Source organism: Lactuca virosa, chromosome 6 (genome assembly GCF_052849685.1).
Source record: "Lactuca virosa cultivar CGN04683 chromosome 6, Lactuca_virosa_CGN04683_v6, whole genome shotgun sequence".
Taxonomy (NCBI): Eukaryota; Viridiplantae; Streptophyta; class Magnoliopsida; order Asterales; family Asteraceae; genus Lactuca; species Lactuca virosa.
In genome coordinates this window covers 15,369,045-15,441,133 of record NC_136431.1, presented here as the reverse complement: position 1 = coordinate 15,441,133, position 72,089 = coordinate 15,369,045, and the positions used below count along the sequence as shown (strand labels likewise).

At 36.8% G+C, this 72,089-nt stretch overlaps 1 long non-coding RNA gene and 2 pseudogenes across 1 annotated transcript; all 3 read right to left on the bottom strand.

The window, feature by feature from the left end:
• Window positions 1-20,561: 20,561 nt before the first annotated feature.
• On the bottom strand, window positions 20,562-38,979 carry LOC145121347 (blue copper protein-like; annotated as a pseudogene).
• Window positions 38,980-40,268: 1,289 nt separating this feature from the next.
• LOC145121196 (uncharacterized) lies at window positions 40,269-42,585 on the bottom strand. The gene is made up of 3 exons (XR_013714530.1): window positions 42,152-42,585; window positions 41,123-41,200; window positions 40,269-40,411 (listed from the first exon to the last, which is right to left on the bottom strand). It is a non-coding gene; the product is annotated as an uncharacterized LOC145121196 (long non-coding RNA).
• A 24,730-nt stretch (window positions 42,586-67,315) lies between these two features.
• Window positions 67,316-68,299, bottom strand: LOC145121346 (blue copper protein pseudogene; annotated as a pseudogene).
• Between the last annotated feature and the right edge of the window lie 3,790 nt (window positions 68,300-72,089).

Here is a 72,089-nt window from a genome sequence, read left to right as displayed (position 1 = left end):
CTAACTCCAAATCGTAGGTACGGTAATTCGCCTCATGAGGCTTCAGCTGCCTCGACGGGTATGCAATCACATGACCCCGCTACATCAACACCGCTGCTAAACCCATGATCGAAGCATCACAGTATACCATAAAATCCTCCACACCATCTGGCAGGGTTAGAATTAGTGCCTCACACAACTTCTGTCTCAGGGTCTCAAAAGCTGTCTGCTGCTCAGGCCCCCAAAGAAATGTGACAGTCTTCTTCGCCAGTCTGGTCAAGGGAACCACTATCTTGGAGAAATCCTGAATGAATCTCCGATAGTAGCCTGCTAATCCAAGGAAACTCCAAATCTCATATGGAGACCTCGGAACCTCCCACCTCATCACTGCCTCAATCTTGGCCGGGTCGACCAGAATATAGTTCTGGTTGACAAGGTTCCCCAGAAACTGCACCTCACACAACCAGAACTCATGCTTGGAGAACTTCGCGTACAAACTCTCCATCCTCAGTGTCTCCAATACCTCCCTCATGCTGCTCCCGGGTCTTGGAATAGACCAAAATGTCATCAATCAACACAATCACAGACCGATCCAACAAGGGTATGCATACGCGATTCATGAGATCCATGAATGAGGATGGAGCATTGGTAAGCCTGAAAGGCATCACCTTGAACTCATAATGACCATAAAAGGTTCGGAAGGCCATCTTTTGCATGTCCTCTTCCCAGACCCTTATCTGATGATAACCCGAGCACAGATCAACCTTGGAGAACCAAGATGTGCCCTGAATCTGATCGAATAAATCATCGATCCTCAGGAGTGGGTAACGGTTCTTCACCGTTAGCTTATTCAACTCCCAGTAGTAAATACACATTTGATGCGTCTCATCCTTTTTCTTCACAAATAATATTAGTGCTCCCCAAGGTGAACTTCTCGGCCGAATAAATCCTTTGTCTAGCAGCTCCTACAGCTGCGTAGACAACTCGTTCATCTCTGGAGGTGCTAGCCGATAAGGTGCCTTGGCTATTAGAGCCGCACCCAGAATCAAGTCAATCCGAAACTCCACTTGCCTCGCCGGAGGCACTCCCGACAAATCCTCTGGAAACACATTCGGGTATTCCTAAACAATAGGCACATCATCAATGGTCACCTCACCCTTCTCTCGGTTATCCCTCACATAGGCCACAAACCCAGAGCATCCCCGCTGGAGATAATGCCTGGCCCTGGCTGCCGAACAAAGAGTTGGCCCATGCTGAGCACCCTCACCATGGATCAAAAACTCTCCCCCACTTGGGGTCTGAACATCTACCAACTAAAGTCCACAATCAATCATCACCCCATTGGGCTTCAACCAATCAAACCCCACAATGAATTTTCTCTCGCGCAGGGGAGTCAGAACCAAGTCAATCAGATACTACTCACTAAATAACTCCAAGATACATCCTCGGTGAACCCTCAATACTCGCACCGGACGGTTATCAACAATCTCAACCTCTAATGGATGATCCATCTCTCCCGGAGCATCGGCAAATCTCTTGCTGAGCGCAAGAGATACAAAAGATCAGGTAGCCCCCAAATAAAACAATACCAAGGCAGAGATACCATTCACAAGGAACGATCCTAGAACAAAACACACAAATAAAAGCAGAGAAATCAACATAAATAAAGAGTTAAGGAGATGAGACATACCCGTCACCACATCTGGTGTTGCACGAGCCTCCTCGACTGTTAGCTGAAAAGCCCTGCTCCTCAAAACAGATGAATCCGCCTTGCCCTGGCGGCTGTCAGTAATCCGTAAAGTAAATGGAGCGGGTGTTACAACTGGTCCCGCTGCTGCTAAAATCGGGCAACTGGCCTTTTTATCGCCCTTCTGATTGCAATGGACGCAAATCAGATCTGATCTCTGGATGGTAGTAGTAGCAGTATAATCCCTGCCAAAGTGCCCTGTCTTGCTGCACTTATAGCAACCTAAAATACCCACCTTGCAGACTCCGTCATGAGTCTTGCCGCACTTGCCACAGCGGCTTTGACCCTATTGGCCCCTCGATCTAGAATCATAACCCTTGGGTTTCTTCGCCGAAACCCCAATCGTCTTCCCCTGCTCTGCCTTCCTCTTACAGAGGTGCTCCAAATCAATTTCTCGCTCTCGGGCCCTAGCTATCATGTCATCCAATGTTGGGTAGGCGGAAAAACTAATAGACTTCCGACTGTCTGATCTCAACATATCATGGTACCGAGTCTTTCGCATCTCCTCGTCTATACGACATACTGAGGTACCAGTAAGGCTCTCTCCCGGAATTTGGCGATGATGTCCTCCATAGTCTCCATCGTCTGTCTCATATCCAGGAACTCCCTTGCTAGTTGTTGCACCTCAACAATTGGTGCAAACTCTGCTCTGAATCGGGTCACGAAATCTGGCCAATACATGGCCTCAATGGCTGGGGCTCCCAGAGTTTAGCCAACCTCCTCCCACCAATCCCGACCTCGCTCCTTTAGACATCCTGCAACGAGTCGAACCTTTGACTCGTCGGGGCAGAAGCTAATCATCTGGGCACACTCAATATCTTCTAGCCAAAGCCTGGCGGCAATGACGTCCTTCACCCCAAAGAAATTTGGCGCCCCACATCCCCTGAAGTCCTTGAAGGAGAGAGTACGGGCCCCAGACTGGCTAGATGCCAGGTCGACCTCGAAAATCCGAAGGCGATCCTCCACCAGCTCGATGATACCCTCCTTGATCGAGCCAAACATCACCGGGGTTGCATCAAGGACACCTATAATAATCTCAATAGAAATGAACTCTCGTAAACCCTCATCAATTGGTTCGGTGCCCGCCCGAGCCGGATAAAGATTCTGAACCTCCTACTATATGACATGTCACCACCATACTGAAACACAACGACATAAACAATCAGTAAACATACGAAGAGATTCGTACTCTCGAGCTTCCTAGATTTATCGTGGTCTTCCTAGTCTCGGGTATAAATCTTGTGCTTCCAGTAGTATGGGCCCAATACTATTTTCCATACCTATTTGTACCCTCCTCAAGGACTACCCTGATTCCTCCAAGTCACTCTCTTCTCATCTAATACTCCTTCCCTATTACCAAGCGTCTTAAGCGCCAAGACATAATCCAGGAACTCCCTAGGGTTCCCTTCCTCACTACTCTTTGCTATCAGCCGCAAAAAGGAGCTCTCACTAATACCATCCAACTACCACATGAATACAACTACATACTATCGGTACTAGATAATTCTTTGAATGAAAGGTCCCACACTACAACAGTTGGACTCAAACAAGAGCTGCACAATTGAGTTAGACATATCCTTCTAAAATTATCTAATCCCAATAATATGTAATGAAACGCATTCGTCCGCTAGTCAGTTGGTACTAATAAATTCCGCTAAAAGCAAAAGCACCCAACATTCGAGCATCAAGCAATTCAAGTCATCACATAACCTAAACATGCCATCCTATCATATAATTGATCTCATACTAGCATGCAGATCTATAAGCTCATACAATAGGCACATAAAGGCATCTCTCCTAGCATACTATCATGCAATCCTGAGCACATCCTTAGCCCTAGTCTAGCATGCGATTCACAGATTCAGAACATAACATTAGACATGTATGTGTATTCTGGGAAAACTTACTTGAGCTCGGTGAATTGCATGCATCACACCCCATTCTTTTTATTGGAATTTTCTTGTTAAAATATTTCTTTTTATGAAAACTTTCCAAATCCACGATTTCAGTTCAGACATACCCAAGAGTATGTCCGAATCCCTCAAACCAAGGCTCTGATACCAACTTGTAACGTCCAAAAATTCAAATAAATATTTCGCTTTTAAATTTATTTCAATCATATGATGATTATATAAAAACAGTCGAGAGTATATCATAATATCATAATATCAGAGTACAAATCCCAAAATCACATAGATGCGGAAAACATGGGCAAATGTGGTGCGATCAAGTTGTGCCCTTCCCTTTCCAGTTGAAAGTACCTGAAACATAAACTGAAATGATAAGCACAAAGCTTAGTGAGCTCCCCCAAAATACCCCATACCATACACACATCCAGTCAAACATACCTGAGTATATTTCAACCCCTTCGGTTTCTTTCAACCGGTACTTGGTCTATTTCAACCCCTTTTGGTCTCTTTCAACCGGTACTGGGTATATTCCAACCCCTTCGGTCTCTTTCAATCGGTACTGGGTATGTTTCAACCCTTTCGGTCTCTTTTAACCAGTATCGGGACTATTTCACCCCCTATAACTAGCATGCATACATATCAGTACAAGTCACATAGACATCAATCATCTACATACATAACATGTAGTTGTCACGAAGACAATTACCATCCTACAAACATAATCTAGTGGGTACGCCTTGGTGCCTTCGACCTACAAGTACAACAAAGGAAAATCACCTCTTGATCGATAATCAACTACCGATGCTCGGACGGTCAACTACACTTGTACTAATCCACACAAATGCCCAAAAGCTCACCAAGACCAAAAGGTAGAAGCTAGATTGTCAAAATGAATCACCATGAGAGCCTTCTTCCACTTCAAAGAACCAAAAGCCTCCGAGTAAGCTATTCAAGATCACCAACAATGGCCAAAGATCTTAAGGAGGGCGAATTTAGGGTTTTCAGGGGGCTAGAGAGTGAGAGAGGTTGAGGATGGGAAACCCTAGCTCTCTAATTCCTTTAAATACTTGAAAATTAGGGTTTTTGGTCATTAAGACTGGCTCACGTCGTGAGACCTTATGCCTCACGTCGTGAGGTTCGAAAATACGGATCAAATAGTCAGTGGTCACTCTCACATCGTGACCACTATGAATCACGTTATAAGCCTCCTCCAAAATGCAAATATTCAAGAATTTAGGTAGCTAAAGGTTTCAGATGCTACACATATCTAGGCTAAAAAAAGATTCGACGATTTTTTTTTGGTTTTTTTATATGACTGCTGATGAGCACAATCAGTAGTTATATGGACTGCTGATGAGCACAATCAACAGTTATATAACTGCTGATGAGCACAATCAGCAGTCATATGGACTGCTGATGAGCACAATCACTGCTGATTGTGCACGTCTGCAATCCATATGATTGTTGATTATGCATACATGCAAATTTTCAAAATAAATAAAAAAAAATTGTCAAATCTTTTTTTATTGAGCTTAGATATGGCACATACACACCATTTATAGAAGATTGATGTTTTTGATTTTGAAAAATGATGAGTTGATTATGAGTTCGCAAGTTCACATGTTTTTTTAATTCACACACACACACACACACACATATATATATATATATATATATATATATATATATATATATATATATATATATATGGTAATTCTTAGAATAATATTTTGTTTTTATTTTCATCTTGTTGGCTCCATTGAGCCGACTATATTTTTTGAGGCCTTTAGTTATAGAGTTATAACAATTTAGAATATATTGGTCCGATTTTGTCAGTATTTGGTCCAAATTGATTCGATTTGGAACGAACTAAACTACGATTTTTATCGACAAAAAAATGATGTAATCGGTTTACCAGGTCCTCGAATTGGAACCGCCGGTTCTGGGACTGGTTCCAAAAATTTAAGAACCGTGTAGACCGTTCTGGTTCAGGTTCTAAATTTCTAGGAACCACCGATTCTGGTTCTCGCCAATGAGGTGGGTATCTGCCTATGCTCATCGCTAGCTGCTGCTACCTGAACCTGCAAAACATAAAATCTCCGCAGTATCAGACACAATGTGTCTGGTGAGTTATTCTTCTATCATTATTATCTTTCTTCTTGCTTTTCTTTCCCATAATCTATCATCTAACTATTTTTTCTAATAGCATACACTGCTATTCTTTCATTTATCTATATCTTCTATCTTTTCTCTAAGCTTTCTTTCTCTTATTTCTCTGTTTTCTACATCAATCTATCTTACTCTCCTATTAGCCTCTTTTCAATCTCTTCTCACACTCTGCTCATACTCTATCTCTACCTCTAACTCTGACTCTTCTCTGTCTCTCACTATGCTCTCTATTCTTTCTTTTCTATACTCTATCTCTTCTCTTCTCCTTCTTATCTCTAATGCCTCAACATTCTGTTCTCATTTATATCCAACGATCACTTCTCATACTCTAATCTTTCATATCTTCTAAGGGAAACAACATCCCACTACATTACAAGATATTCTCATCCGTTATTACTCTTCTCTCTTATGATCCCTCTTGGATCCTTAATCTTTATTCTTCTCTTGAATCCCTCATGAATTCATTTCTCTTAATCCCTCACGGATTATCTATAAGTTCTTACAAAGAACTCTATTATCTTGTTCCTCTTAAGGAACCTTTCTCTATCTTTTCTAATCATACACAATCTAGATTCCCACATGAATCATCTATCTGTATGCTAAAAGGGATCATCATCTCTTTCCTCATAGGGACATAATCTAATTCCCGAAGGAATCATAATCTTTGTCCCTAAAGGAACCCTACTCTCTTCCCTATAGGAACCATACTCTTGTTTCAGTAGAAACCATACTCTTATTCCCAAAGGAATCATACTCTTATTCCCAAAGGAATCTCTATCTCTTGTCGCTGAAGGAACCTCTATCTCTTGTCCCCGAAGGAACCTCTATCTCTACATCTCTATCTTTGTTATGTGAATCATCACATAACACTTGTCCCATGGACAATCTATCTCTTTGTCTCATTAAGAGACCATCTAATCTTTCTCTTCTAGTACTTAACTCGTTAAGTACTAAATCTTTATCTATGTCTAATAACATATTTGTATTCTATATAATACCAATAATGTGAAGACATACATACATAGTCTTATAATAATATTACATATAATCATCTTCTATCTCTATCTACTTTCTCTTAGGTATTTTAATAAATACCTTTGTCATCTCTAACCACGTATATCTTTTCCTTATACTTCTATACATACTTTGGTTACACATACATGCTTAGATACATGTGTTACATGTATAACCACATTTAAATACTATACATAGGATTATAATTTGTATAATCCTTTCTTTCCTTTCTTTATGTCATGCTCAAGTATGTGACTCTAACATACATAAACATACATACATATATGCATAAACTGTGTAAAATAACGTACACACACAGAGAGAGAGAGAGAGAGAGAGAGAGAGTAATAACTCACCTTGTCAGTTAGTGAAGACTAACTGTCCCATTCTCCTATACTCTACCATTGATGTATTTTGGATTCATCTTCTTTGCTCTTAGGCCTAATCATACATACATACAAGCATCTGAATACTTGTCTTAGCCTGTTAAGAGCTTGATGCATTTTGGATTCATCTTCTTTGCTCTTAGGCCTAATCATTTTATTAGCACATGTGGCCAAGGGATCTCTGAGGTAGCATTGTTCACATAGAGATCCTTTAGGATAGATCCTTTGAGATTATCGGTTAGGATCAACGAGTAAGAATAATAGGAATGGGTAATCGGGTTAATTGTTTGATGCGAATTATATAATTATAAAAAATTAATATTGTGGGTTAAAAACCCTATGTACTCACCAGGTTTTCCAACCCGACCCACTCAGCTTCTTTGTATCACAGATAGCAGTACAAAGATACATGAATGATGAAAGCTTCAAGGACATGTAAACTGATAGTAAAAGATACTATAAGGCTTGTTTATGCTTATGTTTTGTATCAATTATGACATCCCAAGCTTTTATAAATCAATGAAAAACATTTCTTCGAAAATACTTTTATGGGACCGATTCCACAAAATAAAGAATACTATGTTTTAAATAAGTATAAATAAAAAGTTTTAAATAGGCTGTAAAAATTGGGATGTCACACACTCTTCCCGACACCTTATGTAATGCGTAAATGCAGTGTTTTGAGTTTCAAAATTTAAGATGTAGGATTACAAATTCAATTTCAAATTATGAAATATTAAATTAATTTTTTTTTTCAAAAGAAGAATTTGATAAGTTACTTATTGGTTTATTATAATAAGCTTTGAAGCTTGAAGAGCTTGGTGTAAGTAGATATGATGCTAAAATGTATGTTATTTACGTGATGTGGCTGATGAAACCAAACTCGATAAATTTATTTTTAGATAGATGGATGCATCTTCATGTGGTGAAGTTACAAGGCTTAAATGTGACATGAAGACTACCAAAGGAGAACTTACTTACATGTTCATTTTAATGTTGAGTTTTGTTTTTCTATAATAAAATTGTGTGCAATATTAACAATTTATTTTATATATTTACCATTGGAATTATCATTTGTATTTGACATATTATATTTTGTGCAATGAATTATCTTTCTTGCATATGATATTTTATTTTGTATTGTGAGACATGAAATGTGTTATTTAATTTGAAAATTATTAAATTTATTATTAAAAAAAACAATTAAAATTATGATAAACAAAATTGTATGTCGTCTTCCTTTATGACAGGGACTTTAATGGTACGCAATGTGTGTCATAAATGTGTGTAGTAAGATTATGACACGCAAATACATGTCGTCTTCCTTTATGACAGAGGCTTTAATGACATGCATTTGAATCTCATCTGTACCTTTTTATGACACACAATGCGTGTCATAAAGACATTTTTTTGTAGTAGTCAGACTGTTTACATGCACCAGCCATTGGGTTTCCGCGACCCATCAACTCGAGATCATGTTTGCCTACTTCAAAGATATGTATGTGGCCTAAAACACCCCCCCCCGAGCATGGTACGGCATATTTGCTCCTTTATGTCGATGATATTGTTATCACAACTTCATCAACTCAGCTCCTTTAGAAGGTTATTACTAAGCTTCGTTCAGAATTCACTATGACAAATTTTGGTACTCTGAACTAATTTCTTAGCATTGTTGTTACTAGAGATCATCATAGCTTGTTTTTGTCTCAGTAGAAATATGCCACATAAATTCGTGAGCGAGCAAATATGCTTAATTTCAAATCTACTTGCATCTCGTTTGAAACGTCAGCCAAGTTGATAGCACCAGATCACCGGTCGCTGATCCGACTCTATATTGTAGCCTTGCTTGGGCCCTATAGTATTGACATTCACTCGACCCAATATCACTTATGCTACTCAACATATATTCTTATATATATGTACGATCCTCTAGAGCCTCACTTTACATCTCTCAAGCGCATGCTTCGATACATTCGGGGTGCGCTTTATCATGGTCTATAACTTTATGTGACCCTTTCTCGTGGCCTAGTTGCCTACTCGGATGTTGACTGGGCGGGTTGCCCGTTCTCAAGATTCTCCATGTCAGGCTATTATGTTTTCCTTGGTTAGAATCTTCTTTCCTGGTCATCCAATAGACAAGGAACTATCTCCTAGTCTAGTGCCGAAGTTGAGCATCGATGCGTTTTGAACGTCGTTGGTTTGACGAGTTGGATTTGAAACGTATTACATGAGCTATGTTACCCTCCACTTTCCGATATTGTGGTTTACTGTGACAATTTCAATGCCATTTACTTATCCAACAATCCACTTCAACACCAACGCACCAAACACATAGAGATTGATATTCACTTTGTGCGAGACAAGGTTTCCATGGGACAAGTTCGCGTTCTACACGTCCCTTCCTCGTTTCAGTATGCTAACATCTTTACTAAAAGGATTCCGTCTTCTCTGTCCCTCGACTTCAGATCCAGTCTAAATGTCCATTCAAGACCTCCCATTTCGACTACCGGGAGGGGGTGGTGTTAGTCGTGTATTTGTTATATATATATATATATATATATATATATATATATATATATATATATTGTATTTGTTGTTTAGTAGGCTTTTGTATAGCAGCCCTTTTAATGTTAGCGCATTTTCGATTGTATTGTATCAATTTACTGGTGGAATGAATTCTATCTATTCATGGGAAAATATTGTGTCAAAAGAGAGATACAGAGTAACAAAGAATTAACGAAATATAAGTATTGATTTATGAAAGATACATAGAGATTCACAAAGAATCAGAAATTTAGAGAAATTTGCTTAGTGTGATTAAAAAATAGAGGTTGATTTTGATCGAGGTTCTAAAAGGTGAGAGGTGTGACGTGGCTGCAACGCAAAGTCCTAAGCTTTATGAGCCTTGGCAAGGCCATTACATTTTTTACGGTGTGATGTAAGGTGAAAATTTTATATTAATATATAATATTGATTTATGAAGATTCATATAGATTAACAAAGAATTAGAAATTTGGAGAAATTGGCATATTGGGATTAATAAAATATCGATTGATTTTGATCAAGTTCTAAAAGGCGAGATGCGTGGCGTGCTTGCAAGGCAAAGTCTCAATCTTTACGAGCCTTGGCATGGCCGTTACGTTTTTCAATGTCTAATGTATGGCGGAAAATGTCTAATATATATATATATATATATATATATATATATATATATATATCAAATATATCAAGTTTTTAAAAAAGTTATATTAACAACTAATAAAAAACTTATCAAAAAATCAGTGGTTGTATGCCCGATCAGAAAAACTCATAACAGATAACAAAAAAAAGTGTCTTAAACGAATAAAAAATCACGCTATGGCACGAGATATCAAGACTTTCCATACACCCCGCCTAATAGCACTTTATTGAGGCTTTTTGAAACGGTGGGTTCACATCTCACGCCTTGGTGTGCTATGACGCACCATTTAGAACACTTATTTTGATACATTGCCTGCAAATTTGTCACACATAAGCAACATTCATTGACATATTGTAGGATATATATGTGGAGTCATATATATTAACTCTTCAAAAGAGTCTTTAGGTGGAAAGGGGAGACTCCAATATAGATAGAGATATAAGAGACAATGTCACATCGATATGAGATACACAAACACTCTTGTTAAAGATGAATGCTCAATGAGGTCGACAAGGATGCACTAAGCAAGGAGGGTGGAGACGCCGAAGCTGATACCATGTAAGATATATATATATATATATATATATATATATATATATATATATATATATATATATATATATATAGTCTCATATTAACTCTTCAAAATAGTACTTTTCAAAATAGTATCTTATAGAGAGAATGAAAGACTCCAAAACACACACACACACACACATATATATATATATATATATATATATATATATATATATATATATATATATATATATATATATATATATATATATATTAGAGGTGGCAATGGGTCGACCTGGGTTGGGTTCGGGCTCAACCCATTTAATAATTGTGTTCAAAATATCAAGTCAACTCAACCTGTTTATTTAAATAGAGGTGGTAATGGGTCGACCTGGGTTGTTTATATTAGAGGTGGCAATGTGTCGACCTGGGTTGGGTTCGGGTTCAACCCATTTAATAATTGAGTTGAAAATATCAACCCAACCCAACGCAACCTTTTAGATAAATGGGTTGTCACCGAGTTGACATGTTTAAATAGTTCTCGACCCAACCTAATAAATAAATGGGTTAAACTTGGGTTAACCCATTTAAAATCAATTAAATAAATTATATAATTAAATATTACACCACTTAAATTATAAAAAGTAAATAAAACTTCATAATTATGACAAAATCACAATCCTAATTCATAAATACAAATAAATTGTTCAAATAACATTAAAAATGTTTAGTTTCATAGTGATTTTGGAGAGTGACCAGTATTATCGGTGCTAAAAAAAGGATGGAAATTAGGGTTGAATTTTATTAAACATAGATAATAATAATGCAACATTATAATTTACAAATTAGTACTTTGATTAATACATGATAATATTCAAATTATACATATATATATATATATATATATATATATATATATATATATATATATATATATATATATATATATATATATATATATATATATATATCAAAGTTAAATGGGTTGACGGGTTGAAACAAGTTGATAATTTTTACCCAACTCAACCTATTTAATTAAATGGTTTAGACGGGTTGACCCATTTAAGTTAAATGGGTTGAAAATCTCAACCTGTCACACCCCCGAACCAGGACGGCGGAAAGTCCGAGGGCGGATGACGTCATTGTATTGTATCATAAGAGTTGAATACAAATGAATCATAGCAACCCGAACATTATACATTGAGATTACAAGTTTACATAGTTTTACACAATGTGCTTGTTCAAAAATTACACATCATATGAATGAAAAGTAAAAATCCATGATGCAGCAACTCCTGTTCTCAAAATGATTTGAATACCTGTTTACGGGTTCCCTGATAATATAAGTGATTTTGAAAAGCGTTAACAATAATGTTGGTGCGTTCATAAGCAGTTTTGTATTAAAAGGGTTTGTAATTGTTTTGTTTAAAATGGTTTTGTGTACTTCCAGAAAATCTGATATTTTCTATAAAAATGGGTTGTAAGTCTTATATCCAAGACTAAAAATGTGTGTATAACTTTTGTATCTTTTCCTTGTAAAATGATAGTGTATGTTCCCATAAAATCCAATATTTTCTTAAATGTAAACTGTAGTCATAAACCCGAAGACCAGAAATGTAAGAAATGTTGTACTGTGAGATAGTATGTAGTTTTATTATTTTTATATAAAATTGATGAGGTCTAAGCTTCCCGTAAACCGAATAGTATAGTTAATCCCTATGTGAGTTATTATAACCATGCTTAATATAACTGTTATGCATGTACTACGTTTCTTCAGGCGTGGGAATCGGTAGATATTTGTCACCCTAGACTTGTCAATGTCATATCAATTTATAAAACTGTAACAACGTGTCTCAAAACCATATCATCAACAGTAATAAAAATCAGAGTACAATCCCAGAAAACTCGATGCGGAATCATGTGTGAGTGTGATGTGCCGCTACCGCGCCGGCTCCTTCCCCTTCGCTGAAGAGGTACCTGAAACAAAACTTAAAAACTGTAAGCACGAAGCTTAGTGAGTTCCCCCATCATACCACATACCATACAATTACATAGCATACATACTACCGGGCAATTATGGAGTCCCCGACCTACCCGGCCCGACCAATCTGGGGTGCCGACCTACCCTGTCAAGCAGTTCTGGGGTGCTAACCTACCCATGTCAAGCCATTCTGGGGTGCTGACCTACCCATGTCAAGCCATTCTGGGGTGCTGACCTACCTTTCGGTCCTAACAACCGAACTCTGGGGACTATTTCACCCCGTACTACTACTATCACACATATCATAACATAATCGTACTGTCAGGCATATCTGGGGTGCCCGAACTGCCCTTCGGTCCCTACGACCGAGATGCGAGGACTATTTCACCTCCTACTGCTACCACATAATAACAAAGCATAAACATATTGTCGGGCATATCTGGGGTGCCCAAACTGCCCTTCGGTCCTAACAACCGAACTTGGGGACTATTCCCCTCATACTACCATTATCACATGTAACGCCCGTAGATCCGGGCTAGTCAATTTAGAGACGATAAGCGTCAAAAATGACTTTTTGATGGAAGATTATTTAGAATGATTAATCTTAACTAAGTTTTAGTATATGTTACAAGGATTCCGTACATATAAAGAACGCCGAAATCCGAGTTATAACAAAGAAGTTATGACCTGTCGAAGTTTCGCGACAGAACCGGCACGACACTGAATGACGTAAAATATGAATTTAAGATAGAGCGATATCTAGCCTTAGTGATCTAAAATAAAGTCGTAGAATACGTTAAACCGAGAACGTGCATAAAAAGAACGTCCAAATCTGACTTCGTATGATGAAGTTATGATTTTTCGAAGTTTCGACTTAGCAATATACAGCCCAAATCTCAAAATTGAGATCGAGTGATATTTAGCCGAAACAATCTAAACGAGAATCGAAGATCTCGTCGTTAGTAGTCCAACGGTAAAAAGACAGACGAAAACGGACGTTGGATGAAGAAGTTATGATTTTATAACAGAGTTTTCCTGTCCCGGCCTACTAAAAATAATATAATAAAAATAAATTCAAAATTAGCTGACGGAGTCTAAATGAAAGTTGTAGAGCATAGTCTCACCTACGCGTGGATATAAAGAACGTCGAAAACGGAGCTAGTATGCGAAAGTTATGAATTTTTGAAGTTCGAGGCACGCATACCAAAGCTTATCCGAAGAGTACGCCCAGCGTACTGCTTGTAGAGGGAGTACGCCCAGCGTACTCTGAAGTTACGCCCAGCGTAATCGCAGGGATCAGCCCCTATAAATAGAACTCAAGGGCTGCCGAGTTTTGTTGCTCATTTCTTCTCTCTCACTTGCTATTGCCTCGTTTTGCGTGCAACTTATACCCCGAAGCCCCGGTATCATTCCCGAGACCCGAAGCTCCGAGGATCCCGAGAAGTAAAGTTTCCGAGCTGAGACTCTGCCCGCGTAAAGCCCGGTTTTGGAGAAAACGTCCCGGTTTTATTAGAAAAGATTATTTTAAGAGACGAGGTGCTGTCCGATCATCTTCTGATCAGGTGAGTGTATAGTTACTTTCTTCTAACACATAAATATGAAGTATTTACTATGAAATACGTGCTATGTGTTTATATATTGTTTGTTTATTTGAGATGGGTGTGGTATGAATGTTTTATATAGGTTTTAAATAAGTTAAACTGTATATGCATTTTATATCTACGAATATGTTGGATAAAACATGGGTAGATAAATGATGAGGTATGAAAGATAATTAAGAATAAAATTGGCAGATGCACCAAATAGTGAATGTCGTAATCCTGGCAGATGCGCTAAAAGGATAATGTCGGCAGATGCGCCTAATAGTGTATGTCGTAATCCAGGCAGTGGCGCCTAATAGTGTATGTCGTAATCCAGGCAGTGGTGCCTAATAGTGAATGTCGTAATCCTGGCAGAGGCGCTTAAAGGATAAAGTTGGCAGATGCGCCTTATGCAGCAATGGACTTTGTGCCAATTCCTTAGGTCAATCCTTAGGAATGAATGAATGAAGGATAGTTGATTCTTAGGGTAAAACCTTAAGAAATAAAGAAGATAACGGGGATGGGTAATTGGGTTGATTGTTTGATGATTAAATATAATAATTATTTATTGTGGGTTGAAAACCCTATATGCTCACCAGGCTCCCAAGCCTGACCCACTCAGTTTATTTGTATCACAGGTATCGATACGAAGCTGCTTTGCACTGAGAGATTAAAGGAGATGTAAATCACTAGTGTAAATGAATGTATGTTCTGTTTATGCTTTTGGTCTATATCGATGTGGACATCCCGAGTTTTGTAATAAAATGGAAATACATTTCTTTAAGAAATGCTTTGATAATTATTTATTACATTTTGTTTTGGGGACAAATTCCGCAACACCTTTTGAAAGATTACTCTGATTTGAATTAAAAAAAAAGCATAAACGAAATCGGTCTTTTCTGGCCGTGAAATTGGGGATGTCACATCATATATAACATATCATGCTAGCACATAAACATATCAGGTAGTAGCAAACCTATATGAATATCACAAAGACAATCATTTAACGTACAACTCCTACTGGTGGGCCATCATTGTGGCCGTAGACCCACCGCTACTGGAAGGTAACTCACCTTGATGTCGTGTAGTATCTGCACGGTCCTCGGCACGAGAATCGACTCGTCTCTACTCCCCAATCCCTACACAACAACCTTTTCCGATTACTATTTCATACTCACAACCCTTACAAAGGTCAATCCAAATCCAAGTCAAAGTCAAGGTCAAACCCTGGTCAAAGTCAACATCCAGTTGACTTGACTCGCCGAGTTGGTCCACCAACTCATTGAGTCCCTATCCTTTCAAAATGATACAACCCCCGACTCTACTCGTCGAGTCTAGCAAGAACTCGACGAGTCCTTCTTCAACCATAATATCGGGAACATCTTCAATCGACTCGCCGAGTTCCCTTTGAACTCGTCGAGTTCATCTCCCTCATACGAACGTTGTCAGTCTATGACTCGCCGAGTTGTATGAACAACTCGTCGAGTCCATCTTCATGAGTTGGGAGATTACCTTGGATTCGCCGAGTCTGTTCATACACTCGCCGAGTCCTATGATTTCCAAGTCCAAGACAAACCCCTAGCAGGCTGAGTGTTCCTTCCACTCAATCTAAACCATTTCCAGAAGTCGTTTTTGGGGAAAAAGTGTCCCAACTCGCCGAGTCCCTCTTTGTCCAACACTATACAGTCGATTATAATGGGTCTTAACGCGTCAAAACCATAGATCTGGCCTCCTAGGGTCCATTTTATACGTAAAGCTACGAACTTGATGTCCATGCATGGGGTTTTTGGCTCAAAAGGCTATAAAATGGGGTTTATAAGATGCATGGGCTTCCCATGGCCATAAAGTTGACACCTTTATGCTATGGGAACCCTCAATGGTTCCAGATCTGAAGCTAACACTACACAATATGAGCCAAACTCAAAGGTGGCTTAGAAATGTCCCAAAAATGGCAAGATCCAAGTCTTAAAGGAGATCTATCAAATGATAAGTCAAGGTTCAAGCTTTTTACCTTGAATGAACTAGAAATGGAGCAAAATCTGTGGATCCACTTGCTTCTTCAAGAACTCCCAAGCTTCCACTTCTTCCTTCAACTTCAAACACACACACCCAAAAGGCTCAAGAACACACAATAAGGGCTAGGGTTTCGAGTTAGGGTATTCTGGAAGTGAGAGGGACGATGAAGGCTGGTTTGGGACAAGTTAAGTTGTTTAAATAGGGTGCAAACCCTAAATATTAGGGTTTTGTCCAGACAGTTCCTACTCGTCGAGTCGGTCTTCCGACTCGTCGAGTAGGTCACTTAAACCCCCGATCCAACAGTCGAGTCTACTCGACGAGTTGGGCCCCCAACTCGCCGAGTCCCAGAGTAAATTGCCATATTTCTTGAATTTAAATACGTACCAGGAATCGGGTGCTACATTATAAAAACCTCGCTCCATACCAAAGGGTGGGCTCTGCCTCTGGTGTCGACTCCATCTCTCAAGGTCCTCCGCCCAGCGGGGTGTAGGTCCATTGTAGCCCAAACGATGTACAGGAACTCTAGCAACGTAGGGAGGATTGATGACTTCGGACTCCGCATCCTCCTCCTCCTCCTCCTCCTCTTCCTCTATCTCTTCTTCAAACTCTTCCTCTGGCTCCTCTTCCAAGATCTCCTCGGGATCCTCCTCAGGATCCTCCTCAATCCACCCTCCATTCCCCTGGTTGGGGAAATAGGGATCTCCTGGGATGTGGAAACCTGCCATAGCGTTTGTACGAGAATATAAGTATGAGAAATACATGAAATGTTTATAATGTGCTAAAATACTCCTGTAGTATTTTAATTCTTTAGGTTCGGTTCTTAGAGCTTTTTGGTATAAGGTTGGTAAGTTTTAGATTCGTTGTCCACCACGACCACTCCTAAACACATGTTGGTCATATCTCGACTAAATATAGTTGATCAAACTATATTTACCCTTGATATGATTACATAACTGTCTAAGTTTAATCGCTATGTCCAACTCTTCTATATACTTCTTATTATAACATTATTTTCTAATATGCATGTATGTATGTACACTTTTATAAAATACTTGTATTTTTAAAGTATACTTTTAGTCATAGTGTTTTAGTCCCATTGTATTTATAGTTGTATATCTTGTATGGTTAGATATACTAGTTCACTATAAACAATGCTCTGATACCAATCTGTCACACCCTCGAACCAGGACGGCGGAAACGTCCGAGGGCGGATGACGTCATTGTATTGTATCATAACAGTTGAATATAAATGTATCATAGCAACCCGAACATCATACATTGAGATTACAAGTTTACATAGTTTTACACACCGTGCTTGTTCAAAAATTACACATCATATGACTGAAAAGTAAAAATTCATGATGCAGCAACTCCTGTTCTCAAAATGATTTGAATAACTGTTTACGGGTTCCCTGAGAATACAAGTGATTTTGAAAAGCGTCAACAATAATGTTGGTGAGTTCATAAGTAGTTTTGTATGAAAAGGGTTTGTAATTGTTTTGTTTAAAATGGTTTTGTATACTTCCAGAAAATCCAATATTTTCTATAAAATTGGCTGTAAGTCTTATATCCAAGACTAAAAATGTATGTATGACTTTTGTATCTTTTCCTTGTAGAATGATAGTGTATGTTCCCAGAAAATCCAATATTTTCTTAAATGTAAACTGTAGTCTTAAACCCTAAGACCAGAAATGTAAGAAATGTTGTATTGTGAGATAGTATGTAGTTTTATTATTTTTATATAAAACTGATGAGGTGTAAGCTTCCCGTAAACCAAATAGTATAGTTAATCCCTATGTGAGTTATTATAACCATGCTTAATATGACTGTTATGCCTGTACAACGTTTCTTCAGGTGTCGGAATCGGTAGATATTTGTCACCCTAGACTTGTCGGTCTAATTGTAGCGAACAGCTCAGGTGTGAGGTTGTCAATCCCGTATAGATCTATACACAACTATCTCGCTCTCCCTCCAGAAGACTCTGGTTATAATGCAGGACTTAAAGTGTACACTAGGTAGGTACGGTGAAGAGAATGTCTCACTAGAGCATTAACAAATTTACGTGAACTACGACTCCCTTTTTCTTGTATAAAGAAATAATTATACCATTGAAAAATTATGAAAGTGCGGTTTTATGACTCCCAAACTATACCAAATATAGTTTGCCTTGTATGTTTTTGTGTGGTCTATTTATATAAATTTTTATATAAATATAAAGTTGAATTCTTGCCTAGTGTTAATATTGTTAATAAAACATAATTTTTTTGAGCTTTAACCCATCAAAACAGTAATGACTAAAATATAACAAGTTTTATTAGAAAAATTATTTTTACTAAAGAAATTACCAAAAACTTGTAGCTTTTACAACTCATAGTTTCCGGTTGGTATTTGTATCACAATAAGTTATGTTTTGTCATCTTTACAAATCAAGCCTCATAGGTCACGATTTTTGGGTAAAAATAATGGTGATGACTACACCTTATGCAAATATTACTTCATATTCAAATAATAAAGATGAAGCATGCAAATATCCATAAGACAAACATATTTTGACTTGTATTCCCCCCTAAAAGTATGTAAAATTCGAAAAATGAGGGTATGAAGCTCACCTTGGGTAGTTTCTTGGGTGGTAGGAAGGAAAGAGATGAGAGTTTCGAGCCTAGCTTTTTGTATGATCTTGAAGAGCTTCTTGGAGGTGTTAGTATCCTAAGGGTTTCACATATGAAAAATGTGTGTAAACATAATGAAATTAACCTAGAAATGTATAGAAGCACTTGTGATACACGAAATTGCTTACCAAGGGGCTCTAAATCCGACTTGAAAGTGAAGATCTTGGAGAAACTTGAGTTTGTTCTAGAGATTGTTTTGAAGAAAAGTGAAAGTGGTGAGAGGAAAAGGCCCTCTCAGCCGCAATTTAAAAAGGAGGGAAGGATGAGGCTTTTCTTGATACATGTTGGTCACTTATGTGTCTGGCATGGAGGCTTGGTATATATTGTTGTGTAGGGTATAGGAATTCAGTGGTTAAAGAGAAGTAAAGGGAAGATGCCAACTTGCAAAGTCAATGTCTTGGATACTACACCGAACCGAAATCTCTTGTTGATTTCGGTTTTGTTATGGCTCATGGAAGGGTTTTCGGCTCTTTAAGGTCACCATTAAGAGGGTTTTCGGTCAAGAGGTTTTCCTGGCTGAAAACCTTAAAGCAAAGGCCCACTTTAGGACTTACGTGTTACTATTTGATCTATTTTGGTCTTCTAAATGTTTATTACGAATATACATATTTATGTACTCATATAACAATGTCATTTTGATTTACAAGAATCAATTGCAACAAGGCTACATTATGTATTCATTTGTTCATGGTTACAATCTAGGCTTTACTTGACCCTAAATTTACTAGTTGTCACACAACCCAACCCAACCCGCTAATTTTGGGTTGGGTTCGGATTGGGTTGGCGGGTTGGATCGATTTTTACCAGTTCTAATATATATATATATATATATATATATATAATCAACGTGTCACACCGATGTGAAATATACTAAACATATAGTCGTAATCATTAGCATCTACCAACTATTGCCAAAAGAATGGTCTCTCTGTACTATGTACTTATACCATTAATTAGTGTTATGATTCTAGGTTACCACCTTCATCTCTTCATATGTTATTTAAATTAAAGAACTTTTATACCATTCATGTTATGATTCTTGGTTACCACCCAAAGGTTGGACCGAAACTTATATAACAACTGCACGTGGACCGAAAATTATACCCCGGAAATTTGCGGATTTACTAAAATCCAAATTGCGAAATAATATCATCCAAGATATAAAACGTATAAGACTTGTAATAGTCAGTTAAGTCAATCAAATGAAAAGATTGTAGAGCATAAATAATATATTTCTGAATTACACGAATGAGTCCATAATAATATTAGGGAACAAATTAATTGGTTCCAGCCAATAAATACCAGAAAAAAAAAAAAGACACATATGACAAATATAATAAATATTATGATTCATGATCAGACCATAACAAAAGCTTCTTTTAACAACATAAAAGAGAAAGCAATTCATGCAACCTAGAATTTGTGTGGTGCAAGTTTAAGTGCTCCATGGTACGGAGGAGGAGGATATGTTGACTGGGGGAGTACATTGATGAAAAGTTTCAGTCCCATCAAACAGTGCTTTCCGACACCACAAATATACCATTTCCTCCCAGGGGTTTCAAGGGTGATCACATCGTATCCACTTGTGAGAGCTTCAGTAGCAGCAGGGATAGTACATTGTTGGAAGGAAGTTCCATTTACTCTGAACACATTATGCTTTCCCACAGCGTATCTGAAGACTATATCAATTATATATACATATTTAACCAGTTAGCAATTGCCTTAATTTGAAAACATAAAACATTACAGTGGTTTATAAGAAAATATACCAAGTTTGTCCCCGACACAGAATTGTTTTCCCTTGGCCCAAGCTTGGTAATCAAAGTTCAAGGTCCATCCTTTATCGTCACCAACCACAAACACCTTGCTTGATGGAACAGGGGAGACCCAAGGAGCTGGGGGTGGTATTGATTGAGGGAGAACAGTGATGAAAAGCTTCATACCACCTTGCTCGCAATGTTTTCCAACTCCATAAATATACCATTTTCTTCCGGGTGTTTGAAGGGTTATGACATCGTATCCACTAGTGAGATCTTCGTTAACAGGAGGAATCATACACTGTTGGAATACTGTTCCATTGACTCTGAAGACATTGTGTTTTCTAGCAGCATAGTTGAAAACTACATCCAGAATAAAGATAGGATTTAGATACTATCACATGTATAAAATCATGCTCAGAACCTAAACGATAAACCTAATGCTCATAGCACAATTAAGGAGCGCTTACTCAGTTTATCACCAACGAACGAACTTCTTGCCGTAAGCCCAAGCTTGATAATCGAAGTTGAGGGTCCAACCTTTATCATCACCAACAATGAACTCCTTGGCAGTAACTGAAGAAGCTATTGCAGCAACCATTGCTATAAATAAAACGATACTCCACCTGTTTGTAGCCATCTTTGATCACTTAACTACAATATGCTTCAAGTTATTTGCGTCTATATGAAATAGATTTTAGATGAAGTGGCTATTTATAGAAGGAATTCCAAAGGCATTGAACAAGTTTTGTACGGCATGGCATCAAATATGACCAAGTCTTGAACTGAGGGAGTGAGGGTCTACATGTTAAAAGATCGTTGCCGTCTGTTACTCTTCAGATCCTCCATTATTTTATTTGTGTTTATGACATAACTATAATTCCTTGTTAAAATATGAAAATGACGAAGCATGCATGGGATTTCTCTATGCGTCAGGAGAATGAAAGAACATATTATTGTGCTTAATGACTTGTTCAAATCTATGATTGCTAAACAAAGTGATGACTTGTTCAAATCTAAGATTCCATCCCTCATATTCGTTGGACTCTGCTATTTATGTATGCCTGCTCTCGATTATATATTTAATTTCTCGTGAGAAGACAAATCAAAAATAAAAAATAGGGTAAATTATAGGAATGGGCCCTCTTGTTTGTAGTAATCTGTATGTTCTGTCTATTTATTTATTTTTTTTTTAATTTTTTTAACTCGGACCAATTTAAGGTATTGGTTTGTTACAATTTCCGTCACTGCCTACCCGAAAATACTAGTTTTTGGTGTTGCTGAATATTATTTGGTATTTTATTTAGTTTTATTTTTGTTTGTTTTCTTTTAGAGAGACCAACAATCTTACCTCACCCTTTTTCTAGATTCATTTTAAAGATGTGGTCACACCCCATCCTAGTCACCTCTGCCAACCACCATCAATCACTTTGAGCACCAAAAAAAAACTGATATCAAAATAAAACCTGAAAGCTGTAATCAAACACAAAACTAATAAAAACAAAATCTAACATGATCAATATTAAAACCAAGCCTGATGAAAATCAAAATCAAATCCGATGAGAACAAAAACTGAACGTAATGATAATCAAAACTATACCTTATGCCAATCACACTTAAACATATGGTGAAATAAAATCAAACCTAATAAAATCAAAACCAATACTAAGGAAAATCAAAATCTAATACGGGATTATTAATGTATGAAACCAAAACCATTAAGGATAATCAAAACCAGACCTTATGCCAAACAAAGTCAAACATGGTGAAATAAAATCAAAATTAATGAAATCAAAACCAATACTAATGAATATCCAAATATAGTACGGGATTACTGATGTATGAAATAAAAACCAAAATCAAACGATCAAGATAACAATCAAGATCCAGTACTAAACCACCTATTTCTAGAACACATTGAGTTCTCAATGGATTTCTAATGATGTATAGATGGGTGGTAGTCATTTCGATTTGCGAGGTATGCAAAATGATTTTCTAATAGAGTGTCAAAAATCAGAGGAAGGCTATGATTCAAACGTTTTCTAAAACGATTGTCGTTGTTGGTGGTCGCTCAATGGTGGTTGTGATAGTTGATATGGTGCCATTTTCAAAAGAAAATAGAGGTGGTTAATCTTGGGCTTCACGAAGAGTTAATTTACTGGCGGTTTCGAAGATGTGCATCACCTTAAGGGGTCATTAGTGTAACACTGGGGATATATGAATAGGGTGATGGTGGAGAGCTGGATTTCTTATGGATCATGTAAATTTACTTTCCGAACTGATATTTCCACCCTATGTCTGGGTTACAGGAAATCCAATCTAGGATAAATCAAAATGACATTTGTGTATCTAGGCACAGAAAATACAAACCAAATCGCCAGAGAGTTCTAATTAAATTCGTTTTTGAAGAAGAAGAAGAGCTAAAAAGGGTTATGTGCGTGGCTCAAAAGAAGAGCTATATATATATGCATGGCAGATTAGGGTTTAATCTTCTAAATTAGTTAATAAAATCTCAAAATTAATGGCATAATCAATGACTTCCAAAACTGACAAGATTTGTCAATCTTACCATAATCACGCACTAGAATTCAGATTTTCTATAAAGAAACTAATTCAAAGGGACCACCACCATGGGCTCTGCCCCTTGGACCCCGTTAAGCACTACGGGCGCTGCCCCTAGAACCCTGCAAGGGGTGCGACCCCCTTAACATCCTCCTTTTTGTCGTACCATCTTATAATTCGATCTTTATATATCTATGCACTCCGTATTCACCAAAACATATAACATATAGTAGAAACCATAAACCCCTTAGCTCACATGTCAGTTCCCATTACAAAAAATGTCAGGTGTCACTAAAATCACTAACAATCCTCCCCCATTTTAGTGTAACCCATGAACTAACATAAAATTATCTGAGCAAGCCAAAGAAATACACAGATGAAAGTGTCGAAATGGTTGAGTTCCCATTTTAGTACAAACAATTCAAATACTCGAGAATTAGGGTGTTCTAAGAATTGAACGTTTAAACTCAATTGAATACATGAAAGTAAAATACATACTAGTTTATTGAACTTTCTAGCGAAATACAAATTGACACTATTATAAAGTCGTTGTGTGTCCTAATCCTCTCATGACTGTATTAAGGTTAAGTACCCAACTTCTTGAAATGCGGCTACACTTCACAATCATGTAGGTAATTCCTTTACGTTATATATCTTCACAGAAATTTTATCAAATGAATTATTAAGAAGTTAAGCTTCAACCTGGTCAATTTATAGAATCGAATACATACCTGGGATGTATACTTTATGTGTTCCAATCTACATGTGTGAGCTTTCCACATTGAATTCAACTCCTAATGTCATATTAGAAAGGAATTGGTTGTCTCATCGTTACAGAATTAAATGGACTTTAATCCCATCCCAATAACTGATTTGTGCACTAAGTCTCTTGTCAGACCTTTAGTCAAATGATTTGCCAAATTTTGTTTTGATTTCACAAATTCAACTGAAATCACACTATTTGTGACTAGTTCTCTAATCACACCGTGTCTAACACCTAAGTGTCTAGACTTGCCATTATATGCCTTAAACGCTACTGGCTACTTTCCAATGTTGAAAACTAAGATTACTAGTGTATCTGCTCAATTTTTCCACTGCATAAGCAATATCAGGCCTGGTACTTGTCATTGTATACATCAAGCTACCAATAACATTAGAGTTCTCCAATTGTGAAATAGGAATGACAGTGTTAGGAATTAATCTCACACTTAAATCCATAGGAGTTCTCATATGAGAACAATCACAAAATTGAACCGTTTGAGATTTTTCTCAACATAATGACTTTGATTCATTACTAATCCCTTGTCACCCTTTTAATACTTATACCAAGAATTACATCAGCCTCTCCTAAGTCTTTCATGGAGAATTTAAATGACAATAATTGCTTTGTTTCATCTATTTGATCTTGGTCAGTACCAAAAATTAACATGTCATCTACATCTATTTCAAGGACGAAATTCAATTTATAAGAATCAATTGCAACAAGGTTATATTATGTATTCATTTGTTCATGGTTACAATGTAGGCTTTACTTGACCCTAAATTTACTAGTTGTCACACAACCCAACCCGCTAATTTTGGGTTGGGTTCGGATTGGGTTGGCGGGTTGCGTCGATTTTTTCCAGTTCTAATATATATATATATATATATATATATATATATATATATATATATAGAGAGAGAGAGAGAGAGAGAGAGAGGTAGGTTCAAATGTGGATTAACAAATATTGTGTGGATGTAGGGATTAATATGGGCCAAGTATTATTTAATTTTAATAAATAATTAATTAAATCTTCCACCCTTTAATTTAGGCAAATTACTTTATTTAAAACCCTACTGCCTATTTCATCCGCACCCACAAAATCGTCTCCCGCTTCCATCGAAGATGTCAAGATCGTCGACACAAAATCGCCTCCTGCTTCCATCGAAGATGTCAAGATCGTCGGAGGGAAGTTCTCAGGTGCGTTGTCCGCTATTCCGGATGTCGTGACCAATCGAGATCGTCTCCGGGGTTCGAAGAGGTTAAAGAGACAGAGGGAAGAGGGGAGGTCGTCGTCTCCGGGGTCGGCGAGGCCGAAGGGGAAAAGCAGCGCAGGGTTTGCTCCGGCAATCAAATGTGAAGAGAAGGGAGAAGGCTGATCCGAGAGGGTTAAGGCAAGCAGCAACAACACATGATCTGGGGAGATGCGAAGGAGGCTACTGCCCTCCTGACCACCAGGTAATTCTACCAGCGATGGAGGTTTAATGGATGCAGCAACGAGATGGATACCTCCGATGCTCGACAAATTTTCAAGGAAGGAGATGGCGAAGACAGTGGTGACGAGGGGTTGTATCCTGCAACCTCTTGACTAATCAGAAAGCCCTCCTACGATGGTACTAGACAACCCACGAAGATGAAGAGGAGTGTTGCTCCGATTGATAGCAGGTTTTCTTTTTCTTATCCTTCGTCCACATCTTTACATAATTCTGAGTTTTGGTGTCCTTAAATTTTTCTTAAATGTACCAGTTGAGTCGATTCTTAGATTCTTAGATGCGTACACCTAATTCTTATGCATAGCAATTTCTATAGAATTGATGTTTTTATGTGGATTTGTTTGTCTGTATATATACATAATGGTGTTTCTAAGTGTGGTAGAAGACAATGAATGAACCATATGAATTCTTGAAAATATAGTGATGTTGTTTTCTAAAAAGGTCATAACCCACATAGCTTTTAGTAATTGTAAAGTTTGAAGCTGTCAAGTTTTTCTTAATTCAGCCATAAAACTTAATCTCTAAACCACATTTTTCCTTGTTATTTGTATAATCTTATTCTCATGCTTATTTCTGTTTTTTTTAATACAGGTCTTTGTTTACTCGTTAGTTGAAGATCTAAAGCCAAAGGAAATAAATCCCCTTCTAGGAAGAATGAGAATATTCTTATAAAATGAAGATTTTTTCAAGACTTACTTACTATAAAGCTTGTATTCTTATAGAACTTGACAAAAATTCAAAAAAACGACATTGTATTTTTATAGAATGTAACAGTAAAAATTGTTTTTTTCTTTATTTTTGGACCTTAGATTCTTCAATAATATTAATAATAGATGATTATTCTTTAAGAATGTTGTTATTCTTCAACTCACGGTTCAAAATTTTGTTATTTTTCAAAATATTCATTCAATCAGAATATGTATTCTGTTAGAATTTGTATTCAATCATAATATGTATTCTATTAGAATATGTATTTTAAACTCTTGGTCCACATTCATCCCTATATCCACACAATACTTACCATCCACATTATAAGTTAGCCCTATATATATATATATATATATATATATATATATATATATATATATATATATATATATATATATATATATATATATATATATATATATATATAACACCGATGTGAAATATACTAAACGTATAGTCGTGATCTTTGGCATCTACCAACTATTGCCAAAAGAATGGTCTCTCTGTACTATGTAGTTATACCATTAATTTGTGTTATGATTCTAGGTTACCACCTTCATCTCTTCATATGTGATTTAAATTAAACAAATTTTATACCATTCATGTTATGATTCTTGGTTACCACCCAAAGGTTGGACCGAAACTTATATAACAACTGCACATGGACCGAAAATTATACCCCGAAAATTTGCGGATTTACTAAAATGCAAATTGCGAAATAATATCATCCAAGATATAAAACGTATAAGACTTGTAATAGCACTACTAGAAAAAATGAGAATACCTATGAAAATTACCTACAGAAAAATTCCGTCGGAAATTACCTACGGAATATATACGGAATTCCGACGGAAAACGTTGCCCTAAATTACTCACGATATTGTGACGGAACAGCTACAGAATACCGACGGATGTTATATCCGTCGGTAAATACCGACGGAATAGCTACGGCACTGACAAAAAGACTAATTTGTATACTTTCTGTCACAAATCCGTCATTTATTAATTTATTATTATTATTATTATTATTATTATTATTATTATTATTTCAATTACTATTATTATTATTATTATTATTATTATTATTATTATTACCATTATTTCCATTATTATTATTATTATTATTATTATTATTATTATTATTATTATTATTATTATGTATGAATGTATGCGTATGTATGTATATGTGTGTATATAAATGTATGTGTATGTGTGAATGTGTCTCTATGAATGTATGTGTGAATGTGTGTCTATGAATGTATGTGTGGATATATGTATGAATGTATGTCTATGAATGTATGTGTGAATGTATGTGTCTATGAGGATATGTGAATGTATGTGTAAATGTGTATGTGTAGGTGTATGTATGTATATGTACATATGTGAATGTGAATGTAATTTTAAAGTGTGAAAGGAGTAACGGATAAAAATGAGTACGCCACCGAGTTTTTTTAGCGTACTCATTTTTATCTGTTACTCCTTTCACACTTTAAAATTACATTCACATTCACATATGTACATATACATACATACCCCTACACATACACAATTACACATACATTCATATATACCCATAAAAACATACATTCACACATACAATCTTAGACGCACATTCACACACACATAGATTCATATACACATATATACATACATACACATACATTCATAGATACATACATACATACATACATATATCCATACATAAACACATTGACCAACCTGTATGAATGTATGTGTCTATGGGTATATGTGAATGTTTTTGTAATTGTGTATGTGTATGTATGCATATGTACATATGTGTGTATGTGTGAATGTATGTGAAAGAAGTAACTGTGTGAAAGGAGTAACGGATCTATAGGTGCACATGGTTATACACATATATATTAGGTATAACTTGGTAATAGTATTGATAATTATGTATAATAGAAGTGCGAAAAAAACGAAGCGAAAAAAACGACGTCCGGTGCCCCAAATGTCAAAAATAAAAAATATCCGTAGGTAATCCGTCGGAAATTACCGACGGAATGGCGACGGATGGCCTATTCCGTAGGTAATTACCTACGGATTACCTACGAAAGAGGATATCCGTCGCTATTCCGTAGGTAATTTCCGACGGATTACCTACAAACTTTTTTTTTCGAGATTTCGGGCACCGGACGTCGTTTTTTTCGCTTCGTTTTTTTCGCACCTCTATTATACATGATTATCTATATACTATCACCTTGTTATACATGATACCTAGATGTTTATAGTGGCGTACTCATTTTTATCCGTTACTCCTTTCACACTTTAAAATTACATTCACATTCACATATGTACATATACATACATACACCTACACATACACATTTACACATACATTCATATATACCTATAAAAACATACATTCACACATACATTCTTAGACGCACATTCACACACACACATAGATTCATATACACATATATACATACATACACATACATTCATAGATACATACATACATACATACATACATCCATACATAAACACATTGACCAACCTGTATGAATGTATGTGTCTATGGGTATATGTAAATGTTTTTGTAATTGTGTATGTGTATGTATGCATATGTACATATGTGTGTATGTGTGAATGTATGTGAAAGAAGTAACTGTGTGAAAGGAGTAACGGATCTATAGGTGCACATGGTTATACACATATATATTAGGTATAACTTGGTAATAGTATTGATAATTATGTATAATAGAAGTGCGAAAAAAACGAAGCGAAAAAAACGACGTCCGGTGCCCCAAATGTTAAAAATAAAAAATATTCGTAGGTAATCCGTCGGAAATTACCGACGAAATGGCGACGGATGGCTTGTTCCGTAGGTAATTACCTACGAAAGAGGATATTCGTTGCTATTCCATCGGTAATTTCCGACGGATTACCTACAAACTTTTTTTTTCGAGATTTCGGGCACCGGAAGTCGTTTTTTTCGCACCTCTATTATACATGATTATCTATACTATCACCGAGTTATACATGATACCTAGATGTTTATAGTGGCATACTCATTTTTATCCGTTACTCATTTCACACTTTAAAATTACATTCACATTCACATATGTACATATACATACATACACCTACACATACACATTTACACATACATTCATATATACCTATAAAAACATACATTCACACATACATTCTTAGACGCACATTCACACACACACATAGATTCATATACACATATATACATACATACACATACATTCATAGATACATACATACATACATCCATACATAAACACATTGACCAACCTGTATGAATGTATGTGTCTATGGGTATATGTGAATGTTTTTGTAATTGTGTATGTGTATGTATGCATATGTACATATGTGTGAATGTATGTGAAAGAAGTAACTGTGTGAAAGGAGTAACGGATCTATAGGTGCACATGGTTATACATATTGACCAACCTCTATGAATGTATGTGTCTATGGGTATATGTGAATGTTTGTGTAATTGTGTATGTGTATGTATGTATGTATAAATAATAATAATAATAATAATAATAATAAGATATGAATATAAAAAAAATATAATAATAAAATATCATAATAGTAATAATAATAATGATAAATAATTTTTATTATTCATTATTATTATAATAATAATAATAATAATAATAATAATAATAAAGCAAAGTCGTAGTGTATAAAACGAAGAGTGGAGGATTATTTTCGGATGTGGCATGCCTTGCCGTATGGTATCTGTGTTGGTTGTTTCCACGAGTGACCCAAGTTCGATTCTTGCACCAAACTTGAATTTTTTTGTATTCCGTCGCTATTTCGTTGTAGATTCGTCGGTAACGACGTTTCCGTCGGTAAATTTTTAATGAAAATCAGATATACGCCTTTTTGCTCAAAGACTGAAACACTAATTAAAAAAAACGTTCGAAACCCTCTCCAACACAGTGAACGCCTCCTCCTCCTTCTTCCCCATTTTACCGATTTTTCCCTCCGTTCGGTGGCGTTTTTTCCGGCGTAGCTCCGACGCATCTCCCGGCGTATCTCCCAGCGCATATCTCCCTTTGGTGGAACCCCTCTTTGCTCGATTTCTTGTCCAGGTAAATCCCTAAAATAACTTCAATGCATCTATTTTAATCCCCTAAAATAACTTCAAAAGCTGTCAAATAAACACGTAAGTTCCATGATTAGGAATTTCCCACTAATTTCTGCACCCGATTGTGTTCCCCCTTCGAGTAGAGTTTCTTTTCTGGATCGAACGATAGGATGGAATTTCCCACTAATTTAGATGAGTATCAGGTTGAGAGGATGGAGTGGTTAAAGTTAGAGAGACGAGGATTCATGGGAAATTCTGTGTGGATAGAGTTTCAGTCTTGTAGTCTATTGAATGAAAAAGAAATTAATCAAGATTCTAGTTTTGATTTTGTATTGTTTTTGGAAATTTTACACAAGATTCTTATTATTAGCTAATTATGCAGAATCATTAGATATGAAAGGTATTTTAAATTAATTTTTTTATCAAGGTTAATATGGTAATTTAATATTCTGTCCATGTTTGTTCTAGTTTTTTTATCAAGGTTAATATTTTGTCCATGTTGGTGGGTAACAATATCTGGTGTCAAGATTTGGTTGTATAAGGTTTTACTTTCAAAGTTAAAACATATATCTTATTATGAAACAGTGGAATTAATGATTTGAATATTTTATTAATTTATGAATTGTATAATGGAAAACTGGGACAGATTCTAAAAATGTGACGGATTATGAACTTTTGTTGTTGTGTTGTTGCATGAGACAGCTTATAAGACTAAAACTGTTGATTGTTTCGATTTTAGATTATATGTTAGATTAAATGGCATGTTATATTTCTATCATGTTTAGTTTGGAGTTCTAACAATTGTATATTAGTAGTTGTAGATTGAAATGTTGTCTAATAGAGAATGGATGTACATGAAGAGACTTGATAGTAATCGTTTGTTTAATACCCAATGGCCACATTATGTCAATTTTTTTTGGATTTTGCTTACTTGAACGCAACAAACCCGAAGCTTCTTATTATCAACAAACACCACAACACCCAAATCTTGAAGCCCAAAATTTTTATAAAATTTTGAAACAAGCGAGTGAGCCTTTATGGGACGGGTGTACAAAATCTTCCACACTCTCTGCCACCACTAGATTATTGGACTGGAAATCACAATCTAATATTTCAGACACGTCATTTGATAGACTACTTTCGATAGTTAAAGACATTCTACCAATTGGCGAGAAGCTTCCTAATAGCTTCTACGAGACCAAGAAAATGTTGAAGCCACTAAAATTGCCTTAACAATGGATTCATGTATGTATAAACCATTGCATGCTATTCAGGGGTCAGTTTGTTGAGCTGGATCATTGTGTAGTATGTGGCGAAAATAGATACAAAGACAAAGGGAGGAAGGTTCCTAATTTGGTCTTGACTTACATGCCGATTGGACCGAGACTTCAAAGGCTGTTCTATTCAAGGAAGACAGCCAAACATTTAACTTGGCATTCAGATCATCCAGTAGATCCAGAAAAGATGATACATCCCAGTGAAGGTAAAGCATGGAATCATTTTGACAGAACCTTTCCTGATTTTGCAAAAGAGACGAGCAACATTCGTCTCGGGTTGTGAACCGATGGGTTTAGTCCTAATAATTCAAACACAACTCCCTATTCATGTTGGCCGGTGTTTATCACCGTTTACAACCTACCCCCTTGGTTGGCTTTTAAACATCAGTACATACAACTTCCGTTGATCATTCCCGGGAAGAAGAGCCCCAGATAGAATTTGGATGTTTTTTTACAACCTTTGATCGACGAGTTGAAGATGTTGTTCACAGATAGCATTGAAACATATGATGCCTATCGAATGACCAATTTTCAGATGAAGGTTGTACTTTTATGGACAGTTAGTGACTTTCCTGCTTATGCAATGCTATCCGGATGGAGCACGCATGGTACTTTAGCTTGCCCTTATTGCATGCACCAAACAGAATCATTCCGACTTTCCAATGGACAAAAACCGTGTTGGTTTGACTGTCATAGAAAACATCTACCCGAAAGACACATATTCCGAAATGATACAATTAATTTTTTAAAAGGCAAGAAAGTGAAGGGTCATGAAGTGTATACAACGGTATACACCCAACCAGAGAATATATTTGGGAGAAAATCCAACATTTCCCCACTGTATACAACGGTACTCCTTATGGTCCAAATTATATAAAACCTCATGGTTTTGGTATTACACACAACTGGGTAAAGAATAGCATCTTTTGGGAGCTTCCATATTGGCGTCACCTATTGATCCGACACAACCTCGATTTGATGCATATCGAGAAGAATTTTTTTGAAAATATGTTTCAGACTTCAATGGGCACCCCAAAGTCCAAGGACAATATAAAGGCAAGAGAGGATATTGAGATACTTTGTGACCGACCTATACTAAACCCCATCACGGAAAACAATAGGAAGACTCGGAAGAAGCCTGGAGATTACACATTGGAAAAGGAAGATGTTAAAAAAGTATGTGTTTGGTTGAAAAATCTCAAATTTTCTGACGGGTATGCATCTAATATCGGGAACTGCGTAAACATCAAAGATTATAGTTTTTATGGTTTCAAAAGCCACGACTGTCACGTGTTTATGCAACGGTTGCTTCCCCTAGCCGTAATAGGGTTTGTTTCAACAAAAATATACGAGGTCATATCGGAGATATCTATGTACTTTCGAGTATTATGCTAAAAAACGTTGGATGTTTGCGACTTGTTCGATATGAAACGTAGTATTATTCAAACCATGTGCAAGTTGGAGCAAATATTCCCTCCTGGCTTCTTTAATTCCATGGAACACTTGGTCATACATTTAGCAGATGAAGCTATTGTTGGTGGTCCGGTACAATACAGATGGATGTATCAATACGAGAGGTAATCACCCTATTTTAATATTATATATCTAACATTTTTAAAGTTATTTGTGGTATTCCTAAGATATCATTCATACTTTTTAAATATAGGAAACTGGGCATAATTAAAAGAAGAATCAGGAACAAAGCAAGGGTTGAGGGTTCAATCGTCAATGAACATCTAGTGAATGAACTTGCTACCTATTGTTCTTTATATTTTGACCCGACGATTGAGACATGCCATAATCGAGAGGCACGAAATTTCGCACCGCAAAGTCATAGGTTTTCGAGTGGAGAAGCTCCACTTAGCATCTTTGTCGTCCCATCAAGAAGATTATATGAAAAAAGTGGAAAACGAAAACCCTTGAGTGATAAAGACCTTCACAAGGCGCACACCTACATATTACTTAATTGTAAAGAAGCTAACCCTTACATCCTCGAGTTTGATGAGCTGTTCATGAAAACGAATCCAAATGAATCGGTTTCAGATTTAAGAGATAAATTCTTTGCTGAATGGTTTGAAGACAGAGTAAGTAGAACCAGTTCACTAGTACCGATTATTATTTACACATCATTAACCAACACAATGTGTGTATGTTTTCATTTTAGGTAATGAATAAGACACCCGATGGAAGTGCTAAACACTTAGAAGTTATAGCTGAGAAACCATCGAGACATGCTCATTTTCATAATGGGTATTTTGTAAATGGTTATAAGTTCCACACTCAACAATACGGTGAGGGTCGTGTGACTAATAACTTTGGAGTATGTGTGAGAGGGGAGACGTATAATGATGAACAAGAGTCAGACTACTACGGCATATTGCAAGAGATCTTAGAGGTTGAGTATTATAGTAGCGGGCCCTAGACTGTTGTTCTGTTTAATTGTATTTGGTTTGATAATAAAGATGGTGTAATAGTCAACAAAAACAAGTTGATTGATGTCAAAACCAACTCTCGACTTCAAACTGACGACCCATTTTGTTTGGCATCACAAGCAGAACAAGTCTTTTATACACCATACCCTTCAATGGAAAATGAGACGAAAGATAAGTGGATGGTTATCAAAACAAAACCAAGAGGGGTATTTGAAGTCACCGAAGCTGAAATGGAAGCAGAATAAATCTTTCAGGGTGAAGAACGGTTTGAGTCACCTGTTACTGTAACTCGTGCAGAACGATTATGCCTAGCCTCAACTATAAATACATATGAGCAAATATCTGATGACGAGAATGAGGGATCTAGGGAGGAAGACGAAGAAGAGGAAGGTTCTGAAGACGAAGATTATGGAAACGAGTTGTTTTATTCAGAAGAAGAATTTGAAGATGAAGATGATGGGGACGAATATTAGGAGCATTATCTTTTGTTTATGTTAGGAGCGTTGTATTTGTTGATGTTAGGGGCATTGTCTTTTTTAACCTTATAATGAAACGTTGTTTTTGTAATGAGTTTGGTATGGACATCTCGTTGTTTTAAACATTTGTTTTGTCTTGACTTATGAATCTTATATTATATATCTGACCATTCTTGTTCTATTAAATGCAGCATGTCGGGTAATGGACGAAATGATAAAGGCCGGAAGAACAACCCTTCTTCTGGCAGTACGGGGCGTAGGGGGGGTGGCATCCCCTAATTCTACTGAAGAGCCACGTCATACGACGTTGCTCACACCGATCGACATGCCTATGATCACTGAAGTCGCAGGCTCCAATAGTCAAGGTGCCATTACTCCGCAAACCAACATGGCTGATCCTCTAGCAGACTTAGCTGGGGTTATGCGCCAGGCTCAACAGATGGGCTATGTGTCCCAGCCCCAACCCCAACCCCAACAGATGAGCCATCGATTACATCCCTCATAGACATGCTATTGGCCCCGACCTCCACTTACACAAACAGGCTATGGGCTCCAGCCCTCACCCCCACCCCCGCCCCCACCCCTCCACCCACAAAGGGGTTGTCGGACCTCACCTACAGTTTTGAGAACCCATGGTGGTGATGGGTTTCAGGATTATTTTTTTGAGGGTGGAGGCATAGAGATGTCGATGCCAGATACACCGGTCATGCCACACACACCACTGACGCCACATGGCTCCGCCTCCAGAGATATTTCAGGCGATCATGGCTCGAATGCTGGTGATTTTGATGACTCATCGTTGCCCATTATCCACAAAGAAGGGGATAAGTTAGTGTTTTCATCTTTTAAATATTTAATTTTTGATGTTGTAATTACACTTATATATGTTCTTTTTGTAGGTTTGGTGATCATTCTATCCACAGTGCGGTTGTGGATCTCTTTTGGCAGAGTATGGATGATGCGTGGCCTACATATAAGAGCATCACGGAAAAGACTCGTAAACATATGTTTGCACGTTTTAGGGTAGTATATTAAATATTTATTATTGTATCTTAAACTCATTTCTTTTTACTTTCTATTTTTAAGTATACTTTTTATTTTTTTATAGACAAAATATAGGTGGTACACAACGGAGAATGAGTCGATATATACAGCATTCAATAATGTCCTCAAGGAAAGAACAGGGACCGGATGAGGGGTTTGAGGAAGTTATCTGCCAGAATGGCACGGCGTGATGGGTTACCACTTAAAAAAGATTTTTCTAAATACTTTCCAGAGATGTATCAATACCGTCCCCATATGGTACCAGAGTCTGTGTGGCCACGCTTGTGTGATGTAAGAGATACAATATATTATTGTTTTATTTTGTTGATTTTTATTACTTATTATATTATTAAATATATATTTCTTTTAACAACATTGGAGCACAGAGAAATGGCAAAAGTTGTCGGATGCTGCTCAGACGAACCGGAACACCCCTGATTCCAATGGGAAGACATCAAGGCATACGGCTGGTAGCATAGGATATGCCGAGCACCGTCGTAGATTGGTTGGTATCATAATTGTAAAATTTATTATTCTTGTTTTTTTAACACTGACTGCATCAATTATACTTTGTCTTTTATGTAGAAAGCACATCTGGGTAAAGATCCCGAATTTTGTGATCTATACGTGAAGACACATGGCACCAGTGAGTCGAAGAAAAGATATTTCGAGGGAGAACGTGAAAATATAGAATATTGCTCTGAAACAGCCAAAGATGCAAAAGTACATTATTTTTTTATATTGACTGTCTCAATTTTTTTGTATATGACAAGGGTGTTGTTTTGGTAAATTGTAGGATGCATATCTAGAGGGGTTAGTGATGAAATATGGAGAAGACCCGGCAAACCATAGACACGATGCGGAGGTATGGGTTGAAAGCCAAATTCGGAGAACAGGAGGAAAAAAGAAGGGTCTTATCTATGGTATAGGAGCATCGGATGCCAATTTTGTGGTTTCTGGGATAACATCTTCCGAATCTACCCGGTCCACCCAATCCAACAACAACACACAAGAAGAGGTATGTTGTTATTATAGATAAAATTGATTAAAAACAAAAGTACATTGTTATTATGGTTTAAAAGTTAGGTGGTTTGTTGTGCTTATGGATTACATTGATAATAAACAAAAGTACATTGTTATTATGGTTTACAAGTTAAGTAGTATTTTGTTATTATGGATACAATTGATTAAAAACAAAAGTACATTGCTATTTTGTTATAATAAATTCAAGTACATTGTTATTATCGTTTTTTACGTTGATAGGTTATGTGAAGAAGTTTCTAACATGCGACAATTGCAAGAACAAATGGTACAACAAATGGAAAGGATGGCGATGATGATGAATGGTACAACAAATCAAGCCAATGATCCCCCTCATACTCCACCTCATACTCCACCCGAGGATGGTGTATAAGTTATGCATGTTGGTATTTGGAATGAATGTTTGTTAATTTTTAGTTGGTATGAATGTTGTGACAATGGAACAAATGAATGTGTCCACTTATTTTGCAAACTTGGTGTATTTGGAACACTTTTTGTGTATTTTGAAACCTTAATTGTAGTGTTATTATGTTTGTGTTTACTTATCTTGCATATTTGACAAAAAAAATGGAAATATTTTATATTTAAATTTAATAATTAAATAAAATGACTATTACCGACGGAAATGTCGTCGGTAAGCACGCCTGTCGGTAAATAAGTCCATACCAGTCAAAAGGGAATTCCGTAGGTAATCCGTCACAATTCTGTCGGTATTTTTTTCCGTAGGTATTCCGTCGGTAATATGTAGGTAAGTGTCCGTAGGTACTCCGTCGCAATGTCGTCGCAAATGACTTCCGTCGGTAATCTGTAGGTAAGTGTCCGTCGTCGATATTCCGTCGCAATTCCGTCGCTAAGAATTACCCACGAGCAATTATGCTACGGCACCCATTTCGTCACAATTCCGTAGGTAAACCCGTATACCTACGGAATACCTACGGATCTTGCTGTAGGTATTTTCGTTTTTTCTAATAGTGTAGTCAGTTAAGTCAATCAAATTAAAAGATTGTAGAGCATAAATAATATATTTCTGAATTACACGAATGAGTCCATAATAATATTAGGGAACAAATTAATTGGTTCCAGCCAATAAATACCAGAAAAAAAAAGACACACATATGACAAATATAATAAATATTATGATGCATGATCAGACCATAACAAAAGCTTCTTTTAACAACATAAAAGAGAAAGCAATTCATGCAACCTAGAATTTGTGTGGTGCAAGTTTAAGTGCTCCATGGTACGGAGGAGGAGGATATGTTGACTGGGGGAGTACATTGATGAAAAGTTTCAGTCCCATCAAACAGTGCTTTCCGACACCACAAATATACCATTTCCTCCCAGGGGTTTCAAGGGTGATCACATCGTATCCACTTGTGAGAGCTTCAGTAGCAGCAGGGATAGTACATTGTTGGAAGGAAGTTCCATTTACTCTGAACACATTATGCTTTCCCACAGCGTATCTGAAGACTATATCAATTATATATACATATTTAACCAGTTAGCAATTGCCTTAATTTGAAAACATAAAACATTACAGTGGTTTATAAGAAAATATACCAAGTTTGTCCCCGACAAAGAATTGTTTTCCCTTGGCCCAAGCTTGGTAATCAAAGTTCAAGGTCCATCCTTTATCGTCACCAACCACAAACACCTTGCTTGATGGAACAGGGGAGACCCAAGGAGCCGGGGGTGGTATTGATTGAGGGAGAACAGTGATGAAAAGCTTCATACCACCTTGCTCGCAATGTTTTCCAACTCCATAAATATACCATTTTCTTCCGGGTGTTTGAAGGGTTATGACATCGTATCCACTAGTGAGAGCTTCGTTAACAGGAGGAATCATACACTGTTGGAATACTGTTCCATTGACTCTGAAGACATTGTGTTTTCCAGCAGCATAGTTGAAAACTACATCCAGAATAAAGATAGGATTTAGATACTATCACATGTATAAAATCATGCTCAGAACCTAAACGATAAACCTAATGCTCATAGCACAATTAAGGAGCGCTTACTCAGTTTATCACCAACGAACGAACTTCTTGCCGTAAGCCCAAGCTTGATAATCGAAGTTGAGGGTCCAACCTTTATCATCACCAACAATGAACTCCTTGGCAGTAACTGAAGAAGCTATTGCAGCAACCATTGCTATAAATAAAACGATACTCCACCTGTTTGTAGCCATCTTTGATCACTTAACTACAATATGCTTCAAGTTATTTGCGTCTATATGAAATAGATTTTAGATGAAGTGGCTATTTATAGAAGGAATTCCAAAGGCGTTGAACAAGTTTTGTACGGCATGGCATCAAATATGACCAAGTCTTGAACTGAGGGAGTGAGGGTCTACATGTTAAAAGATCGTTGCCGTCTGTTACTCTTCAGATCCTCCATTATTTTATTTGTGTTTATGACATAACTATAATTCCTTGTTAAAATATGAAAATGACGAAGCATGCATGGGATTTCTCTATGCGTCAGGAGAATGAAAGAACATATTATTGTGCTTAATGACTTGTTCAAATCTATGATTGCTAAACAAAGTGATGACTTGTTCAAATCTAAGATTCCATTCCTCATATTCGTTGGACTCTGCTATTTATGTATGCGTGCTCTCGATTATATATTTAATTTCTCGTGAGAAGACAAATAAAAAATAAAAAATAGGGTAAATTACAGGAATGGGCCCTCTTGTTTATAGTAATCTGTATGTTCTGTCTATTTATTTTTTATTTTTTAATTTTTTTAACTCGGACCAATTTAAGGTATTGGTTTGTTACAATTTCCGTCACTACCTACCCGAAAATACTAGTTTTTGGCGTTGCTAAATATTATTTGATATTTTAATTAGTTTTATTTTTGTTTGTTTTCTTAATTTTAGAGAGACCAACAATCCTACCTCACCCTTTTTCTAGATTCATTTTAAAGATGTGGTCACACCCCATCCTAGTCACCTCTGCCAACCAGCATCAATCACTTTGAGCACAAAAAAAGTCAAGTCATTTTTGGGTTGCCATCGTTTCCATAAATAGTTAGGAATGATATTAGAAGAGGAAATAATCTATTAATTTATTATATGATTGATAAATTAATTAAAAATTGATTATAATCAATTTAGAATTAATCAAAATTAACTGAAAATTAATTTTGGGTTAATTGGAATTAATATGAGGTACAAGGGTTAAGATGTAGTTGCTTAAAAGTTGAGCAAATGAGGGATTCTAGAACCCTCGTTTTTGGATGGTTTTGGGAGCCTGTCAAAATGGTTCTCGAAGCCTTCAGTGTATATAATGAAACAAATTTAAATAGTATTAAAATATATTATATTAACATTCAAATTAGGGTTTATCCTTTGATACATGGCAGCTATAAAAGGACCCATAGGGTTGTGATGTTTGGTAATGTATCTGTAACATCCCAAAAATACAGTCTAAAAATTTCGTTTTAAATCATTAATAAAACCATATCTATCATTCAACATATAGAAATCATGAATCGTGTATCCCAAGAATATCTTAATGTCTGTCAAATATATGTCAGAGTATAAACATCCCAGGCTGAATAAATGGTGTGTACACTGCAATCATCCTGAGCTCCTCTTTTGGAAACCGAAGTACCTGAAACCAAAACTGAAAACCGTAAGCACGAAGCTTAGTGAGTCTTCCCAAACTACCACATACCATGCACATATAACATGCAACTAGGAGATATGGGCCCCGCCCACACTCCGCTAACTAGGAGTTACGGGCCCCGCCCACACTCCGCTATCTCTGAGATACGGGCTCCGCCCACACTCAGCTACTTCGAGATACGGGCCCCGCCCACACTCGACTACTTTGAGATACGGGCCCCGTCACACTCAGCTGTTATGCCAAAACATACAAGTATCACACAGACAATATGTATAACTAATCTATCGTTCAATCATATATCATAATCCAGTACAGTTACGAGATACAGGCCCCGCCCACACTCGAATAATAAGAGATACGGGCCCCGCCCACACTCGGCTACTGTGAGATACGGGCCCCGCCCACACTCACTAGTCATGAAAATACATACAAGCTCTAAACGAACAACAAATATCACTAGCACATAAATATATACTATATCAGCTATCTATGAGATACGGGCCCCGCCCACACTCGTATTCCTAACAACACATACAAGCATCACACAGACAACAAGTATAGCAATCCAATAATCTGAATGATATCTATACTCAATAATAATGAGATACGGGCCCCGCCCACACTTAGCTACTATCATATCTCATATATGGGCCGGCCTTGGTGCCTTAGACCCGTTCCTACTGGAAGAGGACTCACCTCGTACTGTTGAAGTCCCGCGAATAAATCATGGGCTGCTGGCTGACAAATCATCAAGCTGGATGACAGATTCCCGATCTGTCAATATAAAAATAACACCCAATTAATGATTGGGTTCCAACTCATAGTCATAAGTCCATGCTTGGGGGTAAAAGACTACTTTACCCCTAACTGGGCTTGATTCAAGCCCAATGCCAAATCCAAAGGCCCAAAATTCCAACTATAGCTTAAAGCCCAACATATGGCCCAATTTTCCAAATTGGGCCCAAACCTCTACATGGACTTCCCTTAAGGCCCAATTGTTCAGTCCAGTCCAACATGTCTCATTCTAGGGGCCCAATATCATACAACCATCTAGGCCCCAAACTATGGCCCAATTTTTCAAATTGGGCCCAATCCTTCATATGGGCCTTACCTTAAAGCCCAACTAATTACTCTAGTCCATTTGATTATTCTTGGATGGTCCATCAATAGCCGAAAACATCTAGGCCCAACAGGAGGTCCAACTGCAAACCCAACAAATTAGGGTTTTCACATGGAATGATGATTAGAGTTAAGTGTTTCTTACTTAACCCATTAAGAACTTAATCCATTAAGTCATTTACTCTACTAGATAAATGATATGGAGAAATTGGGTTTAATACACAATCCAATCTCAATGGCCCAAAGGTGGGTCCAATAAGTCCAAGGCCCAAATACTCACAATTAGGGTTTTCCACCCAAACATGGCCCAATTGGCCCAAAACTAATCCTTAAGCCCATTGGGTCAATTAGGGTTTGCTAGTGGGGCACCACCCACTACCACATCGGGTAGTGGTGGTCAACGGCGGCACACGGCGGCGGCCACCACCTTACGGTGGTGGTTATGGTTCTTTTTCATTAATCCATGCTAATTACAATTACAAAGCTTAATCCAAAATAACACACACACAGCCATCCTAATGTGGCCGGTGGTGGCGGTGGCTTTTCTCGAGGATTCTGACTAAACAAAACACACACAACACACACTTCCACATAAATCACACCCACACATAAGTCTTTCCCGGAACAGGAGCACCTCCACCCTCTTGGTGGCGTTTGGCGGCGGCAGGGGTGATTTTACGAGGACAGCCACCACCTCACGGTGGTGGAGGTGATTCCTTTTGGCCTCCAACCATTCAGCAACACAACACATGCACCCATGCGTGAAATAACCCACACAGCACTGCCATGAACAGATGCGAATCGGCAGCCCACACCCGACAAAGAAAACGCAGCCGCAACCTTCTTGGCGACGAGCAACGGCCGGAAGCGACAGCAGCAAGGCGGCGGCGAGCGTAGGCTTGGGCAGCAGCAGAAGAGACGTGAAGAGAGAGTGTGCGACCACCCACGAACCGCAAAAGCACCCACGAACCATGTTTCCCGATCTCGTCGTGCCTTCTTCGTCTTCGCCGGCGACTGAACATGGCGGCTGCTCCGATAATCCTTCAGTGGTGGCGAGAACACTATGAGATGAACATAACTCTTGGTAAAATGTTTCAAAAGAAAGCTAGGAAAGAACACTATGAGATCATCAAAGCGCTAATGGCATGCAAGCTCAAATAAGGAGAATATGTGTGTGCTTATGTGCAGAAAATACAGAGACACGTGGAAAGATTGAAGAAGCTAAATGTTAATTTCGACAATGAGTTGGCCATTGATATGGTTGTTAACTCCTTGAAAATTTGTTATGATTAGTTCATCTTGACCTATCATTCGACCAATACAGAAAAGAAGTTGATGCAACTCCATAACTTGTTGCAAACGGCTGGAGTATGTATGCAAAAATCTCATCCTTTTAGTGCTGCAAGTGCTCCTGTCATGACGATTCATCTAGTCCAAGGAAAGAAAAGAAAAACCACTTCCCAATCCAAATGGAAAGGGAAGGCTTGCATTGGAGAGTCTAATGAGTCAAATGGGAAGCTAACTATGAAGTCCCACCTATCAGTGATCCGGAAGAGGTCGTTTGCTTTCACTGTGCCCAAAGGGGCATTAGAAGAGAAGCTGCCTAAAATACCTTAAAGATGTGAAAGAAGGAAATCTACCCATCCTTTTCCAAGGCTGTCAATGAACTTCAAGTTGTACTCAGAGGAGTTCGGACAACACCATGTGCATTCATGTTGTTCACCACTATTCTGTACCGGTTTGATACCAATGCTACAAATTCACCAGGTGTTGTAGTGAATATATCGAATTCATTCACCACAGAGGTCAACTACTTGTATTTCATGTTTTCCGATCCCTCAAACAGATCTTGAAAGGTGTCACATATCTCTTTGGCATATTTTCACAACTTAATGTGCTCAAAGAGAGATGGAGGAGCTTCGAATACCATTTTGGAAAGCGCGATTTGGTCGGCATGGAGTTTCTCAATGTCATTGGCTATTATGGGAGCATGTCAGAGCTCATTCTAACCCATGAGAGTAGTAGCAACATCTCTAACCATTTCCCTAATAGGTACGTGAGGACCTTCTTTCACAGACCTCCATATTTATTCACTTTTTTCTCTTCCAATCAATAATCTTTCCATTCTGACTCTCCAGTGATCATATTCTTCACCAACTAGTAATGGGGATCTGGAAGGGCAACCACACTATTTTCTAGTTGCATTGAATACATTTGTTGAGATTGATTATGAGTAGCCATTGTTGTTAGATATTTGAGCAAGAATAGTATATAGAAGAACTTTTATCCTGAACATAGAAATGATTAAGATACCAAGGTAATCTTAACCAACTATAATCTGATCTTATGGATTCAAAGGACAACCACTTATGCTCTGATACTAATTAAGAGAATAAGGATTGCATGGACAAGGATTGAAAACTCAAACCTTGAATTAAACAAAAGAATGATGGCTGATAATAAAGTTGTAGTCAAGTCTGGTAAACCAGTCAAGTCTTGAAGATGATAACTCAACAAAGTATTCAAGATGATATGATAAGTTATAAAATAAGAACAAGAAGAATGTTGATATTTGACTGAATGATTCTTGATTTTATATCATAAGGTAAAAGGTGAAAAAGGTGTTCCAAATTACATGTGATGGTCCCATTTATAAAAACCTAAGATCAATCAAATACTAACACAAGTGTACTATAAAGATGACACATGAAGGTTTGACCTTATCGACTTCATGTAAAATACAAACATAACATGAAAAATAGAATAACATAATCATTCAATTTCCTAACAACAGAGTATACATGTTACATCGAAAACTCATCACATTGGAAGCTACATCATCTCGGACAGACATCAACTCGGATTGGGAACTTCGGATTATCAAGAATCACTTGTTATGAACTAACAAATACTTAAAAGCTCTTCGCATTACTAGACAAATGCAAAATTTTGACGGCTAATTTCGTCTGTAATCCATCCAAAAATCCTATCATCAACAAAATTGTAACATTCTGTTAAAAAAAATAAAATAAGTAAAAGAAAATAAGTAATAAAATAAATAAAGAAAATAATAATGATAAATAAAATAAGTAGATAAATAAATAAATAATAAACCCTAAAGTCTCGAGATATATTTTATATTTTATTTTATTTTAGCCCTAAGTCTGTATTAATTGATCAGTGTTAGCGGGGGAGTTAAATATTATAATTTCATGAAAATGGGGGCTATATTGTAACATTAGGACCTGAGATGTAAAGGATTTGGTAGAGTTGGGGTTGTAGTGTAAATATTGGACCATTTCTGAATTAATTTATGGAGGCAGGGGCTAAAATAGTAAAAACGTATCTAAGTTTTATAAAAGAACGGGACTTGAACCCGACTCCTTTCCACTCCCTTCCCTCGTCCCTTATATACCCTAAAACCCTAACCCTATTTTCTAAAAGATAGCCGCCATATGTTCACCAGCCGCCGCCACCCCCTTCCTTTCTTACTATCACCGGTGAACCTTTGCTGCCAGCGGTATTGAGGACCGACGAGAACCCCGAGACAAAGTCACATCGGTTTAGAGATCAGAAGAGCAAGGACGACGTCGTGAGGTTGCTGCTGGTATCGTTCTCGGTCGTATCCCTGCTACTCCATATCCTCTGTTGCTCCGTCCCAACCCACGCCCGCTGCCGCTCGACGCAATATCTCGTTGCTGTCATCTCCGACCATCGTTTTCCACCGAGACGGTGGTTATAATCGTGTTTTATTATGTGTGTGTGTGTGCTGTTGTTGCTAGTTGGTGCATGTCGTGTGTGTGTTTTGTTGGCCGGAAAACTTGAAGAACCACCATGGCAGCCAACCATGGTGGCTGCCGCCAGTGTTTCCCTTTTCTGCCGCCACCAGCTACCGCGTGTGGTGGCTTTGTGTGTGTACTATGTGTGTTGTAGTGTATGTGTTTATTTCCATTGGATGTTATTCTGGGTTTTGCTTGACCGGAGACTGAAGAAAAACCACCACCACCACTGTAGGGTGGTAGCAGCCACCTCCTGCCGCCGCCGGCCACCGTTTTTGGTGGTTGTGTTGGGCCTTTTCATATTCTTTTGGTACTAGTGTGTGTGTGTGTGTGTTTGTGTTTTTTGTAATAAACTGTATGTATGTTGGATTGTGGAATTATTACTTAACCGCCGCCGTGCGCGGGTGGCTGCCACATCCTGCCGCCATGGACCGCCGCTGACCACCACTTCCCAAGGTGGCAGTGGGTGGTTTCCAATTTATTAATTATATATTTATTTAATTAGATAATCAATTAACTTTTGGGGTTGGAAACCCTAATTAGGGTTTAGAAAACCCTAATATCAAGAAAACCCTAATTTTGGAGTAGGCCGGGACCGACGTTAAAACTATTAATTAAACCTAAAATAATATTTAATAATACTTCACAATTAACTTGATGCGATATTGGACTTAATGGATTAAGTTCTTAATGGGCTAAGTGTGGAACACTAACCCTAGTTATCATTTTATGTAAAAACCCTAGAATTGAGGAGCTCTATTTTGGGTAATAATCGGGCGCGTATTTGGGCTGTTGACCGGATTATTATTTCACCCGAAAATGACTAAATCAAACCTTAATCAATCATACCCTTAAGTGATTAAGTCCTTAATGGGTTAAGTGTTCTTACTTAACCATAATTGTCATTTCATGTGAAACCCTAATCGTCATTTCATGTGAAACCCTAATCGTCATTTCGTGAGGTGGTCACTGTTGCAAGTGACTATGACCTATGATCTGGTATTGACTCAAGTATCTTCCTGTAGGTGTTTGGGAGTGAGTTTAAGCTGGTAGAGCCCTTCATTGCTATAGTGGTTTCTGCACGCACATCGAGGTGAGTTTCGCCTCACTGTACCCGTGGGTCTAAGGCACCAACGCCGGCCCACTAGTATTGATTATCTATTAGTAGAGAGATGCCCTAGGGATTGTATATAGTCATGTAGGATAGAATTAGGACTCTTGATCTAAGCTCTCTTACCTATTCCTTGTTTGGTTGTGGTTTTAGAGTAGGATCACTTGTCCAGGTGACCATCTCACCTCTGAGTATATACGGTTATGCATTCCTTGGATTGTTGATATTTAGTATGCTATTATGCTGTAGTGATCCATTAGAATTGTGTTCTGGTATTGAGTATGTCGTTATGTTGTAGTGATTTGCTAGATTTATGTTCTGGTATTGAGTATGCTGATATGATGTACTTAGATCTGTCTCCTGGTATTGAGTATGTTGCTTTGTGGTAATAACCTGTAGAACTGTATGTTATCTGTGCTTGCTGGTTATCATCTATGGAGTGCCCTTAGGGGCTGTCGGTGGTTATGTAGGATAGCCTGAGAACTCTTGGTCTAGGCTCTCTTACGTGTTCCTTGTTTGGTTGTGGCTCTAGAGTAGGACTATATGTTCGGGTGGCTATCTCACCTTTGGTTACTTATGGTTACGCATTCTATGGCGGTTAGCTAGTAGCGGGATTGTATGTTGCGAGAGGATTAGTAGGCAGTAGTGAGATGTATGATTGTTGTTTGCCTGTATTATGTGCCTACTTGATCATGATGGTTTATATGTCGACACATTGTGTTGGTTGGGTTGAGTCGGTCCTGCTTTGTGCGGTAGGCGAAGATACCCGGTGCGGATCGGCTGTAAGCCGTAGGCACAGATGCTCAGGAGGAGCGGTAGAGTTGAGGCGGTAGGCCAACAAACCCTCGATATTCCAACCTGATGGTTGATTAGACCCAACATATTGGTATTCCAACCCGAGGCTGATTGGGCCAATATGCTTATGATACGAGGGTATTCCATCCCGAGGATGACTGGACCCATCGTGGACATGCCTGGTATTCCAGCCCGAGGTTGATTGGGCCAGGCGTGAGTGTTTGAGTTTATGTTTTGTTTTGTGTGGTGGTACTCTGGAGGAAACTCACTAAGCTTTGTGCTTACAGTTTTGTTTATGGTTTCAGGTTTTTCAGATGATCAGGCGAAGGCGTGACCGTACACATCCTTGATTTTACAACAGGTTGGATCTTGGGAAACTCTGATTTTCAAATAATGGTTGAGAACACTATTTTTGTAAACATTTTATTACTAAAAGGATCGTTTTGAAAAGTTTAAATTTTGTTGAAATTTTTGGGACATTACAAGTTGATATCAGAGCCTTGGTTTGAGTGAATTGGAGGAACACTTGTGTGAATCCAGTCTCAAACTAAGGAAAAGATTTTCAAAATGATTTTCAAAAATGTTTTCAAAATAGTTTTTAGGAGGATGTAGGGTGTACGATCAGCCGGATCTAGTAAGTAGACCCCAAAATACCATACAATTATTTGATATTATGATATGATAGAACAACATGCTAGTACTAGGCTAGGGATCTTCAGGAATTGCATAATAGAATTTCCTGATTATATGATGTCTGATAGCCTAGAGGTAGTGCCTCCAGATTTTTAGTGCAAACACGACTGCTCCCAACTCAAGGTCATGCGTGGTGTAGTTCACCTCGTGGTTCTTTAGTTGTCTTGACGCGTAGGCTATGACCTTTCCTCACTGCATGAGTACACAACCTAATCCTTGATTGGATGCGTCACAAAAGACTACGAAGTCTTCCGTCCCTTCTGGAAGAGACAAGACTGGGATGCTGCATAGGGCCTGTTTCAAGGTTTGGAAGGCAGCTTCTTGTTTCCTCTCCTAGATTAAGGTTACACCCTTCTGAGTTGGGGCGGTGAGCGGTTTAGCGATTTTGGAGAAATTATGTATAAACCTCATGTAGTAACCAGCGAGGCCTAAGAATTCCCTGATCTCCGTTGGGGTTCTTGGTGTTGCTCATCCTTCAATTTCCTTTATTTTGGAAGGGTCCATATGTATCCCCTCTTCACTGACCACGTGAGCTAAGAAATCCACTTTTCGGATCCAAAATTCGCATTTGGAGAACTTCGCATACAGCTTCTCCGCTCTTAATGTTTCCAAAACTTGTCGTAGGTGTTGTCGGTGCTCTTCCTCACTTCGGAAGTAGACTAGTATGTCATTGATGAATACTATCACGAAATTTTCTAGGTAAGTTCGACACACCCGGTTCATTAAGTCCATAAATGCCGCAGGCGCTTTTGTTCGACCGTAGGGCATTACTACGAATTCATAGTGACCGTAACGAGTTCGGAATGCGGTCTTGGGTATATCTTCCTATCGGACCCGTAGTTGGTGGTACCCGGATCTTAAATATATCTTCGAAAAGTAACTTGACCCTTGCAACTGATCGAATAGGTCGTCGATCCGGGGAAGAGGGTATCGGTTTTTGACGGTGATCTTATTTAGTTCTCTGTAATCGATGCAGATGCGAAACGACCCATCCTTCTTCTTTACAAACAAGACCGAAGTTCCCCAGGGTGAGAAGCTTGGCCTTATAAATCCCTTGCCCAGTAATTCACTCAATTGGCTGGAAAGTTCTTGCATCTCAGCAGGAGCTAATCTCTATGGCGACTTGGCAATTGGTGTGGCTACGGGTATCAAGTTGATTCTAAATTCGACCTGTCGTTCGGGAGGTATTCCCGTGAGGTCTTCGGGAAACACATCGGGGAAGTTACACACCACCGGGATGTCTTTAATGTTCTTTTCTCCTTTCTTTTTATTGAACACGTGGGCTAAGAAGGCGTGGTTCTTCTTATGTAAACACTTATGTGCCTTGATACATGAGATGAGGCAAAGGTTTGTACCGGGTTTATCACCGTATATGACCAAGGTTTCGTTTTTTGGTAGGTGAAGGCAAACGAGCTTCTCGTAACACATAATGTCGGCACGGTGAGGACTTAGCCAGTCTATGTCGATGATCACATCAAAACTCCTTATGGTAACCGGCATTAAGTTGATTTGAAAGGAGTGGTTATTCAAAGTTAGTGTGCACCTTATGAATACATCGTTTATTGTTTCGGTTTTTCCGTTAGCCATTTCTACGATAAATGTTTCGTTTAGTGTTTGAGGGTTTTGTTTGAGTAGATGTTTAAACTTATGACTCACAAAGCTTCTCTCCGCCCCATTATCAAATAGTATGCATGTATAAATGTTATTGAGGAGGAACGTACCGGTGACCACTGATCCTTCTTTGCCTCCTCATGTCCTATTGCTAGGACTTTTCCCGTTCCCTCAACATTCCTGTTGTCGGCCTTTGGACAGTTTCTCTTGTAGTGGCCTGTTTCTCCACAACCATAGCATACTTGGCTCACCCCCACATTAGTGGGTTGGGTGGCCTGTTGTGCGGGTGCTCTGTAGTATCAGGCAGTGTGCCCCTTCCGGTTGCAGTTAGTACATTACATCTCCCGGAAGGCGTTGTTGTGGTGAAAGTTACATTTATCACACTTTGGGAGAGTGCCCGCATACGGCTTTGCAGGTGCTGGTGCAGCAGGGGTGGTAGTGGCATGAACCGTCACAATCTGTTGTTTCTTTGCAGGTTCCTGGGTTGGTTGTCCCTTCTTCTTGCTTCCAAACTTCCTCTTGTTATCACTTCCCTTTTCTGTTCGGTGACGGGAGTCATTATGCCCTTCTGTACCCCATGGTCAATGAGCTTTTGAGCAAGGCGCTTGGCGCTGTCGAAAGTTGTTGGGTTTGCAGCAATTACATTCCCTTGGATCTGGGGAGATAGTCCCCAAATGAAACGTTCTACTTTCTTGCTCTCCGAAGTGATCATTCCGGGGCATAGGATCGCCATGTCACTGAATCTGGCGGTGTAGGCTTCGATGTCAGAGCCGTTCATTGTGAGGTCCCAAAGCTCCTGTTCTAGCTTCTGTACCACGCCCCTTGAGCAGTACTCTTCGAGCATCATGATTTTGAGATCATCCCAGCTCATCGAGTTTGTCACCGGGAGTGTTAGGGCTTTCATGTGACCATTCCACCATGAAAGGGCCCTATCAGAAAGAGTGCAGGCTGTAAATTTGACTTTGCTCTCCTTGGGATAGGCACAAATTTCAAATATTGATTCCGTCTTTTCAAACCACTGCATCATAGCAATGACGCCACCGGTTCCATTGAAGGGCTTGGGCTTTCATTTTGCAAAGTCTTTATAAGTGCATTCCCTTGGGTGCCCTTGGTTTTCACTTTGATTGGAACTGTTCGTTCCATTTCCGCCTCCATTGCTGCTACTACTGATTTGAGCTACAGCAGCAGCCACAACAGCGGTCACAGCAACTTGGAACACTATGGTGTCCATTTGTGGGGGAGGCGGCGGTGGTGGTGGCGCCGATGTATTGTTCTTACGCCTGTTGTATCTTCCGGGCGACATTTTCTGCCACAAGGTGGAATGACAATTAGTTTTTGATATGGGTTATGGTTCTGACACTACTGAAATGGAACACTTTGTTTGTATCGAATCTAGTTGTTATTGTGAGTTGCTTGTACTTATAATTGAAACTTTATTATATCAAATAATAATGAAAAGAGAAGACATAGCAGATAACAACATCCAATAAAATAGAAACACATATTCGTTTCAATAATGATAAGGTACCAGTACATAATTTTTGGAAAATTGTCCTCTAAAAAGGTCTATAGTACATTAAAGATAAAAATTTGGCAGCATAAGGACCCTCTGAATAGTGTAATCACTTAGACGTAGGGTCGGTCCTACATATAGGAGATAGAAAAAGTGGTAGCACCAACGCATACCCATAAATCTAGTCTATATCAAACTGTGAGTAGGATGAATCCTACTCACGACGGGTAGTCCACTGCGGTCCCTGAGATGAAGTAGAGGCGCCATGTAGCTCAACCAATCGACGCTCGGCTGCGATCACTCTCTCCTCGAGAGCTGCATGCCTCTCCAGATATTCCCTTACCTCCGCTCGGGCGGTGGTAAGGTCCTTAATGAGTCTGTCCATGGGATAGTAGTCCCTCTCCAAATCTCGTGTCCGCGCATCTGTGACCTCCGCAACGGCTCCCAACTCCAGGACGCGGTTCGCCGTTGCTCTAGTCTAGTCGCCAAGGTCCGTGATCCACTGGATCATAACTGGGAGGGCTCTGTCAGCGGGTCCTCCATGGCTGAGGTTAAAAAAACCTCGCTTCATACCAAAGGGTGGGCTTTGCCTCTGGTGTCGACTCCGTCTCTCAAGGTCCTCCGCCCAACGGGGTGTAGGTCCATTGTAGCAATGTAGGGAGGATTGATGACTTCGGACTCCACATCCTCCTCCTCCTCCTCTTCCTCTATCTCTTCTTCAAACTCTTCCTAGGGCTCCTCTTCCAAGATCTCCTCAGGATCCTCCTTAGGATCCTCCTCAATCCACCCTCCATTCCCCTGGTTAGGGAAATAGGGATCTGCGGGCATGTGGAAACCTGCCATAGCGTCTGTACGAGAATATAAGTATGAGAAATACATGAAATGTTTATAATGTGCTAAAATACTCATGTAGTATTTTTGGTATAAGGTTGGTAAGTTTTAGATTCGTTGTCCACCACGACCATTCCTAAACATATGTTGATCATATCTCGACTAAATATAGTTGATCAGACTATATTTACCCTAGATATGATTACATAACTGTCTAAGTTTAATCGCGATGTCCAAATCTTCTATATACTTCTTATTATAACATTATTTTCTAATATGCATGTATGTTTGTACACTTTTATAAAATACTTGTATTTTTAAAGTATACTTTTAGTCAGAGTGTTTTAGTCCCATTGTATTTATAGTAGTGTATCTTGTATTGTTAGATATACTAGTTCACTATAAACAATGGTCTGATACCAATCTGTCACACCCCCGAACCAGTACGGCGGAAACATCCAAGGGCGGATGACGTCATTGTATTGTATCATAACAGTTGAATATAAATGAATCATAGCAACCTGAACATAATACATTGAGATTACAAGTTTACATAGTTTTACACACTGTGCTTGTTCAAAAATTACACATCATATGACTGAAAAGTAAAAATCCATGATGCAGTAACTCCTATTCTCAAAATGATTTGAATACCCGTTTACGGGTTCCCTGAGAATACAAGTGATTTTGAAAAACGTCAACAATAATGTTGGTGAGTTCATAAGTAGTTTTGTATGAAAAGGGTTTGTAATTGTTTTGTTTAAAATGGTTTTGTATACTTCCAGAAAATCCGATATTTTCTATAAAAATGGGCTGTAAGTCTTATATCCAAGACTAACAATGTATGTATGACTTTTGTATCTTTTCCTTGTAGAATGATAGTGTATGTTCCCAGAAAATCCAATATTTTCTTAAATGTAAACTGTAGTCTTAAACCCTAAGACCAGAAATGTAAGAAATGTTGTACTGTGAGATAGTATGTAGTTTTATTATTTTCATATAAAACTGATGAGGTGTAAGCTTCCCGTAAACCAAATAGTATAGTTAATCCCTATGTGAGTTATTATAACCATGCTTAATATGATTGTTATGCATGTACGACGTTTCTTCAGGCGTCGGAATCGGTAGATATTTGTCACCCTAGACTTGTCGGTCTAACTGTAGCAAACAACTCAGGTGTGGGGTTGTCAATCCCGTATAGATCTATACACAACTATCTCGCTCTCCATCCAGGAGACTTTGGTTATAATGCAAGACTTAAAGTGTACACTAGGTAGGTACGGTGAAGAGAATGTCTCACTAGAGCATTAACAGATTTACGTGAACTACGACTCCCTTTTTCTTATATAAAGAAATAATTATACCATTGAAAATTTATGAAAGTGCGGTTTTATGACTCCCAAACTATACCAAATATAGTTTGCCTTGTATGTGTTTGTGTGGTCTATTTATATAATTTTTTATATAAATATAAAGTTGAATTCTTGCCTAGTGTTAATATTGGTATTAAAACATAATATCCTTGAGTTTTAACCCATCAAAACAGTAATGACTAAAATATAACAAGTTTTACTAGAATAACTATTTTTAGTAAAGAAATTACCAAAAACTTGTTGCTTTTACAACCCAGATTTTATGGTGTATGTGTTCTTATCCATGTGAATCGTCAAAACCATAGTCACAAGACAAGGACAATGACAAATCCAAACTCATATGGACTGAACTTATGCAATCTTAACTTCTTGCCACCTGGCAGTACAGGGCCTGCCATTGCTTCCAAGTTGTTATGCAACCAATTGAGAACTTTCAGAACTCCTATGCAAAGCCAACTTTAACTGGAATGGGCACATAATATGTCAACACGATAGGTTATAAACCTCAAGTCGTGTGCTAGTGAAGAACCTCAGGTTTTATTCTTGATTAGTTCTTGAAATTCTTTTTAGGATCTTTAAGACTCCCACTATCCTCTTGACATATAAGACTATCTTGCCAAATATTCAAGAGATAGTGCCGATTCTTTATCAAGACAAACACTTCACACAATTGGCCTTAATTGGTCTTTGTTTTATCCAAAACATCACAACTTACCAATTTCAAATGTACAAGAGTAGGACACTTTTACTCTTACATTTGACAAGTGTTTTAAACATTTCTTTAAGATATGTCACTCAAGTTACAATCTTGGAGTATGACTCTAAGAATTGTTTTGGAACGAAGTATGACTCATCTTCCTGATCTAACCATTTCAACAATTCATGACTCCTCTTCTTAGTCATAAGAATGCACTAAGATGACCTTTAGAGGAATAATTGTGATATGATTTCTAAATCATTAAGATGATCACAAACATGATACTAAAGTACTCTCCCATCTTTTCAGATTTGAGAAACTTTTATCTTTCTGCCTAATTTGATTCTTCCCATTCGTTCTGCCATATATTGAGACTTTTCCAATGTTTCAGAATTATACTTAAACTTGTAAGTATAACCATATTTACTAAACTTTAGTAAATCAAATAGTCTTAACGAGCTTTGTGGTGGACATGACCAGTGCACAAGAATGTGTACTCGATCCCTTTAGTCCTTCACTTGACTCACACATCCATGTGAACAAGTAATTAGTCTTGATTTTCCAATGCTTGAAAGTTCTCATTCATCATACTATTCAACTTTCATGATTCCAAGTTACGGTCCAATTGAAACTTGGGTGATGAGGAACTTTCCTGATTTGGTAAATTTAGACACTACCACAAATGAAAGAATCAAATCCATTTTCCAATATTGCTATTAGTGGAATCATATAAGCAACAATTTTCCACAAATGTCATTGTAAGGATACTTCAAATAAATAAAATTAAACAATTTTCTTATATTTTAAAACTTTACGGAAAAACTTATTCTTACAATCCACATGGAAAATTGTTGTTATCTATTCCTTAGCAATATATCATAACTTCTTAAGCAACTGCTCAAAATTCTGATACGATCGAAATCCACCTTCGCGATCAGAATCATCATATACTTCCTTTAAGATTTCTCTCTATTCTTTGATTCTTAAAACATCAACATGTGACCCAGTCACATCATGTAATGAGGATCTCAGAATAGAACTTAACAGAGTTAGATAATGTGCTCTACCTGATGTAGAGTCAAACTTATTGACTTTAACATCCTTAGGTAAATTTGGCAGCTTTGCAATCAACGCCCCTTCCTTTGGCAAAATAAACATATGGACCCTTTGGTAATGGGACTATCTCAGACTTAGCCTTTTCTCTTTACCATTTGGTCATCCGGGTTGACTATTCAGCAAAACATCATAATTCCAATTATTAAACTCAAAATTAAAACCATTTAATTAATTGTTTAAGTTATGAACCCAAGAGTTTTAGAATTCAATTCTTTTTTTCATAAAAAACTTTTCTCAAATTCCAAAACTTGAGGGCAAGTTTTGTAATTCTTGAAAACCTTTGGATTCCATAACTTATGGAATTAATGGTGTTTTATGATGAAACTTTCAATGTTCCATAACTTAAGAACAAGTTATGGAATTCTTTAAAACATTAACACAAAATTTTGTAACTCCATAAAAACTTTGAATCAAATTTTTTTTTTTTAAAAAAAAACTTTCATATCCATAACTTATGGAAGTTTCAAAAACCCTTAAGATCACAACTTTTAAAAAAAACTTTTGAGCTCCAAAATTTTATGACAAAATATGTAACTCCTTAAAACATTTAGATCAAACTTTTAAAACTAATAAAATAATCATATCATTTTATCTTTTACTAAAATTGACCTAATTCAACTCATATAACAAATGATTCAAATTTTACAAATAATTCGTTTTTCACAAAACAAGTAATTATCTTAAAATTTGACAAATGTCATATTTTTTTCCCTTTTTTTTTCAACTTCAAAATAAAACATTTGCATCAATATAACAGAAAACAAACCATGGCTCTGATACCACTGTTGGGTTTTGAGCATTCTAACACTCCTATGGTGTACATGCAACCCTATAAACCTTGGATCTATGTTTTCTCTATTATACATGCAAATATTAACTATTCCAAGGTTTCATCCTAACTAGCATATTATAAAGCACCTATACTACAAAGTTCTAGTTAGATGACATACCTTTTGATGTAGCTTGATGTCTTCAAGCTTTAAGAGCTTAGCCCCAATAGTGTGGAAGCCTCAAATGGAATCACAAATCACCAAAACACCTTGGAAGAACTTGAGAGAATATGTATGCACACTAAAATCGGCCCACTCTTATTTTCACACACTTGTGCCAATTTTGTGAGCCAAGGACCCCTTTATATATTATGGAGGATTAGGGTTACATCCATGTAAACCCTAATACCCATGACCTTTCATTTACATAGGATCCATGGGTTAAAAGCTCCATGGACCATCCATGAAAGCTTAGCCCAACCTAAATGAACTTGGCCCATTCCATATATATAAGAGTCCATATTTAATTAGTTATTTTTGATCACTTAATTAATTCTTGATCAATACTAATTAAATAATATGATTCCATATTAATATATTAGAACTTATAATATATTAATATAAATCATAAATATACTATTCTCAAAAGACTATCCATATAAATTGTGCCGGTGAAGTGCAACCCAAATGGACCATGCCGGGTCGGGTCAAGTACATACCAAATATAGTTATGGACTTAGACATTAATCCAACAGTCTCCCACTTGGATAAGTCTAAAACTATTATTGAGTATGACTTCAAAACCTAACTGGCAATCGTAGCTCTTAAAGCCGCTGTCGAACTCTGACCTTGTCAATGACTTGTCCATTAGATAAGGGATCATATATTCCTCCATTCTAGATATCATATGGACTGAGACATGGATTATAATCATTCTCTCTGTCCATTTGTTGTTTCCCGATTTTCGATTTATGATGACTGACTGATTGAAGAAATCAAATCAGTCCTTGCTTGGTCAAGCACTCACATGTGTCATCACTAAATCATCGAGGGGCCCACATATATCGCTTTTATCCCGAAGGTAAAAGGAATGGATAAACTTCGACTCATATGGCTTGTTCTACTACTTGTTGAATCATACACAAAGGCACGTTTTATAACATCGAGTTACCAAATGCGTTTTCGTGCAATCAATGTATAACCAACTCATAGTAACAACTCATATCTCTAGGTTTGAAGAATATAAGATATTATCGTCTCATGATCACTCGTGATAAAATCCATGAAGTGATTCAAATAAGCGCGGGTTGAATCCAATACTCAGAACTTATGAGCACGCATGAGTGTTGTAGCACCATTTTGTCCACCAACTTGGACCTCTACAAACCAACCCATGACAGTCTTGATTCATATCTACTTCCAACATATGACCGACTGTGGATGGTTTGAATAACTTAATCATTCAGGAAGAGCGACTTAGTTATTCTGGAAGTCAAAACATGCAAAGTGAAACACAAGAATAAATGAATCAAATATGGTATCAAACCCTATGAATATAAATAAACATTTTTATTTATCACCATACTGATTACTCATTATTCATTGTTTCGGTTTTATCAACTTTATACTTGAATTAAAAACACTAGTTGTCCCATGCTCCAAGCATGTACACTATGTTTTTCTTAAACAATAGCTTTTCCATACACCAAGTATGCACTCTATGTTTGTCTATGATCCTTACTTTGTGAAATAAACCAATTGAACATAATTTCAATGATTCTAATTTCACACTCCCAAATCCTTATCGAAAAATGTGAGAATTTCAAATTCCTATCATTTATCGAAATCTGTTTAGATTTTAAACTTATATGCACTGACCCTCCTGTAATGAATATGTACAAAGTCACAAAGACTTGTCAACAATCATTATAAGGTATTCCAATGGAGATCAACTCCATGGAAACTAAGTCTCATATTCAAAGTACATTGCTTTGGACATGCTTCTTGCATTAAGTTTTCTAATCTTACACATATAACTTCCACCTATGGAGACAACTCCATATTCTCATTTTGACTATCACTTCTGAATAAGAGATGCCTCTTTTCAGAATATGTCAATATGGTCCTTCCAAAATTAGCACTATACTTCCAACTGTCCCTGAGCAACCAATCTTTGGTAAACCTCAGATTGTCCTCGACAATTGCTTAATCATTTTAGTCATATCCGATTCTAGACCTTTTCCCTTCTTAATGCCTCTGGGCATTTGGAAAAATTTAGAAATGACAAATATTATAGCACATGCAATCGATCCTGTACCCAAAGCAAACGGTGCACGATTCATGATGTCTCACATAAAGACATGATTTAGACCAGTCTTTTGCTACAATATTTTTATTTGCCATGTTTTCAAAATTTGACTATGAAGAGGGATGCCGTAATCATAATCGAATTTTGAGAACGCAATATATAGAATTTCCTTAAGTTGAACCAATCCAACATGAAATTCATATATATATATATATATATATATATATATATATATATATATATATATATATATATATATATATATATATATATATATATATATATATATTCTTGACTAAAGATGATTAAGGTCTCAATCTAAGCCTTTAGAACTGAAATGAAGTATATCCTCTCCCTTAATTATAGCAAAACAACTTTTTCAATCCCTGCAGCCTCACGAATTGAAACTTTTGTTTTCTATAATTAACATTGCTAACTTGCAACACTAACAATAATTATCATGCTCCCACTAACATGATGATTATTAGCATAACACTTATGCTCCCACTAGCTTTGACATGCCGTTTTTCAACTGTCTGAAAGATCTCCGTTTTGATCCTCTGTCTCAGTCGACTAGCTTTTATGAGAGATCTAAAATCTCCGAAATCTCCCCTCTGTCTCAGAGGACTAGCTTTTTTGGGAGATCTAAAAAAATATCCAAAACCTCCTCGGTAGAGGCCTGATTCTATTCCTTGGACTAGCTAATGAGTTAGTTTAACAACCTTCGGTAACTCCTAATTAGCTACATAACAAGAGAAAGATTCTGAACCAATCTTTGAATCAGGCTATCGCCTGCCTAAAAGAAAGGTCTCACTGGAGAAGCTTGACTGAAGGGTCCTAAGAGCAAGGTGCTTAGTCGCAGAAATCAGCTGGACTTCTAGAAATCAATACTTTATTGACTTTCTTACCAAAGTTCAGATTTCTGATACGAGATGCTTTGATAAAACTTTATCAAAATCATACACCTTTCCTTAGATAACATGCATGTGTGTCTAAACAATTTCAGAACTATGAAAAGAGATGCCGTAATCATAGTCTCAATTGTTTAGACCTTTTGCCATGTGCTTCAAATCTACTTGGTGGAAGTGTTTCCTCACCATCATTTTCATGAATCGGAGAGAAACCTTATGACCCTTAGATTTTATGGTGTATGTGTTCTCATCCATGTGAATCGTCAAAACCATAGTCACAAGACAAGGATAATGACAAATCCAAACTCATATGGACTGAACTTATGCAATCTTAACTTCTTGCCACCTCGCAGTACAGGGCCTGCCATTGCTTCCAAGTTGTTATGCAACCAATTGAGAACTTTCAGAACTCCTATGCAAAGCCAACTTTAACTGGAATGGGCACATAATATGTCAACACGATAGGTTATAAACCTCAAGTCGTGTGCTAGTGAAGAACCTCAGGTTTTATTCTTGATTAGTTCTTAAAATTCTTTTTAGGATCTTTAAGACTCCCACTATCCTCTTGACATATAAGACTATCTTGCCAAATATTCAAGAGATAGTGCGGATTCTTTATCAAGACAAACACTTCACACAATTGGCCTTAGTTGGTCTTTGTTTTATCCAAAACATCACAACTTAGCAATTTCAAATGTACAAGAGTAGGACACTTTTACTCTTACATTTGACAAGTGTTTTAAACCTTTCTTTAAGATATGTCACTCAAGTTACAATCTTGGAGTATGACTCTAAGAATTGTTTTGGAACGAAGTATGACTCATCTTCCTGATCTAACCATTTCAACAATTCATGACTCCTCTTCTTAGTCATAAGAATGCACTAAGATGACCTTTAGAGGACTAATTGTGATATGATTTCTAAATCATTAAGATGATCACAAACATGATACTAAAGTACTCTCCCATCTTTTCAGATTTGAGAAACTTTTATCTTTCTGCCTAATTTGATTCTTCCCATTCGTTCTGCCATACATTGAGACTTTTCCAATGTTTCAGAATTATACTTAAACTTGTAAGTATAACCATATTTACTAAACTTTAGTAAATCAAATAGTCTTAACGATCTTTGTGGTGGACATGACCAGTGCACAAGAATGTGTACTCGATCCCTTTAGTCCTTCACTTGACTCACACATCCATGTGAACAAGTAATTAGTCTTGATTTTCCAATGCTTGAAAGTTCTCATTCATCATACTATTCAACTTTCATGATTCCAAGTTTCGGTCCAATTGAAACTTGGGTGATAAGGAACTTTCCTGATTTGGTAAATTTAGACACTACCACAAATGAAAGAATCAAATCCATTTTCCAATATTGCTGTCAGTGGAATCATATAAGCAACAATTTTCCACAAATGTCATTGTAAGGATACTTCAAATAAACAAAATTAAACAATTTTCTTTTATTTTAAAACTTTGCAGAAAAACTTATCCTTACAATCCACATGGAAAATTGTTGTTATCTATTCCTTAGCAATATATCATAACATCTTAAGCAACTGCTCAAAATTCTGATGCGATCGAAATCCACCTTCGCGATCAGAATCAGCATATACTTCCTTTAAGATTTCTCTCTATTCTTTGATTCTTAAAACATCAACATGTGACCCAGTCACATCATGTAATGAGGATCTCAGAATAGAACTTAACAGAGTTAGATAATGGGCTCTACCTGATGTAGAGTCAAACTTATTGACTTTAACATCCTTAGGTAAATTTGGCAGCTTTGCAATCAATGCCCCTTCCTTTGGCAAAATAAACATATGGACCCTTTGGTAATGGGACTATCTCAGACTTAGCCTTTCTCTTTACCATTTGGTCAACCGGGTTGACTATGGCCAATCCCTTTCCATTGGGAAGAGAATGCTTTTTCTGGATTTCCGGTGTCACCATTGTCACTGTCCATAAAGTTTTTGGGAAGTTGATCTTCTAATCAAATTTGCTTCACTATCGTTCCAAATCATTGCTGATTCAGCATCACCAAGCAAATAGATATGATCATTAAGGTTCATGTCATAGTCTGTATCATAGTAGTCCCAAAGGAACTCACTATGTGACTTAGAAAGTGATTGAACATCCAACTTTCTCAAGACTTTGAAACCCAACTCTCCCGGCTTGTCAATATGTGACTTCATCTCTAAGATGTGATCACACATAGACCTTGCTTGCCATTAGGGCTTGAGTGACCTTGAACTTGTGGGTTAGGGAGAATAATTGGAGGAGGTGGAGGAAGTAAAGTTCCAAGAGATTTGGGAAGATCATAGATGTCTGAACTCGACATCTTTTGGGAGATATTCAAGATAGTTGATCTAAAGTCCTTAATATAACACCCAATATGAAATATTAAGGCTAGGATCCAACAACCTATTTATAACTGGAAGAGGGATGCTGTAATCCGAGTTATAAAATAGTTGAAGGTAGGTAAATGACGATTTACCAATTTCCACCATGAAAAACGAAATAATTTAATTAGGTTTTTTACTTGGATTTGAAACTCCTAGATCTTTTGAGATTCATTGAACTTTTCAATGGCATGTTTCAATCTTGAGTGTTCCCTTCAGGTTTTGTGACTGGGATGCCGAGGATCACAAAACAAGGTGTGAAGTAACCATGCAAATATACTTGGTACCCTTAATATTTACCCCTCAATCGATGTGCCGGTTAACCACACGAGCTCCACCGATACTATGATAAATATTAAGTTACCCTTTGCCTACTTTGTTAAATCCAGGTTAGTGTGCCGGTTAACCACACACGCTCCACTAACGGTTTAAACAAAGTGCAAAGTGTAATTTCATGGATTAGCACCTTATTCACATTTTCCTAAGTAACTAAGATTGAGAATTAATAAAAGGTTTAGTTACTTAGTATTTATCATTAATACTTTTAATGAAGGGAGAATTATAGTCATTGTCCTACCTGTTCGGCTAACGACCCTCCACCAGTCAAGGAAGCGGTGGGTGAGAGTGGACACCCATTAAGCTGCCATTTTATAGGCAACAACCTTATACCCCCCTTATAGACCGGCTTCGTGAATGATGCCTACTAATGGTAAGACGACTTGCTCTTATACATATAATATATTAAACTTTTAATATTATAATAGTATAAGGGTGTATTTTAGACATTTAAAATACTTGATGGTTTAATCTATTAATTAAACTAGACTTTTAATTTAATTAAACTCAAACCATATATTTATGGATTTAATAATACTCTTTTAATTAAACGCTTTAATTAACTATTAATAAAGTCCATAAGAGTTAATTTGAACTATTCAACAAAACATCATAATTCCAATTATTAAACTCAAAATTAAAACCATTTAATTAATTGTTTAAGTTATGAACCCAAGAGTTTTAGAATTTAATTCTTTTTTGAGTAAATTACTGAAATCGTCCCTGTGCTTTGGTCAAAATTGCACGTTTGGTCCCTAACTTTTTTTTTGCACTCGGATCGTCCCTATGGTTTGATTTTGTTGCGTTTTTCGTCCCTGTGGTTTGATTTTGTTGCATTTTTCGTCCCTTACATACATAAAGTTAGGGACCAAACATGCAATTTTTACCAAACCATAGGGACGAAAAACGCAACAAAATCAAACCACAGGGACGATCCGAGTGCAAAAAAAAAGTTAGGGACCAAACGTGCAATTTTGACCAAACCACAGGGACGATTTCAGTAATTTACTCTTCTTTTTTTCATAAAAAACTTTTCTCAATTTCCAAAACTTGAGGGCAAGTTTTGTAGTTCTTGAAAACCTTTGGATTCCATAACTTATGGAATTAATGGTGTTTTATGATGAAACTTTCCATGTTCCATAACTTAAGAACAAGTTATGGAATTCTTTAAAACATTAACACCAAATTTTGTAACTCCATAAAAACTTTGAATCAAATTTTTTTTTTAAAAAAAAAAAACTTTCATATCCATAACTTATGGAAGTTTCAAAAACCCTTAAGATCACAACTTTAAAAAAAACTTTTGAGCTCCAAAATTTTATGACAAAATTTGTAACTCCTTAAAACATTTAGATCAAACCTTTAAAACTAATAAAATAATCATATTATTTTATCTTTTACTAAATTTGACCTAATTCAACTCATATAACAAATGATTCAAATTTTACAAATAATTCGTTTTTCACAAAACAAGTAATTATCTTAAAATTTGACAAACGTCATGTTTTTTTTCCTTTTTTCCAACTTGAAAATAAAACATTTGCATCAATATAACAGAAAACAACCTGGCTCTGATACCACTGTTGGGTTTTGAGCATTCTAACACTCCTATGGTGTACATGCAACCCTATAAACCTTGGATCTATGTTTTCTCTATTATACATGCAAATATTAACTATTCCAAGGTTTCATCCTAACTAGCATATTATGAAGCACCTATACTACAAAGTTCTAGTTAGATGACATACCTTTTGATGTAGCTTGATGTCTTCAAGCTTTAAGAGCTTAGCCCCAATAGTGTGGAAGCCTCAAATGGAATCACAAATCACCAAAACACCTTGGAAGAACTTGAGAGAATATGTATGCACACTAAAATCGGCCCACTCTTATTTTCACACACTTGTGCCAATTTTGTGAGCCAATGACCCCTTTATATATTATGGAGGATTAGGGTTACATCCATGTAAACCCTAATACCCATGACCTTTCATTTACATAGGATCCATGGGTTAAAAGCTCCATGGACCATCCATGAAAGCTTAGCCCAACCTAAATGAACTTGGCCCATTCCATATATATAAGAGTCCATATTTAATTAGTTATTTTTGATCACTTAATTAATTCTTGATCAATACTAATTAAATAATATGATTCCATATTAATATATTAGAACTTATAATATATTAATATAAATCATAAATATACTATTCTCAAAAGACTGTCCATATAAATTGTGCCGGTGAAGTGCAACCCAAATGGACCATGCCGGGTCGGGTCAAGTACATACCAAATATAGTTATGGACTTAGACATTAATCCAACAGAAATGTATAGAAGCACTTGTGATACACGAAATTGCTTACCAAGGGGCTCTAAATCCGACTTGAAAGTGATGATCTTGGAGAAACTTGAGTTTGTTCTAGAGAGTGTTTTGAAGAAACGTGAAAGTGGTGAGAGGGAAAGGCCCTCTCGGCCGCAAGTTAAAAAGGAGGGAAGGATGAGGCTTTTCTTGATACATGTTGGTCACTTATGTTTCTTGTATGGAGGCATAGTATATATTGTTGTGTAGGGTATAGGAATTCAGTGGTTAAAGAGAAGTAAAGGGAAGATGCCAACTTGCAAAGTCAATGTCTTGGATACTACACCCAACCGAAATCTCTTGGACAAGGGAGGGGGATTTCGGCCTTTAGGGTTTTCCATTAGAAGGGTTTTCGATTCTAGGGTGGCCCTAACTTGTTGATTTCGGTTTTGTTATGGCTCATGGAAGGGTTTTTGGGTCTTTAAGGTCACCATTAAGAGGGTTTTCGGTCATGAGGTTTTCTTGGCTAAAAACCTTAAAGCAAAGGCCCACTTTTGGACTTACGTGTTACTATTTAATCTATTTTGGTCTTCTAAATGTTTATTACGAATATACATATTTATCATACATACTTATAAAGCTAGAATTTTTTCTTGAATCTCATGCATTTGAAACCCCCTTTTTTAACTTCCTCAAACCACATTCATTTGAATCCCCTTTTTTTAACCAATGCAAATCATAAGTTTTCTTAATTATGATTTAACACTCAAAAGTTTTATAACTTATATTATGTTTAATTAGCATTTAGTGAAAAGTTTACTATAAAAAGGCCAATCTTTTGTGTCTTTTGTGTTATATAAAATCTTACATGTAAGAAGGATTTGAAGATATTGTGATTCAAAAGTTTTCATATAGTTGAAGCATTCACGATCCAAATATGATGATTTGAAGAAATGGGTTATGTTGCATCGATGGTAATTGTAATATGATTTTTTCTTTCAACCAAAACAAATGAAGCTTTTCTATTCTTTCTTTATATTCAGTTTCTCATTTAATCTTTATATGTGATTTGTGTGTATTACTCAATCTTGAATGTGACTCTCCAAACATCAATGTTTTGCTTGTAATATCTTTCTGATTCTTCTTTTTCAAGAAAAATATTTTGATTGCAGGTTAGTGAAGAATTGTCATCAAGTTTCTATGGTTGAATGATGTTAAATGAAGAACGAAGATTCATAAAATGGATATAGGTTTTTTTGTTTGAGCAAAGTTGACGAATGTTAGTTTTTTCTTTTGATTTAAATGTATGTTTATGTAACATCTTTATTTATATATTCAACCACCTAATGCTCTTATTTATTTGATTGTAGTTTTTCTATTTTGATTATGTTTATTTTCTATTATTTTTTTGTTGGGTTATCCTACACAACATATTTAAAAAACAATATTTAAAAGATAACATAATTTTGAACATTTGATATGTAATTATGATAGACTTATCATGATATGTTCTTCATATGAAAGTAATTTATCCATATTACTACGAAAAGAATTACATATGACATTTACGAAAAAAATATATATTATATGTGATTTGTTTAATATGTATATGCACCTATGTATGTTATAAATTTATAATTAAATATATTTATGTTTAATAATTGAAGGGATTAAAATGATGCATCAAAACCAATTATTTAGACGAATATAATAATAATAATAATAATAATAATAATAATAAATATACATTTTCAAGTACCGCATTTATTTGAAACTCACACTACAACTCAAGAGTTTTCTAATTGATGTATATTTATTAGTTACAACTCAAGAGTTTTTAACTTATGATTATTAATTAGTAATCACTAATAACTTTTATTTTCCTTTCTTTTATAAGGTTGTAAAGTTTTGTTCATTAAAAACATTAATGCATTTGAAGAGATTTGTGATTTAAATATGAAGAGTTAATATAAATGTTATAATAGATTTTTAGTGTTTTTAGGTTATTAAAAATTATAGTGTTTATTTTTCATATTTTTTATTATTCGTTGTATATATATATATATTTTTTAATACAAATGTTATAATAGATGTTTTTCTATTTTTATGTTACTAAAAGTTGCAGTTTATATTTTTGTTCATACGTTTTGTTACCCGTTATATTATCATTCATTTGATATATAATTTACACAATTTTAAACGGTTTATAAAATTATCAAATAATTGTATATATCACAATACTTAAAAATTAAACTATAATGTTTAACAAAACTAATATGTTAACTATATGTTTGCTTTACTACTAATATTTTGTTTCAAAGTAGAAATATTAAATAATAATTTGATAAAAGTTATTATTTTAACTATATAATTCTATTCTCGCGCAACGCACGGTGATTCGCCTAATATACTCATATAACAATGTCATTTTTGATTTACAAGAATCAATTGCAACAAGGCTACATTATCTATTCATTTGTTCATGGTTACAATCTAGGCTTTACTTGACCCTAAATTTACTAGTTGCCACACAACCCAACCCGCTAATTTTGGGTTGGTTCGGATTGGGTTGGCGGGTTGGGTCGATTTTTGCCAGTTCTAATATATATATATATATATATATATATATATATATATATATATATATAGCGTGTCATGCCGATGTGAAATATACTAAACGTACAGTCGTGATCAATAGCATCTACCAACTATTGCCAAAAGAATGGTCTCTCTGTACTATGTACTTATACCATTATACCATTAATTCGTGTTATGATTCTAGGTTACCACCTTCATCTCTTCATATGTGATTTAAATTAAAGAAAATTTATACCATTCATGTTATGATTCTTGGTTACCACCCAAAGGTTGGACCGAAACTTATATAACAACTGCACATGGACCGAAAATTATACCCTGGAAATTTACGGATTTACTAAAATCCAAATTGCGAAATAATATCATCCAAGATATAAAACGTATAAGACTTGTTATAGTCAGTTAAGTCAATCAAATGAAAAGATTGTAGAGCATAAATAATATATTTCTGAATTACAGGAATGAGTCCATAATAATATTAGGGAACAAATTAATTGGTTCCAGCCAATAAATACCAGAAAAAAAAAAGACACACATATGACAAATATAATAAATATTATGATTCATGATCAGACCATAACAAAAGCTTCTTTTAACAACATAAAACAGAAAGCAATCCATGCAACCTAGAATTTGTGTGGTGCAAGTTTACGTGCTCCATGGTACGGAGGAGGAGGATATGTTGACTGGGGGAGTACATTGATGAAAAGTTTCAGTCCCATCAAACAGTGCTTTCCGACACCACAAATATACCATTTCCTCCCAGGGGTTTCAAGGGTGATCACATCGTATCCACTTGTGAGAGCTTCAGTAGCAGCAGGGATAGTACATTGTTGGAAGGAAGTTCCATTTACTCTGAACACATTATGCTTTCCCACAGCGTATCTGAAGACTATATCAATTATATATACATATTTAACCAGTTAGCAATTGCCTTAATTTGAAAACATAAAACATTACAGTGGTTTATAAGAAAATATACCAAGTTTGTCCCCGACAAAGAATTGTTTTCCCTTGGCCCAAGCTTGGTAATCAAAGTTCAAGGTCCATCCTTTATCGTCACCAACCACAAACACCTTGCTTGATGGAACAGGGGAGACCCAAGGAGCTGGGGGTGGTATTGATTGAGGGAGAACAGTGATGAAAAGCTTCATACCACCTTGCTCGCAATGTTTTCCAACTCCATAAATATACCATTTTCTTCCGGGTGTTTGAAGGGTTATGACATCGTATCCACTAGTGAGAGCTTCGTTAACAGGAGGAATCATACACTGTTGGAATACTGTTCCATTGACTCTGAAGACATTGTGTTTTCTAGCAGCATAGTTGAAAACTACATCCAGAATAAAGATAGGATTTAGATACTATCACATGTATAAAATCATGCTCAGAACCTAAACGATAAACCTAATGCTCATAGCACAATTAAGGAGCGCTTACTCAGTTTATCACCAACGAACGAACTTCTTGCCGTAAGCCCAAGCTTGATAATCGAAGTTGAGGGTCCAACCTTTATCATCACCAACAATGAACTCCTTGGCAGTAACTGAAGAAGCTATTGCAGCAACCATTGCTATAAATAAAACGATACTCCACCTGTTTGTAGCCATCTTTGATCACTTAACTACAATATGCTTCAAGTTATTTGCGTCTATATGAAATAGATTTTAGATGAAGTGGCTATTTATAGAAGGAATTCCAAAGGCATTGAACAAGTTTTGTACGGCATGGCATCAAATATGACCAAGTCTTGAACTGAGGGAGTGAGGGTCTACATGTTAAAAGATCGTTGCCGTCTGTTACTCTTCAGATCCTCCATTATTTTATTTGTGTTTATGACATAACTATAATTCCTTGTTAAAATATGAAAATGACGAAGCATGCATGGGATTTCTCTATGCGTCAGGAGAATGAAAGAACATATTATTGTGCTTAATGACTTGTTCAAATCTATGATTGCTAAACAAAGTGATGACTTGTTCAAATCTAAGATTCCATCCCTCATATTCGTTGGACTCTGCTATTTATGTATGCCTGCTCTCGATTATATATTTAATTTCTCGTGAGAAGACAAATCAAAAATAAAAAATAGGGTAAATTACAGGAATGGGCCCTCTTGTTTGTAGTAATCTGTATGTTCTGTCTATTTATTTATTTTTTTTTTAATTTTTTTAACTCGGACCAATTTAAGGTATTGGTTTGTTACAATTTCCGTCACTGCCTACCCGAAAATACTAGTTTTTGGTGTTGCTGAATATTATTTGGTATTTTATTTAGTTTTATTTTTGTTTGTTTTCTTTTAGAGAGACCAACAATCTTACCTCACCCTTTTTCTAGATTCATTTTAAAGATGTGGTCACACCCCATCCTAGTCACCTCTGCCAACCACCATCAATCACTTTGAGCACCAAAAAAAAACTGATATCAAAATAAAACCTGAAAGCTGTAATCAAACACAAAACTAATAAAAACAAAATCTAACATGATCAATATTAAAACCAAGCCTGATGAAAATCAAAATCAAATCCGATGAGAACAAAAACTGAACGTAATGATAATCAAAACTATACCTTATGCCAATCACACTTAAACATATGGTGAAATAAAATCAAACCTAATAAAATCAAAACCAATACTAAGGAAAATCAAAATCTAATACGGGATTATTAATGTATGAAACCAAAACCATTAAGGATAATCAAAACCAGACCTTATGCCAAACAAAGTCAAACATGGTGAAATAAAATCAAAATTAATGAAATCAAAACCAATACTAATGAATATCCAAATATAGTACGGGATTACTGATGTATGAAATAAAAACCAAAATCAAACGATCAAGATAACAATCAAGATCCAGTACTAAACCACCTATTTCTAGAACACATTGAGTTCTCAATGGATTTCTAATGATGTATAGATGGGTGGTAGTCATTTCGATTTGCGAGGTGTGCAAAATGATTTTCTAATAGTGTGTCAAAAATCAGAGGAAGGCTATGATTCAAACGTTTTCTAAAACGATTGTCGGTGTTGGTGGTCGCTCAATGGTGGTTGTGATAGTTGATATGGTGCCATTTTCAAAAGAAAATAGAGGTGGTTAATCTTGGGCTTCACGAAGAGTTAATTTACTGGCGGTTTCGAAGATGTGCATCACCTTAAGGGGTCATTAGTGTAACACTGGGGATATATGAATAGGGTGATGGTGGAGAGCTGGATTTCTTATGGATCGTGTAAATTTACTTTCTGAACTGATATTTCCACCCTATGTCTGGGTTACAAGAAATCCAATCTAGGATAAATCAAAATGACATTTGTGTATCTAGGCATAGAAAATACAAACCAAATCGCCAGAGAGTTCTAATTAAATTCGTTTTTGAAGAAGAAGAAGAGCTAAAAAGGGTTATGTGCGTGGCTCAAAAGAAGAGCTATATATATGCATGGCAAATTAGGGTTTAATCTTCTAAACTAGTTAAGAAAATCTCAAAATTAATGGCATAATCAATGACTTCCAAAACTGACAAGATTTGTCAATCTTACCATAATCACGCACTAGAATTCAGATTTTCTATAAAGAAACTAATTCAAAGGGACCACCACCATGGGCTCTGCCCCTTGGACCCCATTAAGCACTACGGGCGCTGCCCCTAGAACCCTGCAAGGGGTGCAACCCCCTTAACATCCTCCTTTCTGTCGTACCATCTTATAATTCGATCTTTATATATGTATGCACTCCATATTCACCAAAACATATAACATATAGTAGAAACCATAAACCCCTTAGCTCACATGTCAGTTCTCATTACACAAAATGTCAGGTGTCACTAAAATCACTAACAATCCTCCCCCATTTTAGTGTAACCCATGAACTAACATAAAATTATATGAGCAAGCCAAAGCAATACATAAATGAAAGTGTCGAAACGGTTGAGTTCCCATTTTAGTACAAACAATTCAAATACTCGAGAATTAGGGTGTTCTAAGAATTGAACCTTTAAACCCAATTGAATACATGAAAGTAAAATACATACTAGTTTATTAAACTTTCTAGCGAAATACAAATTGACACTATTATAAAGTCGTTGTGTGTCCTAATCCTATCATGACTGTATTAAGGCTAAGTACCCAACTTCTTGAAATGCGACTACACTTCACAATCACGTAGGTAATTCCTTTACGTTATATACCTTCACATAAATTTTATCAAATGAATTATTAAGAAGTTAAACTTCAACCTGGTCAATGTTACATCCGGACTTTCAGGTATATTATTGTGTGATTAATATTGAGATTTATGGAGTGACTCGACGAGTTGTGAGTCCAACTCGTCGAGTAGAGTTGAGTGTCCACGTGGGATTAATGATTGGACTCGACGAGTTAGAGAGCTGACTCGCCGAGTAGGTGTTGGACATAGAAACCCTAATTTCCCGGGTTTGGGACCTATTTAAAGGAACTTATAGCCTCATTTGCGGCTACCCTTCCTTGAGAGCAAACCCTAAACGTGTATAGAGAGCCATGAGAGTCTTAGAAGCTAAAACTTGGAGTAGACTAGTGCATCTCTTGAGGAGAAGAGGAGATCACCCATCAAGGGAGCTAGAGAATTAGTGGATCTGGTGTAACTTCGTGCAAGGGCTTGAGTAAGAGGTAAAAGCTTGCACCTTTCTTGTTATTTTGCTTAGATTTTGTAAATATGGAAGATTAGGGTTTCTTCCACCATTGTTTGGACTTTGTATGCATAAGGTCTCTCTTGAGGCCTAGACTTCAGATCTGGACCTTGTGAGGTCCAGAGAGTCCAAAGATTATAGCTTTATTTAACCATAGAAGAGTTATTGTCGTTAATCATCCTTGTTAGAGTTATATTGGCATTATGAGCCTTATATGCCATGTTTAAACGTAAAGCTTGCAACTTTACGTGGCAATCGACCCTTAGGATGGTAGATCTAGTGTTTAGGGTGATGGATCTGCCTTAAATCGTTTGAATGAGGAATCTGATCGAAGGGACTCGTCGAGTCCATGGCCTGACTGGACGAGTCGGTGAGGGTTTGTCCCGATGGGTTGATTGAGTGATAACTCGGCGAGTTGGGGGTCAACTCGACGAGTTGAGCTAAACTTTTTGAGACTTCTGAGGATACGAGGGGACTCGACGAGTCGCAAGAGTTCACTCGACGAGTCGGGTCAAACTTGGACTGTTGACTCGAGTGTTGACTTCTGTTGACTGTGGGGTTCTGGTCAACATGAGTAATAAGGATCATGGAGGGGTAAAATGGTCTTTTATCCACTTCAAAGAGTTAGAAAGAGAAAGAATAGTCTTCGGTTGTTTGAATTGTGAAAAGAGTATTAGTTAGTGATATTCATCCCTTGTGTTAGGCGGAGGCTAGTTCGAGATTCGGGAGCGAGGTTATT